Here is a 72,089-nt window from a genome sequence, read left to right as displayed (position 1 = left end):
CATCCTTTGCCACTGTCAAACGCTGATATAACGAATTTAATCGTGACCGCCATTCGCTCACCGACGAGATTCGCGAAGGTCGTCCAAAATCAGTTGTTGTTCAAGAAAACATTGATGCTGTGCAAAACCTAATACTGCAAGATCGTCATGTGACATACTGTGAGATTGAGGCAACCATAGGCATTAGTTCCACCAGCATATATAAAATATTACATGATCATTTAGCTGTGAGAAAGGTATGTTCTCGTTGGATCCCAACACAATTTGACAAAAACTCAAAAAGACGCTCGCGTCAATTGGTGCAAACAAATGCTCAATAAATACAATCGTGGTGCTTCAAAAGACTTATATAAGATTGTAACAGGTAACGAATCATGGATATATGCATATGAGCCGGAACGTAAACAGCAGTCGACTGTATGGGTGTTTCAAGATGAACCCAATCCAACAAAAGTTGTTCGCGCTCGAAGTACATCGAAACAAATGGTCGCCTGTTTTTCGGGAAAACTGGTCATGTGGCAACTGTGCCTTTAGAGGAACGTAGAACGGTCAACTCTGAATGGTACAGAACAATTTGTTTGCCAGAGGTCTTCGGTCAAATACGGAAAACAAACAAACGCCGTCGGATCATTCTTCATCAAGACAATGCCAGCTGTCGCACATCTCGTCTAACAACCGACTTTATGAACAGTCAAAAAATCGAATTGATGGGACATCCGCCGTACAGTCCTGATTTGGCACCCAATGACTTCTTCTTGTTCCCGAATGTCAAGAATAAATTGCGTGGGCAACGATTTTCGTCGGCGGAAGACGCCGTTGATGCGTTCAAAAACCATATTATGGAGGTGTCTCAAAACGATTGGAAAAACTGCTTTGACAAATGGTTCGAACGAATGCAAAAGTGTATTGACCATAAAGGAGAATACTTCGAAAAACAATAAAGCAGTTTTCAATGCCAAATTCCTGTTTTTTCATTGTTAGGCTCAAAATATAAATAGTGACCCTCGTATCAATCTTTATTGATTGATCTTCCTGTTGTTAAATTCGCAAGTTAACATTCCAAATGCTACACACTTTCTGAAAAGTCGAATTTGCAGAGGTGGGTCCTACTCGGGTATTTGACGAACGCAATCGGTGATGCCATGCAGAGGTCCTAAACATTTCGAAGAATAACAGTATTGTAGCGGTTCTATACATTAATCAGACATTGGCCCCATCTTGCATGACACGAAAATTTCCGAACAAAACAATGTGCCCAACAGGACCATTTTATTTACATTTCACTTTGGCCTCTTAATATTGCATTGGGTAGAAAAAACAATGGATGCAAGTTTTACTTAAATGAAAGTGACATTTATTCATATAATTGAACAGTGTCTATGTAATTTCTGCGTTACGAAAATTGTTCGATGGAGATTAGAAGTGCAAGTAGAAATGTCAACCAAACTCAGTCTTCACTGTTGGAAACTTAATCCCCCCCTCCTCAAACTGTAGCAATTCGGACTACATACAGTGAGATCCATAAGTATTTCTCAGCAAATTGTCCACGACTATTTTCGTTGGTATTTATCTTCGTCCTACGTATGTTTAAGGGTTGTATTTTTACGTATACTGGTTCAGAGGTTGTAAGCAGATTGTTTGGTCAGTTCTTGAAGCTCTCGTTGCATAAAACAAAGAAAGTTAAAGTGGTGATGGACAATTTGCTTGGTAATACTTATAGATCTCACTGTACTTGAATAAAAAAAACTGTTCCTAAACCATACTTAAAATCTGTGGTCAGACGGGGGAAAAAAAACCTCTTCTAAACCCCTACCCCAGACCTGACCAATTCGTGTATTTGCATTTCGCCTAACACAACCTTTTCGCCTATTCTAGTTGGAAAGAATGTGATGATAGCAACGTAATTCTTCTTTATCCTTTTTATGTCAATGTAGTTGTTAAATTATTAGACTGTATACCATGAAGGCGATGGAGATATACTGTCTCGATTTCGGCCATGGTGAAGGTGTATTATAGGAATCAATTTCGAAACTTTGTTAACCTTTTTAAAAGAAGAAGAAACGAACTAGTTTTACCAAACTATTTCATATAAATGTGGATATGCAATATTATATCCGGTATTTTTTTTTCTCGGCCTTGAAATGTGTGTCGTCTTCCTGGTGGGAGCATCCGTAAATAATTCTTTCTAACTTATACAAAAGTAACTTATTTTTTCCCAGCAAGTGATATAATGCTTGCTCTGTAATGTGAAGTATGAACACAGTAATGACGTTATTTACCTTTCTTGGTTAAATGTGCGAAAAGCGATAGTTTTATTATACGTGTTCCACGAACCACGCGTCATCAAGGCGCTAACAAGTTGGAAAATTTAGAAGCTTTGAATAATTTTATTGGCAGTTGTCTCACGAAAGCATATACTCAAAAAAGTAGTTCCCAACGTTGTTGTTGTTGTTCCCATAACTGTGGGGAAAACAGTCCCCTTTTTCTCTGCGTCTGTCTGTCCATAAGTCTGTGTCTTGTCGCCGGTGATTCAGGGCATTGTAGAGGGATACAATAGGTTACACAAGCATTGCTAGGTAATTTGCCCACTGTTTTATTTTTTTGTTGTTGTTGCACGTGGGCGTTGGAAGAGGGTCTGTCTACACCCCCCCCCCTCACACACCTGTAAATTGGCATAGTTTATTTCACGTTAGAAAAAAGAAGAGAGCTTGTTATTTTTTTATTGTTAATAACAGAAATAATGTTTAGTTTAGTTAGTGTTCTAACTGAATAACCAAAGTATTCGCTACTATTGTCCCCGCACTATGTTTAATCTTATCTAGAAAGGGAAATGTACTGTCTTTGTCCCCCCTGTTTTGACACTTTGCCCCCCTGGTTTTGGGACCTAATCGCCGCCACTGACCGAAAGACTAACCGCGACTGGACCTACAGTTTAAAGTGGGATCCAAACCACTATGTGCCTCCACCGGGTATCGAACATGGGACACCTTGAACATTGAGTGTAAAATACAAGAAACACGTTATTTTTTCATATTTTACCATTGAATCCATAGCATAAATAAATAAATAATCGGCAGGTTTCAAAATTCAAAAAATTAGTTTCGTGTGAGAGTCAAACATAAACTTTATAACTAAAAATTTCCCCTAACTAGAGTTTTTTTTTTTTTAACGAGGTACTTAAACATTAATTAGTTGTTGTATTGACTAGTTTCATCCACAGACATTGTGCGACTTTTTTGTCGTCCGGCGATTCAGCTAAGATGATCTTAAGCCCTCAGATGCATCTTGCAGTTGTCTGGCTCGCCGAATGGTGCTTATGCCTAATTCGAACCAACATAGGATTATTATTCCTTAAAACAACACAGGATGCAAAGTAAAAAAAAGTAATGAAAATAGCGGTGGACAATTTGCCTACCATTATCTTTGCCGTTGACTGTACACACAGACACACACCATCCGGCCCATAGCCGCCGACTCCATGGGGCTTGGGGGGGGGGGAGGATCGATGTTAATGATGTGGGGCAGAGCCCCCAAATAATTTTGCTTAAGATGATCTAATATATTATTTTGCTTCTCTTGTAAAGTTTACTCTGAATTGTGCCACGTGAACTTAACTTTAAATACACATTTGAAATGTTCTAGACCATCAAATTTGGGGAGCTGAGACCACTAAACCATCAACTTTGGGGGGCTATGACCACAGACAGCAAAACACATGACTTATTACTATATACTAAGTATATAATTATGAGTATTGTTAACATTTTTACTAAAAAGAGTTTCAAAATAACGAGGTGATATGACAATTATACCAGTATGTTGTTTAGTGAATTCTGAACAATTTGAGGTCGTAAACACGACTTTCAGGCAATATTGATATGTACGATATTTAGTTATGCTCGAAATCTCTTCCTCTAGTCCAAAGAATAAGGGGAAAATAATTCTAAAGTCTTTGAGTTTATTTAACACTGGCTTGCAGTAAAGTACGCAAGGAAAGCTTATGAAAAGTCTGTATTGCGAAAGCCGGAACGGCTATAATCAAAGGCGTTATTGCTAAAGCATGGCGTGCTATGTGTTTATTTATTATTGAAAAATTAAATTTAAAAAGTAAAATATTGTAGCAAGAACAAAAAAGTAAAACTATTTGCCTGCGATTTGTGTTAGCATTTATGTAAATAATTAAATAAAACTGTTAAATATTGTAAATATTCGCTATTTTTATGGGTACATCAACACTAAGGTTCTTTGCACCCGTCACATGTCCTTTCTTTACAAGTCTGTTGCGAACATTAAAACACACCCATGCCATCGCCGGGACTCGAACCCGAGACCTCCGGATCAAAGCGAGTTGAGCCGACCACCCAACACGCTCGGCTACCGAGGCCGGCATAAAACTGTTATGTTGGCCTCTTAATGTAAATACATAGCCTACTTTTAAATTAAAATGTTAATTCTAATCTAAAAAAACAAATGAGCAGACACACGTTTTTCATGTTACATTTCATTTGCATGAGGAATATAATAGCTGGTTAAAAACTGCTATGCGAAGACGTAATTTTTATTTTTAAAAAAGTGTTTATTCGTTTATTTCAGGGATCAGAGCCCCCCCCCCCCAAGAATTTTGACAAGTCGGCGCCCCTGATCCGGCCCGTAGCCAGAATTTTATTCTGGCGAGGACTCGTCCCTTATCAGCAGCCACGATCTAAAATGGAAAAAGTGGTGTGTAGGCGCCTTGAATGTGAATTTCTCAGTACAGAATTATACAAGATGTTTAATCCTGCTAAAGAAATATAATTAATTACCACTATACACGATTTCCTATGAAACATTTGAAGACCACATCGAAAAACGTGCTTTGTCGATTTTTAGCCAAATTGAGGTAACGGTGCTAGCTATCAAATAGCTCTGTGAAGGGTCTTTCAAACTAGAAATTGTACAAGAATAGAAAGAGGTTTTGGTTCCGTATTCAGGGGAAAAAAAAACATGCTGAGAAGGAAATGACGTGCTCTCCTGTAAAATAAAGAAAATTGACAAAGCACGTCCTTTCCGTGTTGTTTTCAATTGTAAGTTTCGGGGGATTCAGCTCCCAGAGTCCGCCCCCTATCTACGTGTTTTTCCGTAACACACACGCACAAATACCCTATTCAGAAAGAAGATAAACTTTAAATGTAAGTAATTTTTTATCGTACCGGGTGGCCAGAATTAAAGTTACCCAACTCAGAGCCCTCTGTAGCCTGTTTGAAGAATCGTAGAACTCTGAAGTTTGGTGAATTCACTATGCAGACCATGGGGAAGAGGATGGCGATAAAAAATAGTTCAATTGTCCTCCACCAGGTTGAACTGTGGCGCTGTACTTCCATGATGGGTTGCAATAATGACGTAAACTGCTCCAATTGGTTATGGATTTGCCTTTACCTTGCAATCTTGCAATAAACGAGAGATTATTTTCTCGCAACTTCCAGCCACTAAGAAATGTCTTTGTAATTAATAACTCAGCTAAATCACTTAACTTAAAACACCTGACTTATGTTTTTCAATATTCATTATTACAGCACCACATTTCAACCTGGTGGCGGAAAACTGAACTCTTTTTTCGCCATCTTCTTCCCCATGGTCTGCATAGTGGATTCGCCAAATTTCAGAGTTCTACGATCCCTCAAACAGGCTACAGAGGACTCTGAGTTGGGTAACTTTAATGGCCATCCGGTACATTAATTGTACTGAACCCCGACTGATATTAATTTCTTCAATATGACCTTGTGTGAACACACGAATAGCATCGTCACGTTGATTGACTCGAGACTTGATGGCGCTGCAACACTGTCGAGTTCAGTCTCTGGTTCAGTGATATCAGACAGAAACCAGTTTTTCCTGTGTCTGAAAATGGGAAAAGATTGCCACCTACCTAGCCACACATTGTACCCAGTGTTGCCAATCACCGAAAGCAGGATTTCCCTTTTTTGACCTAAATTTCCCTCGATTTTCAAAATCATAGTTTCATAATATAATTTTCCTAAAATAAACATTTGAATTTTTAAATAAATCACTAATGTATTGAAAAAATCCCCAAATAAAAAAAAAATAAAAATTCGTCTGCGGTCTGATTGTCGGACTTTGAAACCCACCCATTGTCTGTCAAAGCTTAGCTAGGGGCTGCTGTTAAAATTTTTCTTTTGACCCCTGTTTTGCCTGAGGAACAAACTTTATTATTAAATATTTATGAATATCATAAACGTTTGAAGGAATGGGCAACCACTCAATACGATTTTCTTTCACATGTTTCCCAAGATATTCGAAATTTCGAAATTCCAGGTAACGTTATTCGTATGGTAGTAAACGTCTTACATATGCGAACTTTCCGCATACGACTAAAGGGGTACGTAATTTCTTATTTATTTATTAGTACTTTTTTTTGTTCATTATTTTTTAATGTGGGCAAACGGTGACCAAACGGATTTAGGTAAAATAACTCATTCATTTAATTTACACTGCGTGATTGTAATTTAGGATTTGTGGGCACCCTAAAAATCGCATTCGGAGTCAAACATTAAAATAAAAAGTTAAACACAAACTTTAAAAATTTCATTTCAAACCAAAGAAACACATGCATAGACGATGTACTCACCACAATAAATTCCAAACTCCTTTACATATATAGGAAATTTCCCGCTATCGAACAATTCAACAAATCTTAGGTCCTCAAGGTTCTCAAAACGTGAAGACACTCCCACGCTCTTTCCACAACTGGAAAGCATCCGCGCAAGATCACTTTGGAAATCTCTGAAACGACCGAAAGTGATACCAACCTATTTCCTTAATTTTATTCATCATGGGAAGGAAGGATATATCAGTTTGGAGATAGAAATTAAGCGATGGAATCAGAATCATTACAGCAGAAAGAGTATATACATAATATTTAAGTAATAAAGTGAAATACAGAGGCGTGTCCGGGGCCGGGGGAGGGTTGCCCCCCCCTTTGGCCCAGTATTCCTATGGAAAGGAAAGTCAAAGGCAGGTAAAGATGACAAAATGAGGAGACTAGAGTGCATCACACATAAATTTGCCGTTGCGTAGAAACGAATTTTCGTTTCGTCTCCCTCTCTCTTAGCATCACGTGTTCTACCCTGCTCGAAAACCTTCGCTATTGTTGCCATATTGTCAATCCATTCCTGGACACACTCGCGCAAACATCATTGAAAACAATTTAATAGCGCTCCAGCTCGCGGTTCCCACCGTTCGGCAGGGACGGTAATGTGGCAATATAGCACGGCGTAGTGGTTGCTTCTTTTATGCAGTGCGTGTTCATTGGTTTGCTAGTAACTAGTGTTGCCAACTGTAATAATGAAGCACTATTTCTGTCACGGAAGGGGAAAGACAGGTAAAGTGGCGGTGAGTTTTGTTGGATTGGAAGCACCATATTTTTATTTTGTACTAAGTATTTGACCGGTTTGACGTTGTGTGCGTGTATTGCGTGTGTGTATGTAAAAGTGTGTGTTTGCTAATGAACGTTAAATTCCATAATGCCTCCAGTTTTGTCGAAGTTTAAATCAAAAACCTTGCATAGCCAAGCTCGGGAAATTCTAAGCAACGTGCACGAGTTCATGAAGGAGGAAGCCAGTCATGGTGTTAGCATCCCAATAAAGCATTTTGGCAAGAGAGCAGCGAACAGCAGCAACAAATTAGTAGTGGGGTTTACGGTACGGACAGCGCAACTTTTAAGTGTAGAAAAGGCGAGGCTATTTGATTGAACAATCAGATTTGCTTACACTTAAAACAAAGCCAAGAGAGGCCTATACCCCAATTCTTCAGGTGTGATATGCTCTGATTTTTAAGAAATTCTGAATTTCTAGTGTAGAAAAGGCGAGGGCTCAACAGATAGATTTACCTATACTTAAGACAATGCCAAGAGGGGCCTATACCCCAATTCTTCCAGTGTGACATGCTCTTAATTTTAAGAATTTTGAATTCTAGTGTAGAAAGGGTGAAAGCCTCTCAGACAGATTTGTTTATATTTAAAATTATGCCAAGTTCCCATATGATCTTATTGCTTATAGTGTGTTTTTTGTCAAAATCCCAGGAATTGAATTTTAGTGTAGCTCAGATTGATTCTGCCATGTATATTAATATAAAGCTTATAGTTACTGGGTTCTGAGGCCCAGTGGAGTGTGGTGCATAGCCCCATGGTTTTTATTGCCTTGCAATCAGGAGGCCTCTGGGTTTGAGTCCTGATAAAATGTGAAGCCTCTCCTGATGGCAAAATGTTAATATTGTTGCTTTGTAAGCAAAAGGCTCGGGTTTGAGTCCTGATAAAATGTAAAGCCTCTCCTGATGGCAAAATGTTAATATTGCTGTCTTGTAAACAAGGGGCTCCGGGTTCGAGTCCTCATAAAATATTTAAGATTAAAAACATGTGGCAAAATAATATGCCCACAAGTGGGATTTTGAGAATAGTTGATATACAACTCCCAGATCTGAAAACCTGGTAAAAAGTGTTTTACAATAATATATTGTACAAAAAACTGAATTTTCTTATTTTTTCATGTTTTAAAACCACCTCCTCAATACAATAGGAGAAGAGCGGGTAAGCATAGTTAATTGTTTGCGTGCTTTGCCGGCACGCAAGAGACACGCTAGAAGGGGGCATTAATGATTTTTCTGTATGATTCACTGAAGGGGTCATTAATCTTTCAGCACGACAGGGGAAAAAGTGTAACAAATTCCTAGTCATGCAAGACAACATGTAAAAGTGTAACAAAGATTATTGAGATAAAGATACATATTTTCACACAGTGGCAATGAACTGTACCCCCCTCGTGCTGAAAGCAATTCTGTTCAGATAATATGAGCCTAGGCAAAGACTTAGAAAATATTATGGCAGTTCAAAATCCAATTTTGTCTGCATTAAGGTCTCAGAACCTAGTAAAATGTGGGCATATTCCATATTGAGAAGTGTTAATATTGTTGCATTGTAAGAGGCTTTGGGTTTAAGTCCTGATAAAAGATTGAAATATGTACAACTGTCCATACATGAGATATTCACTGCTAGCTGATAATACAGCTGAGGTTTCAAAGCTGTCAGAGTGTCTGGGACCTCTCTGACAGCAAAGTGTTGGTATTATTGCTTTGTAATCAAGGGGTTTCTGTGTTTGAATCGGGTCTCTAGAACTGCTCTGTGACCCTTTCATTTCATACATCATAAACATATGATTTTTCCCCTATGAGAATGACACTTCTTTCTCCTCTGCTCAGACAGATTCGGCCATGTGTGTAAAAGTTATATCTGTATGATTGTTGTTTATAAACTTGTCAAAAATATGGCTTTTTGTATGAAAACATGCAATCCTGAATACAATTCTGGTTTTGTCTTGTTCTGTTAATATAAACACAAGTGAGACTTACAGAATATTTATTGTACAATTCAAAATTGGATTTTGAATTGTATTTAGTTGATATAGAGATGAGGTTTTAAACCTGGTGAAGTGTGTTGTACATCAGCAAAACTATCACCAAAACCTAGTTACTGCTGTTGTTTGGGTATAAAAGCACCAGCTCAGCCATTAACTGCTGAACCCAACTGATATTTTTATTAAGTATAAAGTTTGGAATTGAAGCCCAGAAAATCTTATATAATAAACTACAAGAAAAAATGCCAAAACAAAAATATTGCAATCGGTGTAATAAAAATATATCTAGTTCTCATTGGGCTAGACATTGCCGTATTTGTAACTCTAAGAAATGCAGAAAGGCCATGAAAATATGTCCAAGATGCCATAAAATATTAAGCAAGGCATATTACAAATGGCATAAGTGTAATTCTTATGTACAGTCATCAACATTGCCCCCACAACCATCCACATCTGGTCTGAAAAGGAAGCATGAAACACCTGTTAATGCTGGACCTGCAAAGCAGCCACGCTATGAACCACCCATACATAGCAGTTTTAATGCCCAACTTAGGGATTACCAGTTTGTATCAGAGCCAAGATGCGGCATTAAGAATTTCTTGAACAGTATAAATTCTGATCTGCAGGCAATTCTTAATGCACAAAATGGCTCTTATAAGCTATCCCTCAAATTGTTTGTACAATATAAGAAACCAAATGGCACAAAATTTACACAGCCCCACATAACAGAAACTGTACCTGTATATTCAAATGCAAATTCAGACACAATAATAAGCAGCTTGATAAATCAACTGAACATCAAACACTCTGAATTTGCAGCAAAAGAGTCCGGATGGAGCCTATGCGGTTCATCACACAAGTTATATGTTAATATTTCTGAATTCACTCCTTTACAAGGATCTACTTATGTGCCTTTGCCTGCCAATATCAAAAACAAAAGAGCCGTGGTCAATATAAAAAATGCCGACCAGAAATGCTTTTTGTGGTGTATATTAGCTGCTTTGTATCCAGTTTCAAAGGATCCTCAGAGAATAAGTTATTACAAACAGCATGAACACCTTTTTGACGATGTAATGGAGGGTTTGGAATATCCAATGTCAGTTCAGAATATTGATAAATTTGAAAAAAGAGCCAAGCACATCAATGGCAAACAATTATCTATTAATGTATTTATTTGTTCCACTGGCAATTGTCCGATAGCACCTCTCAGAATCAGTACAATTGATGATGAATCTGCTATTCCGATTGATCTGCTCTTAATTGAAAAGGATGGTACATATCATTACACTCTGATACATAATCTTGAAGCTTTAGTGAGAACACAACTAGACAAAACTCATACAATATTTAAGTTGTGCAGAAGATGTTTGACTGTATTTGATGGTCAAAAAATGGTGAAGGGGGTTCGGGAAGAGAATGCAGAAATTGCTAAAAACAAGTTAATTGAGCATCTGAAATACTGTGGCAACCATAAACCTGTTCATATGGTGATGCCCAATCCAAGTGAAAAAGCAGAATTCAAAAAATATGAAGCCTTGTTGGAACACCCAGCATATATTGTCTGTGATTTCGAATCGAACCTCAAACCTATTGCATTCTGTAGCCCAGATCCAGAAGAATCATCAAGTACACCATACCAGCAACATGAACCTTCCAGCTTTTGTTGTGTGGTTGTACGGGATGGTGTAGCTAGTGAGCCATACTTATACGTGGGACCAAATGCCATCAAAGAATTTAAACATAGAATAGAAAATGTGTGCCGTGACATAGCATCTAACAACTTATTAAAATCAAAGCCTATGTTGCCTTTAACAGAGGAACAGATTAAGGATTTCAACAATGCAGAAAAATGCCCGGTATGTGATTGTGAATTTTCAGATACAAATATCAAGGTTAAACACCATTCTCATACAGATGGTAAATTTTTAATGGCCCTGTGTAATAGCTGCAATATTAAGATCAAGAGACCAAGATTTATCCCCATATTCTGCCATGGAGCATCCAATTATGATTTCCATCATCTGATTAGGTACGAGGGGTTTGACAAGCAGAATTTAAATATTTTAGCTGAAAATGACGAGAAATATATATCTATTAGCAAGATAATTAAAGTTGATGGTGTTCCTATTCACATAAGATTTCTTGATTCTTACAGATTTTTACCTGCTAGCCTGGCTACACTGGCCTCTCAATTATCTGATGATGACTTGAAAATCACACGTGCCTCGTTTCCAGATCAGGAGCTGAAATTAATTAGGCGGAAGGGTGTATATCCATATGACTATGTCACAGATTTTTCTAAATTTGATGAGTGTTCCCTGCCACCACAAGAAGAGTTTTACAGCAAAATCAGAGGATCTGGAATCACTGATGAAGATTATCACCATGCCAAATTGATGTGGAAGAGTTTAAAATGCAAGACATTTGGTGATTACCACATGGCTTATTTGAAACTTGATGTCACCCTCTCAGCTGATATATTGCAGGCATTCAGAAAATCTTCTATGCAAAATTATGGACTGGACCCAGTGTATTTTTACAGTGCCCCGGGCCTAGCATGGGCTGCAACGTTTTTCAACACCAAAATGCAATTAGATCTGATCCCAGATCAAAATATGTATCTGTTTATGGAGAAAGGTATAAGAGGAGGGGTGGTGCAATGTTCCCAGAGATATGCCAGAGCAAATAACAAGTATATGCCTGATTATGATCCAGCACGGCCATCAAATTATATACTTTATGCGGATGCAAACAACCTCTATGGTCACGCTATGATGGATAAATTGCCATATGCAGGGCTTGAGTGGGTCGAAGATTTCAATATTGAAGATCTTCAGGATTTTGATGACAGTGAACATGGCCTCTTCTTAGAGGTTGATCTGACAATTCCTGATCATTTACACAACAAATTTTCTGATCTGCCCCCAATTCCCGAGGTTCAGTGCTCACCTGGCTCTAAACAGAAGAAGCTCATGACGACTCTGGAGCCAAAACAGGGTTATGTCATATATTATAAAAATCTTCAGTTCCTGATGAAACATGGTGTTCAAGTGACCAAAGTTGGAAAAGTTTTGAGGTTCAGGCACTCAAGATGGTTGAAACCATACATTGATACAAATACGGAGCTTCGAACATCTGCAAAAAGCGAATTTGATAAGGGCTTGTTTAAATTGATGGTGAATTCAGTGTATGGCAAAACTATTGAAAATGTCAGGAAACATACCGATGTTAAAATAATTACTGACCCCAGCCTGAGCAAAAAATTGGTTGCAAAGCCCAACTTCAATTACAGAAGAATTTATGATGAGCACATGGCACTTTTCAACATGATGAAAACAAAAATCAAATTTGATAAACCTATTTATGAAGGGGCTGTGATATTGGAATCGTCCAAATTACATATGTTAACATTGTATTATGATAAGTTGAAACCTTTTTATGGTGATCGTGTAAAATTATTGTACATGGACACGGATAGTTTTATTCTCGAAATTCAAACAGAAGATGTTTATCAAGATATGTCACAGCCTGAATTGTTTCAATATTTTGATACCAGTGAACATACAAGAATTCAACCCCACAACAAAAAGGTGCCTGGCAAGTTAAAAGATGAGACACTTGGTGATGTTATTGTGGAATTTGTTGGGTTAAGTGCCAAGATGTACAGTTTTAAAACATGTAGTGCCGTTGTCAAAAAGGCCAAGGGCATTGGCAGAGTTACTGTGGAAAAAGATCTCCAATTTGAAGATTATAAAAATTGCATCAAATCCCAGAATTCAATCAGAACATCAGAAAATAGAATTCAGAGTGAGAATCACTTGTTGACTTCAAATATTGTAACAAAAGTGGCTCTGGACCCACATGATGATAAGAGATGCATTTTATCATGTGGCACACATACTTTACCTTGGGGGCATTGTGATTTGAAAAGTGGGAAACAATGCCCAATTCCAGAGCATGATTTGAAATAAATAAACATGCCTATGAACTTATTTGGGTTCAAAAAACAGGCTATTATGGACCTGCCGACACCACAACCCTCTCCTGATTTACAATCAGTAATGTCTAAGCTGAGTGGCTTGTTAATTATTCATCTGAACAGCATACTTACAGATAATGATGAAGAAACAGGTAAAACATTGTACATATTTAACAATAATTTAAATCATTACCAATTACCTGTAGGTGGGCAATTGCAATTTATTACAACCCCTGAGGGCGATGTCAAGATTTCAGTAGGGAGAAATATTTATAGAATCAAGCACTCAAACATGGTTTCTGGCACTGTTTATACTGTTTCTGCTGGTGACTGCTTATATATTGAGGTCCCTGGATCTTATGACAAGCTTATACCCTTTTTTATAGAATTAAGAATCAGATACTCTATAATAAATAACCAATAAAGCAAAAATGCCTAATGATATATTTGGCCATACAAGACATGAAGATCACAGTGATGAGATTCTGATGCTTGATGTCAGAGTCAAGAAATTAAGAAGTGATTTACAAGCTTTACAGACCACACTCAATGCCAGTCTTCAACTAGAAATTACAAATTTACAATCACAATGCATGGACCCTCTTCTTAAAATTGACTCAGAACTCAAATTATTGCTTCAGAAATATACTGATCTGGCAACATTAGATAATTTTCAAAGCTTAGAAGAGGCTGTAGCAGCTCTTCAAGCCAAATTTAAGACCCAGGCCACCAACTCTGAGCAATTGAAACAGCAATTGGAAGAGCAGATAAATAATGTCCAGGCACAGCTCCAAACAATTGTCAAAAGCATAAAATCACAAGAAGATTTTGATCTAGTCATTTCCACTCTAAAGGAACAAATTCAGTCACTCCAGATACCTAATCTGGATCCTCTGCACAATGCCATAGCCGAGGTTAAAGGAAAAATTGAGACACTTGAAAATTTTATGAACAATTTGCCATCTTCTGATGCTTTGAATGCAATAACTCGGAGTGTTGCCAACATTAAGCTGCAACTTGAAACATATGAAGATTTTGGAAAAATTCAAAGTTCCATAACCCATCTTGAAGGTACAATAGCAGCAGTGCAAAGTGATTTGGCAAATGTACTAGAATCCAGATTGCCTGGAATTGTAGATACCCTTGTCAGTGTCCAGCAACAAATCACAAAGCTTGAAAACCTCAACACCGAATCTGAGCTATCTCATTTTCATCACTTGATCGATGATATCCAAACAAAGCTTGAAATTTTACAGCAATCAACACCCTCTCAGGCAGATATAGCCCTGCTCCAAAATGCTATGCAAAATGTGGCTGATGCATCTGAATTAAACAATGTGAAATTGGCGCTTGAATTTTTGCAGAATACAGTATCAAATCTGCCTACATCACAGGAACTTAAAAATATTAAGAGGGCAGTGAATAGGATATTGAAATCAGAAGATATCAAGAATATCCAAGCAGAGATCAAACAACTCACTCAGACAGTGGCCACTCTTCCAACCAATCAACATATTAATGAACTGCATGCCCTGTTTGAGGATATCAGAAGACAGGTCCATGATCTTACTGCTCAAAATTCAAAATTGGCAGTTATTGAAAATTTGCAACAAATTGTAGCTAACATCAAGCAACAGCTAGGAACCATGGAATCCAATCAAGCAAATGCTCTGTCTGTTTTTGCCACCCAGCTACAAGAAATTGTGCAACAATACAAGAGACTTGCTGTGGACATAAAAATAAAGCCAGGCCATGATGATGTTGTTAGGACCATCAATGAGCACCTTGAATCTGTAACAAGCAGATTGCTCACAGCAGAAAAAGAAATAACAGGCATAATCGAGAATCCAAAACATACAGTAATTCTTGAATTGTACAGCGTCCCCAACAAAGAATATGATTCACCATTTACACCAGGAGGCAAAATATATATGCTGTCCCCTGCACAATTTTATTACCAGTTTTTTGTTGGGGGCACACTGAGACCAATCAAGATCAAATATTGGCATCAACCACAGGCACACCACTACCCTACCTTATCAATAACAAATGCTGATAACAAACCGAAAATCACCAGTGTAGAGTTAGAGGATTTTACAGACCCCAATACATTAGAAACAGCTTATACTGAAGATGATGGCTCTCTGGAATTTAAAATACAAATAGGGGACAAATTATATTTAGAAAATCCTGCAGTATCAGCTGCTGAACACCCCATAGTTGCAATATTCTTGTTTTCATATCATGTCTAGACAAATTATTGTTGATGAATTACACAGACAAGCCAGACATAATTATAAGAGACTCCCAGTAGTCACAAAGGGCATAGATGATTTATGGCAGAGCGACTTGATTGAGTTGTCAAGTGGGCAGTTGAAAAACTTAGACAAAATCAACAAGGGCTACAAGTATCTACTCACTGTGATAGACACATTTTCAAAATTTGCCTGGGCTGTGCCACTCAAATCCAAGACTGGAAAATGTGTTACAGAAGCCCTCAGGACAATCATCAATCATTCAGGAAGATCACCGCGCTATTTGCAAACAGATAATGGCAAAGAATTTTATAATTCAGTGTTCCAACAATTTATTAAAAGCCAGTCAATACAACATTACTCGAGTTACAGTGATCTCAAAGCCTCAATTGTAGAGAGATTCAACAGAACCTTAAAAAATCTTATGTATAAACAATTTACCCTCCAAGGTAATTATAAATGGCTTAATATTCTTCCAGAACTTCTACATAAATATAACAATTCTGTCCATTCTACAATCAACATGAAACCCTCTGAAGTAACTCCATCTGATGAGCAAAAATTGATCAGGACTGTTTATTATCCTAGATACCAGCCAACAACAAGAAAGGCCAAATACAGGGTGGGGGATCAAGTAAGAATCAGCAAATATAAGCACTTATTCAAAAGAGGCTTTACAAGAAACTGGAGCACCGAATTATTTACAGTGGTTCAAGTTAAACCCGGGACCCTTAACACATATATAATAAAAGATCACCGAGGAGAAATTCTCAAAGGCCGGTTCTATGAACAAGAACTCAGCAAAACTAAACAGCCTGACACATATCTCATAGAAAAAATCATCCGCAGAAAAGGCAACAAGTTATTTGTCAAATGGCTGGGTCATCCGGAAAACAGCTGGATCGATGTAGACAAAGTGATAATATGAGCACCTGGGATGTTATAAAGAGGCTGCCAGAACCTGAACAACAGAATAAGATAAATGGAGTGCTGCTGCCTGATATTAGGTGTCTTATTGTTGGGCCATCTGCTTGTGGTAAAACTACACTAATGGTTGATAATTTTTTATTGGCACCCAACTGGTTAGACTGGAAAAACAGGCACTTGTATGTTTTCTCAAAGAGCTTGGAACAATTAAAATATCAGCAGCTGATGAAGCTATATGATGGATTGGATATTGCCACTTTCGAACCAGATGTTAAGCCACTTGATGAATGTCTCGATAATTCTGTTGTTGTGTTTGATGACATTATACTGGATAATCAAAACAAGGTTAGAAATTTCTTTACACAGGGGCGACACAAAAACATCGATTGTTTCTACCTGGCACAGACTTTTTCAAAAATACCCAAGCAGCTGATCCGAGACAACAGCAATTTTATATGTGTGTTTCACCAAGATCATACCAACCTCAAACACATACATGATGAATATGTAGGTGGGGACTTGAGCTACAATGATTTTTCTAAGTTTTGCAGTAGGTGCTGGAACCAGGACAGTTATGGGTTTGTCACAATTGATATGACAAGAACACCTAATACTGGCAAATACAGAAATAAAATCAACGATTTTCTAGACGTTGAGACATAAATAAACAACCATGAAACGACCAGTCATTGATGATCTTAAGTTAAGAGATTATCTTGTAAAAAGATTTAAGGGATGGAAATCAGAGAACCGTGGAATTTATGAAAAACACAAACAAACAGAACAGCCTATTATTGATGCTATTAGTGAATTAGGTAAAAATATCAAAACTGTTACAGAGCAAAATCAAAATTTGATCACAGAGCTTGTACCTGTAGCTGCAAGGAACATATTAGATTATCCAATCACCCCACTTTCCAGTATTCATACACCTAGTCCTGTTGCTCCTAGAAGAATTGAAGCTACTCAGGATCCTATTGAATTGGGTCTTCTTGCTCAAAAATATTTAAGCACACCTAAAGACAACAAAGATGAGGTCTTTGGCTTATATGCCGACACAGAGCTTGATGGTAGTATCATACACAGAATTGGTAATTTCAGAGTAACATTTATGGGAGATGATCTGATTGTTTATTCAGAATCTCGTCTCGGAGAAAAAGGTGCTTTTGTTAAGTACCCCGGAACACCTGGATTGTGGGAACTGATGACTAGGAAAAGGCCTGGCAGCTATACAGATCAAGATTATGAACATTACAAAGAAATATTAATAAAATCAGATGCTCTATACCAGAACAATGATCCCACACAAAAAAGAGTCAAGTCTAGCAGTGGAGCAAAATACAACAATTTAATCAAGCCCATATGGTCTCAGATCAAGACTGGCAGTGGGATCAAACAATACAATACTCTGCCTAAAGAATTTGTGTGGGTTGATGATGTCAGGAAACTTGTGGATAGGTTGCTGGTGATAGCAGGGGAGGAAAATGCTGGCAACCACAATTTTTACAATGAAAAGGTTGGAATTATGGACATGATAAGCACAAAATTGTCTAATTTTATAGTGAATGACCCTAAGGGGATTGGATATCTCATAAAAATTATTAATACTCTACCACCTAAATTTTGGAATGTCTCTGAGGGTCGGGGCCTGGTTAATGACATTATAAACAAGCTGCCATTTGAACTACACATTCCAGGCTATCAGTATTGCGGTCCCGGTACAAAATTGGATCATAGATTAAACAGAGGGGACCCTGGTGTAAATCCTCTAGATGCTGCTTGTAGAGACCATGACATAGCATACAACACACATTCTGATCTAGACAAGAGACATGTTGCAGACAAAAAATTAGAAGAGGCTGCATTTGGTAGATTTGTAAGCAAAGATGCTTCTTTGAGTGAGAGAATAGCAGCATTGGGGACCACCATAGCTATGAGCACCAAACAAAAACTGGGGTGGGGGTTGTGAATATGTATATAATAAACATACGATGAAGGCCAAGGGTGTTATGTATCAAATACCTTATGCAGGTCTCAAATCTCTTAAAACTATTGACAGTCTTTTAACCAAAAAGCAGCGCAAGAAAAAAAGCTCTTGTATTGCAAAGGGACATGGTATGAAATTGTTGCTTAGTACCCCCCAATTAAAAAAATTACAGCAATCTAGAAAAAAATCACATGTGGGGGGATTCATATTTACCATCCCGGCCATCTTAGCTGCTCTCGGGGCTGTTGGGAGCTTGGCTGGGGGATCAGCTGCCATAGCAAAAACAGTAATAGATGCCAAGAAAAATAAGGCAGAATTAGATGAGCAGAGGCGCCATAACCTGGCCATGGAGAAAAAAGGCAAAGGTGTTAAGAGAGCCATGAATAAGTTTAAAAAAAACAAGAGCCGCTTACAAACCAAGATATTGAAGCTTTAATCAAGCCACTGGGCATCAAACATTTTAGGGGTGTGTACATGTCTGATTCTTTACCGGAACAACCACTCAACAAAGAGTGTGGCATTGTTAATTTGGATGAGTACAAAAATCAGGGCACTCACTGGATCTGTTATCTTAAATATTTAAAAGATGAGGCATTTGTGTTTGATTCATTTGGAGGTGTTCCACCTGAAAATTTAATAAAATATCTAAAATCAGCTAATCTTTATTACAATAATGCCCGTGTTCAAAACTTCAAAGATGTTAATTGTGGACATTTGTGTTTATCTGTTCTTAGATATATGTCTCAAATAAATAAACCATCAATTGAAGATTTTCAAAAAGCCTTGTGGTATTTGAAACATCATGGGGGTATTCCATCTCACCAGCCAAAATTCAATATTGAAACTCAAATTACACGATGATATAGTGTATCCCAAAACAATAGCTCTCAGAGCATTTTACGGCATGTACCTGATCCCAAATATTACGCACCACAACAACACAATTGCAGTAGGGGATCAAAAAATTGTCATCACTCCAGGGCAGTATAATCTGTCCACTCTAAATGCTCAATTACCCAGAGGTATAGTATTAACTCAAAATTCTGTCACTCACAGAGTAGAGATTGTATCTGCTACAGAAACAGTGCATCTGGGTACTATAGGAGAGCTGTTAGGATTCGAGAACAACACAAAACTTGAACCAGCCATCAAACACACTGCTATGAATATACCCAAATTCTTAGCCATAGAGACTCTGAATATTCACTGTAATGTGGCCGAGGGTATGATCACCAAATCAAATGGCATAGGCACTCACAAACAAACTGGGATCATTGCAACATTCAAACCTAATTCCGAATTCATGGAGCCAATCATCTACAATCCATCCCCAACATTATATTTTCCTGTGTGCCATAATAGAATAGATTACATTGAATTGATGGTCACTAATGAAAAAGAAGAATTAGTTGATTTTGCTGGAGCCACAACAACTGCTATCATAGAGATTAACATTTAAATAAAAATACATACAATGGAAAATATTGAGAGTTATGAGCTACAATCATTCCCTCCAAACAGGAGGACATTTGCAAATTTAAATCAACCCAACACAGAAATTGAGGTTGATCTTGATGTAGGGGATGGCTTTATACACCCCCACAGAGCAGATCTATACATCAAATTTGATGTTGTAAAGCTCGATGGAACAGATTACCCGGCAAATTCAAATATAAGACTTGTAGACAATTTTGTGCCGCATCTGTTCTCTGAAATTGAGATCAGAAAGCATGGTGTTGTTATAAACAGAGTAGATTATCCCGGCATTACCTCCACAGCTTTGGCCACACTAAAATTATCCAAAACCGAGGCTTCTTACTACAAAATAGGTGGATTTGAGGCTGGTGATAAGATATTATCCAAGAACCACACAGTGCTGTTCCCGATGCGCCTGTTGCCAGGATTCTTCTCAGATTACAAAGAAATTATGTGGAAGGGTGGGTTAAGAATTACATTTAGAAGAGCTGCAAATGATAATAATGCTTTGATGAGGTACAGTGCAATAAACCCCACAGGAGAAGCTATGCCTAATACCCTACCTGATGAGGGCAAATGCATTATTCAGACTATGGAGCTAAGAATCCCTGTTGTTGAATATGAGGCCAGTTATGCTCTTAAATACAAAGCTGATATAATAAAAAATCCACAGATTACTCTGCAATTTTATACATATCAATGTGTACAGAAGCCTGCCGCTGGTTCTTATTATGAGTTTGATGCTACAAATTCATTCTCCAGTATTCAATATGACATGCCCGATTTTGTAGTGGTACTGTTTCAGACTGGAAGACACAACAATCAGGAAAAAAATTCAAGTAGATTTGATAGCTGCAACATCAAGAACATATATCTTAAAAATGGCAGAAATGAGGTATTTCCTAGAGAAAATTATAATTTAGACATGTCCAAGAATGATTTTCTCAAATTATATGAGGCATTTTCGGCTTTCAAAAGAGTCACTACTGGCAGTACTGATATGTACTACACTCCAGATGAATTCAAAACACGGAGACCCATGTTTGTAATCAACACTTCAAAAAGGAAACAAGTTGTGGTGAATGACAGAACAAACATTAAAATTATCTGTGAATTCCACGAGGCTTTACCCGAAGACACCATTTGTAGCGTTATTCTCATAGGAGAAAAATCATATGTTTATGATGTAAGAAATGAGAGAGTCACGGAGCAGTTCTAGAAGATATTTGTTCTATTATCCTGTTGTACAATACACAAACCTCAACTGTATTATCAGCTAGCAGTGAATATCTTATGTGTGGGCAGTTGTATATATTTCAATCTTATATGAGGACTCGAACCCGGAGCCCCTTGTTTACAAGACAGCAATATTAACATTTTGCCATCAGGAGAGGCTTTACATTTTATCAGGACTCAAACCCGAGCCTTTTGCTTACAAAGCAACAATATTAACATTTTGCCATCAGGAGAGGCTTCACATTTTATCAGGACTCAAACCCAGAGGCCTCCTGATTGCAAGGCAATAAAAACCATGGGGCTATGCACCACACTCCACTGGGCCTCAGAACCCAGTAACTATAAGCTTTATATTAATATACATGGCAGAATCAATCTGAGCTACACTAAAATTCAATTCCTGGGATTTTGACAAAAAACACACTATAAGCAATAAGATCATATGGGAACTTGGCATAATTTTAAATATAAACAAATCTGTCTGAGAGGCTTTCACCCTTTCTACACTAGAATTCAAAATTCTTAAAATTAAGAGCATGTCACACTGGAAGAATTGGGGTATAGGCCCCTCTTGGCATTGTCTTAAGTATAGGTAAATCTATCTGTTGAGCCCTCGCCTTTTCTACACTAGAAATTCAGAATTTCTTAAAAATCAGAGCATATCACACCTGAAGAATTGGGGTATAGGCCTCTCTTGGCTTTGTTTTAAGTGTAAGCAAATCTGATTGTTCAATCAAATAGCCTCGCCTTTTCTACACTTAAAAGTTGCGCTGTCCGTACCGTAAACCCCACTACTCAAATTGTTCATATTTCATAATTTTGGAATTATTCAAAATAAATAAATTATGTGGCTCCAACATCATTTCAACTCTGGCTCCGGCACGTGTTCTTGTAGAAATTGCATAGAGGAGGCTGTCAATTTTGCTGCTTAATGCGATACATATTGTTTTCTGTGTTAAAATTGCCATGCTTTGATGGGTGACCAAGTTCATAGCAGGGCCGGCGGAAGGGGAGGGCGAACCGTGCCATCGCCCAGAGCGGCAAAATTTGAAGAGAAGAAAAAAAATAAGCCTATTGAAAACTGATCGAGCGAGATATTCTTTTGCGCTGAATAGTATTGAAATAGCATAAGAAGTCTCATTATTTATTTTATATTTTGATGTTTTAGTTAGGAATTTATTGATTTTCAATTTTCCGTTGCTGCGTAATGACCGGGGGGGGGGGGGTCGAAATAGAGCGGCATATGCGCCACCTCCCAGGGAGGCAAAATGACTAGCGCCGGCCCTGGTTCATAACAAAAGAAAAAGCCGCGCAGCTTATCGTCTAGTGGCAGTATATGTACTTGTTATTGTTGTGGAAGCCGGCATCCTTTGTAAATGTACAACAAAGGCAACCGACTGTCGCCGATCTCAGAGAGGAAATAATAATACTGCTTGAGGAGGAGTGTTATGGTGCAATTGTAGCGGTTTAACACGTTGGCATGTTATTATCTGCCGTTGCAGTGCCATACCAGTGTATACGGGTTTTGGGAGTGAAAAGTTAGAACGCCACCAGTGCATTAATGCAATGAAAAATAATATATATATATTTTTTATTTTGTTTGAAATCACTCAAATAAGTAATCGTATGAAGAAGTCTTCTTTGCAGCATTTTTGGTTTGATTGATTGGTTGATTTGTTGTTTTAAGTCCACTTTATGCACAGTAAGGCTAATTGGGACTGGACCTACAGTTTAAAGTGGGATCCGAACCACTTGTGCCTCCACCGGGTATCGAACCCAGGACCCCTTGATTACAAGGCGACGACGCTACCACTGCGCCATCGGGGAGGCCCTGCAGCATTTTTGGTAATTTTACTTATGTGTTAGTTCATATTTTGCGAATTTTTAGTCCATATGTATGTAGCTACATACAAAGCCACTTGTTAGTACATATTAATCCTAGTCCTGGTATAATGCATGACGTTTAAAACTCAACGTTAGATAGACCTGAATTCTCTAATTTTATTGTTGTACGTAACAGCTGTGAATCGGCGGACTGCAGCGATTTTTCTATCTGTTCCATTAGCAACACTGCTTCTTTAGTTGTTTCGCGCATCGCACGGCAGAAATATCTGCGCTGGACTCTACTACAAAAAATCCTGGGAGCACCACTTGTGTCATAATAATAAAACTTAAAACATGTTCTTGTGTTCATAATATGTACAATGTATACGATTTAATTGTGCTGTGTAAATATCAGTAGAGAGTTCTTTTTAGATAGCTTTATTTTCACCCCAAGTTTTATTCAAAAGCAGTCAATTTATTGAATGTGGTTGTAAAATTTGTGAAACAGCTCACTTGAATTACTGTGTAAATAATTTGGCAGTTGCAAACACTGGTGCGGTCAACACTTTTGACGTAATTTGAGCTGGACCGAGCTGGACACAGGGTGCAGACCAAGGTCCGTCGAATCTTCCCTCCCTCCCTGGGGAAACTCTTCACGGGGGTGCAGACATTTCACTTCAAAGAGAATGGGATTCATTGTTTCACTTACTGGAAACACAAACCCCCGCCCTTTACCATCTCGCCCGAACTCCCAATATCCATTTTTTTTACGCGTTTTACAATTCGCGAAATCTAAAATAAATTGTAATATAAAATGATATATATATATATGGAATTTAGAACAATGATAATAACTTATTTTAGTTATTTTATGACTAAGAATTATTTTTATATTCGCGATCTTGTTTACGTGTTCATGAAGACAAATATTCTTTACTCGTAGTTTTTGGTGGCAATATATCCTTCTGCTTTCGGTTGAGTTCGGCTATTTTCGGGAATAACGCAAGCTCAGCAAGCAGAGCTTTTGGTGTAAGCGTTGTGGACGGGTTCCACTCGAATTTCATGCTTCGCCATGTGACTCCTTCGGGTGCGTTATTTTCCCGCAGAGCAGCCGCAAGCATTTAGGCTGGTGCTTGCTACAGAGCTGCTGAGGGAGTTTGCGGCCGTAATTTTTCGCGAAATCGAGTGCGATGGAAACGAAATAAGGCTAAAACATTAAGTACATTAAATGATATTCGAATAATGCAAGCAGTGCTTGCATTGCTTGTACTATATCTTCGCCTCTGGAGCTATCAGTCACCTCTTCCATTCCCTTTGCAACGACACAGGACACACAAAGTCACACACACACAGCTACTAAGACACGTTCTGAAATGATGGATGGAACAAGGAAAGAAGTTGAAAATCGCGTCCCGAATTCTTTCCAGGTGCAGTGCGGCTCGTGCCTTGAGGTCTTCACGACAAATATAAGACTGACCGGTCAAGGTCATCTATAACAGGGAGAAAGAAAGCTTACTGAAAAGTGTCACTGTTGCCAACTATTAATTTGGAAAAAGTACACGCTGGAAAAAAAATATTTTCGAACTTTTTAAAAAAATGTGAGTTTAAATTTCCCTGTTTTTTTTAGCTATTTTTCATTAAATTTCCCTTTTTCCTTTTCACCCTCAAATTTCCCTGTGCCGAGGGAAATTTCCCTGCTTTTGGCATCACTGAATGTACTTTGATAACAACAACTAAGGGGATGCCCGTACAAAGCAGAAGGTCACCGTGCAAATTGTAAGAAAGAACATAAGATCGCTTTCCGGTGCACCTCGAGTGTGTAGTCAGGTGCGTACCTGAGGCTCGTACGTACGTGAGTTTACTTTGGGTTAGGGTGATCATAATATGTTTACCCGAAAAAGGGCCATCACACGGAGGTCAGTTTACCGCCCCCTCCTTTTCCTGAAACATTGGTTAGGTCTAATCCTAAAAGTATTGTTATTAATAACGTATTGTTGTTATTTATTAAAGGATGGATCACTTAAATGATACTTCATAAACAATAAACTAAATATGATCTCCCATTGTCAAAAGGTATTAATTATTACAATCGCGGTATGACTTGCATAGAGTTTTTCGTCCTTTCTGATCAACAGGAAGCGGAAGTTGATGAAACGTCATCTTTTTTCTGACATCTCGGACACGATGGCCAATAAATATACACAATATTACACTTCGTCTAGAACCCAAGAAAGGTTATTTTAAAGTGCATTGTTTTGCATTTTTTGCCAATTTTCAGGTCATATTCCCCGATTTTCGGCATATTTCCGTCATTTTTCGCAATATTCGTTGTATTGTTTCGTCATATTTTGTCACTTCTTTCATTTTGGTAATATTCTTGAGTCTTTTCACTAAGGTGAACGTAGGGGTATATATATCTCGCAGGATTGCAATTTACGAGCAAAAAAAAAAAAAATCCCCTCCCCCATAGGGCTCGCGGGGGTGAGTGGCGCCCGACCTGAGTCAACTGGCGACCGCACCAAAAGGCGCAGACCTCGCTTGAGACGTTGATGCACTCTTGAGTACATCATAGTCCCATATTCGGTCTTTTGCCTAGGCGCAGTCTTCCCGTCAGAATAGATCCAGCCAAGCCGGATTTCTCCCTTGGGGAAGCCTCCATTCATGCTTCGCATGCACTATTATGCTAACTACCCACATAACATCGGGATTTGTTTAAACCTGGTTTCAATCTTGTAAAGAGATTTTTACCAGGCGGCGAAAATAGAATAGATGGTGAAAAACTAGAACTAGGAAGAGAACAAAGAGAAGGGAAGCTCCTGAGGGTAAAACCAAGTAAGCTTGTAAAACCTCGGCTGCGTCTAGTATGCAAAGCTTCGTCTAGATTCTGATGTGCGAAAAAAAAAACACGTTGAAGGGGGTAAAATGCACACATCCTATGGGTTTCTATCCTTAATGGAGCCGTGATGCAGCAGGTAGGATCAGGATTTGGAAGGTACGGGTGTTTTGGCTACAAGTAGCCGTTCAAGTCTTGTGTTAGTAGGACCTACTCATGCACACGTCGATTCTCAGGTTTTGGGTTGTGAAGGAAATGATCTGTGGGGGTACCTGAGGGGTTATTTATTACTCTTCTGAACTCAAACCTTGGAGGAGAATTAACGGTGCGCGGGGAACTACTGTTTCTTTTTGAGGTGGTCGGTGAAGAAAAACTCCCCCCCAGAGGTTGATTGCTGGGCCGCGAGGCGCTCTGTCTCCCTGGGCTCTCCCCGGTAGAGCAGGATAAATGCCAAGCTAGCACCCAGTTCTCTCTTCCCAGATCTTCATGTCGGAGATGGTTGCCTTATTGTCATCGGGGGTAATTCCATAGAATGCTCAGAGGTCTCTTGTGCTTGTATCGCATTCGCGGGTACATGCCTAGATTACTGATCAGTTCGTTGTCGATTTGATTTTTCTTCTTGTAAAGCTTGTTCATGATTTTATCATTGAATTCTTTGATTTTCGGAAGCTTGTGCTTAATGTGGATTGGAGTCATTCTGGTGCTCCAGGGTAGGTTCAGGATGTATCTGAGCATCCTGTTTTGATATTTCTGTAGGATTATGTGGCCTTTATTCCCACAGAACCAAGCGGGTGATCCGTACATTAGGTTTGGCATTATCATAAGTTTGTAGAGCAAGAGCTTGTGTGATAGTACTAACGGGCTGGCCGAGTATATCAGTGATTTAATTTGATGGAAACGGACTCTTGCTCTGTCGAGAACTATGCTGGTGTGCTGGGAGAAGCTAAGATTGGAGTCGAGAGTGACTCCAAGATATTTGACCTGCTTCTGTCAGGGTATGTTGACCCCTTCCAGAGTGATTTCCGGTGGGATGGGTTGCCTTTTCTTAGTGAAGATGATCGCCTCCGTCTTGTGGGCGTTGATCTTTATCTTCCATCGATCATAGTAGGTTTTAAGTAACTCTAGGTATGTTTCTAGAATTCCTACTATTTTGTGACGTCGCCATGAAGATTGGTAGATGGCCACGTCGTCGGCGTAGACCGCTATTTGGGCTTCATGGTGATAAGGGATGTCTGAAATATAGAGATTAAATAGCAGGAGGCTGAATATAGACCCCTGCGACACTCCTGCTTCTATGTTTCTTGTGTTGGATTTCTCCTGTAGTATGGACAGAAAAAAGTTTCTGTCGCTTATATAAGATTTTATCAATCTTATTAGAGTTGACGAGCTGTATATTTGCGGGTGAACCCTGCCCAAGCACGGCTGCGCAGTAGCAAGGGGGAGGAGCTACCGGCTGCGCGTCATTATCCTAGCGTTCTGTCCTTGCTGTCGACCACCCAAAGGGCAATTAGGTGGCAACTACATAAACGTATCTCTCTCACACACTGCATGAAGTAGCCAACGGCACCCGCAAAGATATAGCTCGTCAACTCTAGCTTGTCTGGGATTCCTAATTTGATGAGTTTGTGGATGAGGCCTTCATGCCATACTCTGTCGAAGGCTTTTTCTACATCTAGTAGCACCATTCCAGTATCCTTATTTTTGTTGTAATGCTCAGTGATGTATTCTATAACGCGTAAGCTAGTGCACCGAGGAGTGTTTTCGTCTGAAGCCAAATTGTTCTGCCGGTAACAATTGCTTTTCTTGCGCTATAAATTGTAATCGCTTGAGGACTACTCTCTCGAATATTTTCCCGAGATTGTTGAGTAGACTGATTGGTCTGTAATTTTGTGGAAACTTTTTGTCTCTATCCGGTTGTATCGTGATAATTTATTTTTCTTTACAGTGCCACAGAAACACACCACACTAAATCACCAGGCAAAGATGCGGGAAATTAATGCATTTTACACCAATTCATTTAGTCTATACGACTTTTTCATTAAATTGTTTTAAAATTATTCGGTTGATTCCATTGGAAATCCTCGTTGCATATTTTAATTGAATGTGCATGTGGTATCATTTGGTGCCTTAATTTTTAACCTGAAACTAACAAATTTAATGGTAATTTTTTGCATTTTTTACGTCATTTTTCCCTTTTTTTAGGACATTCTATAGGTCATATACCTATAGGTATATATATATTTTTTAGGTCAGCAACTTCTGCTCCCTACTTTGATGTTAGTCCTGAAGTTGAGTAATGCCGGAAGTATTTAGCAGAAGAACTAATCTTCTTGAGAGCAGCTCTATTCTTCGTCAATCGTTCATTAATCTCCCCGAAAACCTTACCCCACATATCAATTTAAATTCTTGTTGCAATTCCGTAAATAAACTGTATGCTTATTTACTGCTCTACAAATAACGGAACTCGTACAAAACAATACCTCTTTTTTAATTTGCATGAAATATCTGAAATTTAGACTTGGTTTTCAAGGTAACTCATAGACTTTTATAAAACCGGACAAGTGGTGGCTTTTAATAATATGGACGGGACGACCGGGACACGCCTCTGAAACGGGACTGTCGCGGTCGAAACGGGACGTGTGGTCTATGTTTTCTAGAACTATTAGACCAGCATTAGTTTTTCGATCCATTTTCATAGGTTGTTTTATTTTATGGCTCTTTTCTGTCTCTCTACGCTAACCGCGATGACAAGCTCCATTTTCCTTCCGGCCCATTTCACAGCAGTGACGTATGCAGAAAATTTCACCTGGTTTACCGCAACAATTCCTATTTATTGTATGCATTTATTATACATCCCCCCTATCTAGAAGAATTAGATATAATAGAAATAAAACATTAATGCAGCCGTGCAAATATAACAAAACGGAAATACGACAGCTTTTAATTTTCCGGCAATGTCGATATTTTTCATAAGATTTCCCTTTTCACCGGCGTTCGAATCTCGGCCACGGTATTATTTCTTAGTGTCCCTTCTTAAATTTAATTCTGTTGCTTTATACATAACCTTTTGCATAAAAGAATCCCCGTAAATGTATTCGAGAAACTAAAAACCAGAAGGGAAATACACAACTACAAAACAAGAGGAACAGCGAAACTTGAACTCTTCAAACACTCGCTGGAAATTTTCAAATCGTCTTTTACACTTTCAGCGGAAAAAACATGGAATGAACTCCCGCCCTCAATTACCTCCCTCCCCAGTTCTAACAAATTTAAGAATAAACTAAAGATTTTTCTGTTAGATGAGCAATATCTCTGTTCAAGCTCCCACGAGTAACACTACACAATACAGTTTAGAATACATAAGAGCCTCGCCAATCCAATCCAATCCAATCCTTGACAAATCTTCAACTATATTGTAATTTCAACTATAGTGCAATATTTACGTATGCGTTGTTCTATCGTACCTCACAAAACCAGCATAATCATGTACATCAATCTCAACATCCGTGCGTGAATGTCCTGCTCAAAAAGGTTTAGTATGTGTGTGTGCGTGAATGTGTATTTTTCTCTTTTTTATGTGTTGTCTTGATTTTTTAAAATCTTGTCTTTGTTCTTTCCTTGTAACCATTTTTCTTTTTTATTGTATTTTCTTCTCTTTTTTTATGATTTTGTTTATGTACACCAGGTAAATGCCAAACGGGGTTAGGTGGTAGAACAGCCACAGGCTGAACCTCGCCCTTAATAAAGAAAATTTGAATTTGAATAATATCAGTCATTCTCATCTTCGCAATTAGCCAAAAATGGTAGAAAAGCGAATTAAATCAAAGCAAATCAATAAACACTTTTCACCGAAAATTGGACGTGCATTTCCCTTCAAGTGAATGCCTATTATATGTCATTTTTATTTTCAGACCCTTTTATCGCGCCTATTTTCCACATTTTAGTGTCTTACACCTGCATATTTTGAGCAATTTTTAGTGCCTAGAAATCCAGGCTCTAATAATAAGACTAAAAAAAAAGTTCAAATGACCACGTGCATGTAGAAAGCATTGCAAACTCATAGAAGTAAAATAATCCACACGAAAATCCAGCGTTGTTACAGGATTCATTACGTAAGGTAAAACAACGGCCAATTTGTAGTATGGGATACGCTGCCGCAAATGACGTCTCACTTTAAACCCAATGTTCTTTCTTTTGTACTTATTGCTTCACCTTTATGGTTTACTCTTTGCACCAGTAATCATTTCCCATAAATTGCATGCGAACTGAATATATTTTACTTGCATTTTTTTAGACAACATGATATAACATGGTAATGTATATTTCTAAGGTTTGATATAGATAGGAGTGTATTTGAAATTTGTTTGTAGATTGTATGTTAATTGTATCTTATGTAAATAAAATATATAATGGGCATAAACAGCTATATGCAATGCTGTAAGTCCAATAAATATATCTATGATGATCAAAACAAGACAAAGAAAGTTCGTAAATTTATTGCGGTTGGAAACTTTGACAAGCATCCTAATAACGATTTTTGATCCTCCAAATATAGTGCATTTCGTAAAATAACTTGGTGACATGGCAAGGCAAGATAAGTGTGAACATTTTGTAGGAATATGCATTGTAACTTTTAATGAACTTAGAGATTTGTGTACATAATGATATTTTATAACATTGGTTATTTTCTAAAAATAATCATGCGAACAGCAAGGAAGTAGTGCCACTTTCAACATGGCGAGTTCTATGCGTGCCGGAAGGTCTCCGTGTTCTCCGTCGGCGGTCATGAATCAGCTGACGAGGAGTGATACATCGAATCGGTGAGACGGTTTGTTTACGGAAGGTCTCAGGGTTGGTGATTTACACTCTAGTTCCGAATGATCAGGCAGTTAACTCTAATAGTCAGTGTCTCATAGGCATTCATTACACAGGAATTACATAGGAAGTTTGTCATGCTAGTTTATTTCCCACCTCTGTTTTAATCACAGACCAGGTTTCAACCTTTCGTATTAACGCGAGATTCTTTCGTTAAAATAAAATCTTTTGAGTTTCATTATCACATATAAAAAGATGTCGGTACGGTGTACCGTTGCGTACCCCCAGAAAAATATTATTATTGCATTCAAAGTAAATATATAAACACAAGATCTATCACATGTCATTTCAATAAACTATTTTATCATTTACATCTTAAACGAATAGCACTTAACCAAAATATATTATTTGTTTTCTAAATTTCCAGACCTCCCACAGAAAGAAACAAATTTAATACAATAACTTTGTCTTTTCCTCTTCATCTATTGTTTACAAGAATTAATGTAATCGAGGATGGACTTTGGTATAGTGTATTAAATAAATAAAATGGATGTTCAATATCGCAGCAAGAACTGCGTTCCGATATAAAGAATGTTCTCCAACAAAATTCTTCAGTGCACATGCTCACATCGTTCATCTTTTATTCATCGTAAACTTACACACTGCGGATTCCGTGACATATATATGCACGAGATAAAACACAAGTTTAATAAAAAAAAACACGCGACATTGAGTTTTATCTAGTTTGAAATATTCTCTGACATTTTTAACGATCTGTTCCATTCGCCTACATTCGAGCAGCTCTGAATAACCACAAGCTACTACATCTCAAACATATTAGCCCCGTCCAGTTCGCTACACTTTTTGACTCTGCACTCGCACGTCCAGTTCTTTACACTGTGCAACATCGACTCGTTTACATCGTTGATTTGGTGCGCCATGTAATGTATTTGGTGTCTGTACCGTACGTTCTGGAGCTGCGTAATGTATGGTCACGTGGTGTGTGCTAATCAAATGAACGTTTAAAACAGCAGACAGGCATTTGTTGAATCTTCTGACCTTGAACACAGCTTGTCAACTTGGTTGAACGTCATTTCCTTTCACCAGCCTGACACCGGGATACACCTGCACCACACCTAGTATCAAAAAGTGCAGCGAACTAGACGGGGCTATTTTCTTCTATATTTTAATGAAAACACTGCAGCAGAAAGATACTGTAGATTTATGCGCATATTTCTATGTTAAGAGTTAATGTATTCAATGACCTTGAATATCTAATGGCAGGTTGCAACGGTAGTGATGTAAACACAGCATTGGAGTTGAAAGGGACAGGGAATTTCCCCATTTTGTATTTCTCCGTTGATTTCATACCCAAACTTCTTTAAAAATTCTTCCTCGATTCGCAGTTTGAAATTCGAACATGTTTAATGGGAAGAAGTGGGCATTGCTTACCTCTCCTAGAAAAAAAGGCCTCCCGATGGCGTAGTGATAATGTTGTTGCCTTGCAATAAAGGTATTCAGAGTTCGATACCCTGTGGAGGTACGTGACACAGGGGTTCGGATTCCGCTTTAAACTGTAGGTCCAGTCCCGATTAACCTTACTGTGCATAAAGTGGACTTAAAACACGAACTCAATCAAGCAAGCATGTGTAGGTTAAAAATTATTCTCGGTGAGATCAGGTACCCGACTTAAATTCGCTCTTCCCAACTGTATCTTATGTATCCGCCACTGCTCTACATACATTTACTTCCACTCGCCTTTAACTATAAATTCTTTGAATGTGATAATTTAACTTTAGTTGTGGATTTACCCGTAATCCAGAGAAATTGACGTGGCTGTAGAAACCATGACAAAGAGTAATGAATTTTTGCCATGTTAAGCAGAGCACTTGTTTCCAGAAAGAGCGACTATCTCGAACGAGCCTGTAACAGGAACTTGGTGTTCGAAGGTCAGGAAGTTTGTCGAAGCTCTGCACCAGGCCTCGCCCCTTCAGTTTCAAGCTGGGTAGGATCGATAGAACCGGAGTTCATTCAGAAATCCAGACCAGGCCCTGTCCTCTTCTCTGTCACCACCAGAGCGCGTTGTCGGCGCTTTGGAAACATTCTGTGTTCAGAGCGACACAAGAACACCTCGTATGTAAGATCTTACACGATCTTATGTGTGCATAAAGTGGACTTAAAACAACAAATCAGTCAATCAATCTTACACGATATGAACCACTGCCGCAAACATTTATTAATTTATTTATTAGATAAATGATGATGATGATTACGTCCTACATAATTGTAATCAAGAGGTTCCGGTTTCTATACCTGGTTGAGGCACATTGCACAGTGGTTCGGATCCCACTTTAAACTGTAGGTTCAGTCCCTACTCAAAACAACAATAACTCCAATCCCATTAGTGGATACATAGTTTTATAGTGTGCATTATTCTAAAACTTCTCACTTCTTTCTCCATTGTGCATGAATGCATATAAAGTCATCATGTATGCCTAGCTGCGGATCTTTTTACCAGTAATGTATTGTACTCATTGCTCAGTTTCCATATAGGAGACATCTTCAGGAGACATCTTCACAAAATTAGTTCCAGACCTTGACACGTGAAACAATTCACACTTTGGTCTTGTTCCCATGTACGGAACATGGTATTCTAATGCTCAGGGTGCGAAATCATTGAAGACTGGTGGGGGGAAGGGAGATCCTAATCTACAAACTCACCCCCATACATATTTATAAATTATACGATATAATTATAATGTTATTAAATGTAAGAAAAAGTTACTAAATAATGAAAAATACATTTTTATTATTTAAATACATATAAAGGAATTAATTTGTTACTTTTATACATAATAAATATTTAAAAAGTACCAAATTAATTCCTTCACTAACTGGTTAAAAATGTCAATAAATTATGAATTAGTAAAAGTGGTTTTACTATAAGTTTTTATTTAATTTTATTTATTGTGAGTATTGATGTAAATATGGCAATGATCTCTTGAGAGAGGGGGGAGAGCATTCAACACTCACAACCAGTCTACTTTGTGTGTGTTTTCGATATTATTCTTAGTAAAGTATATTTGAAGTCAAAAGTAATTGTTTATATTTGGTTTCTAATAACAAAAACTCTCCCCACCCCCCAGAAATAGTTGGTTGGGGGGATTTTTGAGGCCAAGATTGTTGGTGGGGGAAATCCCCCCTGTACCCCCAGGATTTGGCACCCTGAAGCTCCCCTCGAAATCCTACAAATATCTAATTTTAAAAAGTGTGTATAGTGATAATTAATTGTACTTCCCTAGCAGGATTAAAAACCTTGTATAATAAGATAATAAGTTGAACGAAACTGAGGCCCCCCTTTTTCGCTTTTAGATGGCGGCTGCTGATAAGGGATTAGCCCCCGCCCAGAAATGCAATTCTGCCCTGAGCATGCTCATCATATTTCAATTGCAGCTATCGTCAAGTTTTCCAAATTCAAAGTAATCCAAAAGTCCTAAATACGCGGTGAATTTAGAGTGGTGTCTTTTTTGAATTTCAATTGTTTTAAGAATTTAAATTGAATCGTTTCTATCTCTTTCACATATCTTTTATCCAGGAGCTACCATATCACAGATGAGTATTCAGTGACTGAACGGGCAAGAGAAACGTGTATAATTTTTAACATTTCAGTACCTTTTAGGTTATCTCCACAACGAATTTAAGTGTAGTTTTCTATGCTTGATTTACTATATCGTGAATGTGGTCTTTAAAACATAGTTTGATGTCACATATGTAAATATTCTCGTCCTGTGCGTTGGTTACGGACATATTTTGGCATTTTTAAAAATTAAGTGAACGTTTTTATTACACAATTGAAATAAGTTGTTTATATCAATTTGAAATTCTAGCTCATTTTCATCTGAATGAACAGTTTTACATATTTTTACGTCATCCGGAAATAACAGGCAATATAAACTTTTAATAATTTTTAGTAAGTCGTTTATATAAAGTATCAAGAGAAATGTACATAAATTAAAACCTTGTGTAATCCTTGAACAAGTTCATGTAACCTTGAACAATCTCCTGACGTGTATCCTTTGAATATTACTACTTCCCTTCTATCTCGAAGCGTCTTCGAAAAATCTGATACAAGTAACTTGTCGATATTTCTTTAGCCAGTTCACTTAACAGCTGGAACTTGAATAACAGAAGTTTATTTGTCTTTTACTGCATACCATAATGCACAGAGCCAGAATTTACTCTAAAGGTCTGCTTTGTTCCCGGGTTTGAGATGGCTTCGTTTTGATTATCTAGACAGGTTTGATTCCTCCAGCCTGGTTTGCAATGTTTAGTGTCGGAACGCTTAAAGTTGTTCTACAAGGGTAGAGATTCTAAGTTGCTAATTCTGGGTAAGACTTACAATTGTGTTTGGCACGTCATGCATCCTTTATCTTCATTGTCGCAACAACAGATAGAAGAGCTTTGCAAGATAGTCACATTAGAAATACAAAAATCGAGAATAGTTAATTGAGAACAGTTTGTTTAGAATTGTTCACAGAGTGAACCGTTCATTGAAAGTCATTCATTTGGAATCAGGCACGTAGCCAGGGGGAGGGGTAAGGGGGCTGAAGCCCCCCGAAATCCTATAAATATCTATTTTACTTCCTTAGCAACATTACACATTAGATCGAAAAAAAGTTTAGTGTATACTAGAGCAACCAGCTTATAATTTTATATTCTACAATTTAATCCAAAGAAAAATGGATCCACAGTTCCCAAAATTTATATTTTTCTTTGTGACTTTTTAAACTTTGAGTAACATTTGCCCCTAACTATTAAAGTTGTTTTTTAACGAAATGTGTAAGATATAATAACTAAATATCTATGAATTTCAGTACACTAACTGTACAAAATGTAAGAAAAATAATGTCACTCATACGGTGGATCGAGTAGCAAACAATAATAATAAATTTGGATTAAAATTGGTTTATTTTTAATAACTTATAATAGTTATTATTGTAAAATTACAATTATAACCATGGTAATAATTATTATTGTCATTATTATTTCTACTAATCAAGTTTTATCAATGGTCCTCTCTACAAATATTTCTGGCGACGCTTCTGCCGATAAGGGATGAGCCCCCCCCCCCCCCCGAAATAAAATCCTGGCTACTGGCCTGTTTGGAATAGTTCATTGAAAATCGTTCGTCAAGGTGGACAATTCATTGACAATCGTTGTCCGAGGTAAACTGTTTATCAGAAATCTTTGACCGAGATAACTGGGAATCGCATATTAACCAAAGTGAACAAAGAGTTGATTTTGACCGTTGGAAATTAATAGGGTGATTCCTTATGTAGTTTACAACTTCAATAAATTATAATTATTTATTGGAACCACATACAGACTTGGTTTATATGTCAGTATGCAGCAAGACACTTCAAGTTTTGACTCACGTAGTGTGTCGTTCCGGAGTTGATCACATGCGGCGCCACCGGTCTATCGTTGAAAATGGCGACTTTCAGTGGTGCGGAAAGAGCTAAGTGCGTGTTCTGGTTCGAAGAAACCAAGTCAGGAACGAGTGTACAGCGAAAGTTTCGCAAGGACCCGCCCAGCAGAACAAAAGTGCACAAATGGCACCAGACATTTATCGAAACAAGCAGGAAATTGACTTTCGTTGGGATGTGTCCAGGATGACCAACGGTGCCCACATTGAACCATAACAGATTTCTAATAAAAAAACTTGAAGTGTTTTGCTGCATAATGATATATAAACCAAGTCTGTATGTGGTTCCAATAAATAATTATAAATTATTGAAGTTGTAAACTACATGAAGAATCACCCTGTATTTCATCGAGACTCATTGATTCAGCTGAATCATTCATGTAAATGGATAATTCATTGGGATTATCTGAGTTAGATAAACAGTTCATAGCAGACCTTTAGCCGGGCAGGGGCCAGGGGGGGCTCATCCCCCTCTGTAACTGCCATCAGCCCCCCTTGACATTAGGTAACACTATTTTGCAGTTTGCAGTGAAGAGTGAAAATTTAGACAGCTCACAACTTTAAGGATAAATCCACAAAACATGAACAGCAATCACATTCTCTCATCTTGTTTATGATCTGAAGTGTAAGTAGCTGCAAGTATTTAGAAGATTATCTAGACTTTGTAAGATCTTTCATTGGGGAGCTTCTTTATCTGTACCTTCAGTGCCCCTGTTGCGACAGAAATCTGACTTTGATGTCATCATGCAAATTTCCTTCGCATTTGCATCAAAGGTAAACAGCTCCCAAGTTTTTGGAACGGAGGGGAGTTTCATTGCTTCGGCTGGGGGTGTAATGTACTGTAGGCACTATGATTGAATATTGTGCATTCTGTGTCATCTAAAGCAGTATGGAATGTGTAAGGGATGATTTCAGTATCAGTCAAATTAACACTTCAAGAGATATTTTAAAAGATGTAGAATAATGTACAGTCACGGACACTGCCGGCTTGTAACGATTCCATTGAAAGTCAATGTATTCATAGTATTTGTGTGATATTTATAAATTTTATGCAAATTGTCCACCACCATTTTCATTCGGTCTGTATTGCACAATGTATTACAGCATATCTAACACTACTTTCTCTGTCTCACCCATGTACATAATCAATTGGACACAATATATCAACTAGGGATGGCCAAACGGATCCGGATCCGAAAAATCCAAAAGTTACGGATCTGGATCCGGATCCGAAAATTCCGGATCTGGATCCGGATCCAAAAATTTCGGATCCGGATCGGGGTCCGAAAGTTTCGGATCTGGATCCGGATCCGAATATCCAGATCCGGATCCGAGAGTTTCATATCTCAATCCCATTATAATATTACCACACCTTAAAAGGTATTATGATCTTCGATTACAAAGAAATTTTTCATTAGTTAGTCCTATAAGAATTTTTTTCAAGTGTTGTTAATAAAATACTTTGCTACGCATCGGCTAACGCACTCGTGCACAAAAATAATCTTACTTGTTTAACATAGTTAAAATGTCAGAGGTGATTTTATAAATGCCATTGAAACGAATATGTATTCATTCCAATGTATTGGAAATGAAAACACACATAAAAGTGAGACATTCCATTCCAGGATGAAACCTTTAACACATATAACAAGATAGAAAGGTTATACAAAAATTATACAATTGTTCTACAGTTACAGTTTTACAAATTAAAATAAAACATTATAATATATGCAGTGTTATATAATTACAAAGTGTAAGACTAACAAGGGAGGTTATCTAAGTGTCCCCCTCCGATTTCCATGAAACTTGGCAGGCGTATAGTGGGGCCCAAAGGAAGAAATACGTGTTTTTTTTTTTTTTGTTTCAGGTAAAAACTGTTTTAGGGGGCAAGACCCCCTCAAATATAAAGATGAGGACAAATTGAAGTGAGGATCTGGCCCCTGTGTCCCTCCGATTTCCATGAAACTTGGCAGGTGTATAGTGGAGCCCAATCGAAGAAATACGTGTTTTTTTGTTTCAGGTAAAAACGGTTTTAGGGGGCAAAACCCCCTCAAATGTCAAGATGAGGACAAATTGAAGTGAGGATCTGACCCCTGTGTCCCTCCGATTTCCATGAAACTTGGCAGGTGTATAGTGGGGTCCAATGGAAGAAATACGTGTTTTTTTTTGTTTGAGCTAAAAAACTGTTTTGCAGGGCAAAACCCCCTCAAATGTCAAGATGAGGATAAATTGAAGTGAGGATCTGACCCCTGTGTCCCCTTCGAATTTCTATTATACTTGGCAGGTGTGTGTATAAACGGGCCCAAAGAAAGAAATACGTGTTTTTTTTTGTTTCGACTAAAAAACTGTTTTAGGGGGCAACCCCCCTCAAATGTCAATATGAGGACAAATTTAAGTGGGCATTTGACCTATGTGTCCCGTCTGATTTCCATGAAACTTGGCAGGTGTATAGTGGGGCCCAAAGGAAGAAATACGTGTTTTTTTGTTTCAGCTAAAAAAAAACGGTTTTACAGGGCAAAACCCACTCAATTGTCAAGATGAGGACATATTGAAGTGAGGATCTGACCCCCTGTGTCCCCTTCGAATTTCTATTATACTTGGCAGGTGTGTGTATAAACGGGCCCAAAGAAAGAAATACGTGTTTTTTTTTGTTTCGACTAAAAAACTGTTTTAGGGGGCAAAACCCGGCTCAAATGTCAAGATGAGGACAAATTTAAGTGGGCATTTGACCTATGTGTCCCGTCTGATTTCCATGAAACTTGGCAGGTGTATAGTGGGGCCCAAAGGAAGAAATACGTGTTTTTTTGTTTCAGCTAAAAAAACGGTTTTACAGGGCAAAACCCACTCAATTGTCAAGATGAGGACAAATTGAAGTGAGGATCTGACCCCTGTGTCCCCGTCTGATTTCCATGAAACTTCGCAGGTGTATAGAGGGGCCCAAAGGAAGAAATACGTGTGTGTGTGTGTGTATATATATGTGTGTGTGTGTTTATGTATGTATATTATATATATATGTATATTAGCAGGTAACAATATGTTATAAGCACATTCTTACTTTCCAAAGAAGCGCATGTGGGATGGCAAAACGGATCCGGATCCGAAAATTCTGGATCCGGATCCGAAGGTTCTGGATCCGGATCCGAAGGTTCTGGATCCGGATCCGAAGGTTCTGGATCCGGATCCGAAGGTTCTGGATCCGGATCCGAAAGTACCGGATCCGGATCCAGATCTGAAAATTCCGGATCCGAAAAATTTTAGGATCCGGATCCAGGATCCGGAACCAACCGGATCCGGATTTCGGATCCGGATCTGGCCATCCCTAATATCAACATGTATGAAACCTTAATTAATCTGATATGCATCCCATATATGTAATCTAGTGGATGTAATATATATTTGAAACTCAAGTATGCTGATCTATATCCCAAATGTGTAATCAAGGGTATGTAATATATATTTGTAACTCAATTATGTTGACCTGCATCCCATATATGTAATGTAGTGGATATAATATACATTTGTAACTCAATTATGCTGATCTACATCCCAAATATGTTATCAAGGGCATGTAATATACATTTATAACCATAAATGCTATATGCCATGTATGTAATCAAACCGATATGTAATAATATATACTTGTAACTTTAATTATACTGCATCCCAAATAAGTAATCAAGTGGATGTATTTGTACTGAAATCATGCTAATATTATATGTAACAAATGACGTGCTCTATACTCCTGCAGATAGAAATATCTACAATGTAGTCAACAGAACAAGAATAAATTACAATTACAATGAATTGAAATAACTACGTCAATAAGCACAGAACAATGCCTGCTTCGAATCAACATAGTTTCATTCCTTAAACAGCACAGGATGTAGAATAAAAAAGTATGAAAGTAGTGGTGGACAATTTGCCTACCATTATCTTTGCGGTTGACTGTAGGTACACTGTTTGTTTCACGGTATAAAACTGGTGATGCCTTTAAACTCTTCCTTAACGAGTCCAAGTCTAGAACCGCTTTGTGGGCTTGTGTCCGAAGAACGCGATAACGCTTGTGATAATAAATTTCGCTCAGAGTTGTGTTTTCCGTGAGCTAACGACCATCGCGTGCATAGCTCTTTCGGAAGATGAGCTGATAGGTGGAAAGTGCTCGCGCAAGAAACAACTAGGTCACCAATGCGATTCCTATCGGTGTTCCGTGGTCAAATAAAGCGTTTTGTAGATACAAAAATATTGGGGACTGCTTCTAGTAGTCTTGTAAGTTGAAAGGGCCATGACTAAAGCCTGAATCACACGGAACTTGATTCCTAGTAGGAATGCCCTAGTTGGTGTTGGACTGGCTACCCATTTGCTAGTTTTCGCCTCACACGATACGTGTTACCGCACTTGCCGATAGATTTTTGTTCCCATGAGACATTGCGCAGAGCAGACAATCTGTAAAGATGGACGAGCAATTGGAAGAGAATTACTGCTTTGTGCTTTTATTAAACATTAAAAAAGAAAAGTGTGGACTAGAAATTGTCTCGAATGAAATATGGTAATAATGCATACCAAACAAGCTTTTAATGAACTCGGGTATGCATATTCATACATGAGATTCACAGGATTCGTTCACAATTTTTTTTAAAAAATCTAACACTTAATTTAATACACTTGTAATAATAAGGATTTTTATTTTCGGCTAATCATATTTGTCACGTACACATCTCATGCATAAATACCTAAATATTAATGAACTGAACACGAATGCACTGTACGTCATCTCTCTCATTTTTTTATCGATAAACTAACAAAAACAGCTAACACTCTGAAACCACAGACAAAAAACTCCCCTTTGCAAACTCACAGATTATCTTCACATGGCCAAACTTTGCTCTGATTGGCTGTTCTACAGAACTCAGTCGAGGAAAGCCAGTAGCAATTAGAACAGCCAGCCAACCAGGAGGCAGCCATCACATCCGGGCAGGTAGCCAGTTCAGCGCCAACTAACTGATATCCAGTTCCGTCTGATTCGGCCTTTAGGGATAATTGTTACCCGTAAGAGTTAATGTAATTCGAATGGTGAAGTTGTAGCGATATTTTACAAGAAATTATTGTTTTCTGTGATTTGCAGGTTGTAAATTGCAGCAACTATTATGTATTAGTATTATTTTTACAGTACCCTTCGGCATGTAAAACCATGGATTAAAGAGAGGTATCATGAAGGGCAGTGAATTATGTGGTATCTGACTCTGATTTACATCTGTGCATTGTGAAAAAGTACAAAAAGACAAACTGGGGGAGTCCGGGCCAACGTGATCCCCCTAAGCTTTGACCCTTCCTACAGAACACTGTATGGCGACGAATACATTGAAACTTAACACAGTTGATACCACAACATTTGTTTTTACATTGAATATGTTTGACGTTATTTCATTGTGTATTTAAGAAATAATTTGGCCAAAAGTAAGGTAATGCAAAGTGATCCCTTTTCAAATTTTTATTATCAAATACGATTTTAAGTATAGAATTACTTATTTGTATTAATAAAAAGTAAATGTATTAAAAGTAAGTAACTCACAAACACGTTGAAGAAAACCGATCTCATTCAGAGAAGAAATTATGAAACAGGTCAGGCATACACGATATTGTAAACTGTTTAATTTAGTTCAGACGTGCCAAAAAACATTTTTTTTAATCGCCACTTGTTGTTCACAACTCACGTTCCGCAACATTCATCGGCTACAACAAACTCAAGATGGCTGCTCTGCAGTTGACATGTTTTCCGCTTGGAAGCAGCACCGTAAAGTCCATTTTTTTCGAGGGTTTACTTTGCCCCAGGGGATCGCTATGCCCTGGTGTCCCCTACTGTTCATCAACTAAGTGATAGATGCCTATTGAAAGGAAGCAAGGCGAATCCAATATCTATCTAAATAGTAGACTTGAGTCTGAAATTACAACGCCAAGTATTTTGAATTCAATTTCAATGTTATGATTTGCAAAGTAGTAGTTCTAGTAATTAATAATAATAACAAAATAATAGCAATATTAGTAATAATAATAATAGCAATAATAATGGTAATAGTTTCTATGACTTCTGAGGAAAAATACTGCTGGTGCCCTTGTTACTAGTCAGTAGTTTTAATAACTTACGTATGTACTTGCTAGTTTTAATACTTTAATACCAGAACTTGTAAGTGTAGAAGAGTATTAAAAAATAGAGCAAGATAAGATGTATAAAAAATATTTGTTCCAGTAAGTAGTGTTATTTGTGCTATTACTGGGTCGATAAAGTATGAACCCCCCTCAGGCAGAATTGGCTACACTTAAAACAAGCTCAACATGCCCATATGAGCTTTTTGCTCAAGTGTGGTACTCTGTCTAATCCAAGATTTTTGTAAAAATGCCCTCGGGAATTTCCTGAGAAAGTATGAGCCCCCTCAGATTGATTTGTCTACACTTACGAAAGGCACTTCTGTGAGATTGTTGTCCATAATCCTGTTAAAAATATGCCCCTCTTGATATTTTTTTTGCCCACACCTAAAACTAGGCCAAGATACACCCACACCCACCCACACACACACACACACACACACATATTTACTTCCGGTCCACTTCCGGACCACTTCCGGTCCACTTCCGGTCCACTTGTGGCCTATTTCTGGTTTATTTATATTGCATCATGTTTTGCAACAAATTATTACCCAATATTAAGCAATAAATTATTAGACATGTGTTGTTTTCTGATTGGTTGGTTATGACAAAATGTGATGATGTGTTATATTCTGATTGGCTTATTGTTTCAGATGCTTTCAATGCGGTCTGTGCTTAGGCTATATAAAGAGATTTTGCATTGCATATCAGCCAGTATTGTGAGAGTTGTTGAAGAGTAAGGGTGTGTTGTTGCAGTGCTGCTCATATTTTTTTAAACACAAAAATATTGCAAATTTATATAAATTGAATTACAAATCTATTTGATTTAATAGACAGAATTTTTGACAACCTGTCATAGGTTTATTAAGTATAGAGTTTTGATTTGAACCCCAAGAAATTTTATATAAATACCAAAGCCAAAAAATATTCACACACATACACACACACACACACTAAATATACAAAACACACTGCTGAACCCAACTGATATTTTTTTATTAAGCATAGAATTTTGATTTGAACCCCAAGAAATTTTATATAATAAACATAACAAAATTCTAATATTTATTTTTGTTTAACAGGTACAACAAGTTCTGAGCACATAAGCAGTTTCTGAGGAATACAAGGCAGCAGCAGCAGCAAGCAATTAACTTATAGAAGGCAGTGTGTATCATATCTAATTGCATGGATAATCTTGACACAGGATTTTTTGAGAGAAGATGTATTTCAAAATACATAAAATCTAAGTCACTTGTTGATGATTTAAAGCTTAGATTCTTTGGCCTGTCCGAGTATGACCTGTTTACAGTGCAAAATGAAACTGAAATGCAGTGGGTGCTTGCCAGTGACAGGCTATTTCAATGCCTCTATCTCAATTTTATCACCAAGTTTGAAAGGCTTGTATACAACAAGTACAAGAGAATTGTTGGATTGTTTGTTAATTTTTATACAGACAGGTGCCATTATAATTTAAGGTTGAAATTGTTTGACAATTATTGGTTCAACAATTGCTATGAGCATTATTTTGAATATAGGATGCCCATGATTGCATCTCAGAGTTTAAATTGGAGACATTATACATATTCAAATAAAATTATTAACAGAATATCTATAGATAAGAAGATTGAATTTGTTACAACTGATAATGGGAATTTGTACAGTGGTGAAGATTTCAATCCAGAGTTTGTATCATATTCCAACTATATATATTTGAATGAGCTTGTCATGTATTTTATAAGGCAAAAATTTAGAGATTGCACTTATGATTGTATTGTTGAGGCACTGGGGCAGAATAATTTGCATGACATATGCAACTGTGGGAGAGTTTTGTCCAGCCTCTCAGTGTGATTTCAGGCACAGGAAACTGGCAGTTGGGAATCAACCCGCAGCAGGCAGCCTTGTTTATGTGAAACAAGACAGGAAATTTGTTACACTGATGAGTTAGAATTAATTACTGACAAGATTATTATTGATTACAGATATGTTTTCAGGTTTATTTTTTTGCATCGATTATGAAGTTGTTAGATAGAACATGTGGCAGATATTATTATAGTGATGGCAATGTTGCAGAGAGAAACAAGATTGTGACAAGAGAGCCTGAAAAATACAGAAACAAAACATCTCATACATCCAGATTGTTGCAGGTTGTCATATCTTATAGAGGTTTGTTCTGAATATAATTAAATTTATACTCAATGACCCTATCTCTGACAGAGCTGTGCTGTGATGAGGTACAGGCTTCAGAGCAGATTTCAAACAAATATCTTGCCTCTTACTGCATACAGACCCGAGCCTGGCTGAGCACTGATATGAAGGGATTTGGAACTGCATGTAAAACAAGAAGGAAATTTGTTACACTGATGAGAAGAAAATTAAACTTGTTAGAATTGATTATTGAGAATTATTGATTATAGATATATGTCCCTATCTCTGACAGAGCTGTGCTGTGATGAGGTACAGGCTTCAGAGCAGATTTGAAACAAATATCTTGCCTCTTCCTGCATACAGACCCGAGCCTGGCTGAGCACTGATGTGAAGGGATTTGGAAATGTGAAACAAGAGAGGAAATTTGTTACACTGATGAGAAGAAAATTAAACTTGTTAGAATTGATTACTGACTTATTGGTTACAGATATGTTTTCAATTAAATTTATACTCAATGTCCCTATCTCTGACAGAGTTATGCTGTGATGCTGTTATTAGGTACAGGCTTCAGAAAATTATACCCAAGCAGATTTCAACTATGCCTGTTCCTGCATACAGACCCCCGAGCCTGGCTGATATTTCTACAGCACTGATGGGCAGGGATGGAACTGCATGTGAAACAACACAGAGAAGAGCCTATTAAGAATTAAACTTGTTAGTGACTTATTGATTACAGATATGTTTTCAATTAAGTTTATACTCAATATCCCTATCTCTGACAGAGCTGTGCTGTGATGAGGTACAGGCTTCAGAAAATTATACCCAAGCAGATTTCAAAATTTTATGTACCACTGCATGTATCATGCCTCTTCCTGCACACAGACCCGAGCCTGGCTGATATTTCTACAGCACTGATGGGCAGGGATGGAACTGCATGTGAAACAAGACAGGAATTTTTTTACACTGATGAGGAGAAGAGCCTATTAAGAATTAAACTTGTTAGAATTGATTACTGACAATTATTGATTACAGATATGTTTTCATGCATCGATTATGAAGTTGTTAGCATAGAACATGTGGCAGATATTGTTATAGTGATGGTGCAGAGAGAAACAAGATTATAACAAGAGAGCCTGAAAAATACAGAAATATAAAATCAATAAAACATCTCATACATCCAGATTGTTGCAGGTTGTCATATCTTATAGAGGTTTTGTTCTGAATATAACTATATTTTATTGATTCCTTCTGTATGTTGTAATCTGAAAGCACCCTGTCATCCTCAACCTGCTTGCATGCAAATATGAGCCTCTGTTGATCGGGAGGGATTCCCTTCTTATCCTGTATTTTCTGCTTTAAAGCAGCAACAGTGTCCTCTGGATTTACCTCCAGGGTCACTGTCTTGCCTGTCAATGTTTTCAAAAATATCTGCATTAATGGCTGCTTCTTTATCAGAGTTATGCTGTGATGTTATTATTAGGTACAGGCTTCAGAAAATTATACCCAAGCAGATTTCAACTATGCCTCTTCCTACATACAGACCCGAGCCTGGCTGATATTTCTACAGCACTGATGAGCAGGGATTTGGAACTACATGCAAAACAAGACAGTAGAAGAGCCTATTAAAAATTAAACTTGTTAGAATTGATTACTGTTATTGATTACAGATATGTTTTCAGGTTTAGATTATGAAGTTGTTAGCATAGAACATGTGGCAGATATTATTATAGTGGTGGCAATGTTGCAGAGAGAAACAAGATTGTAACAAGAGAGCCTGAAAAATACAGAAACATAAAATCAATAAAACATCTCATACATCCAGATTATTGCATGCAAATTTCAACTACAAATATCTTGCCTGTTCCTACACACAGACCCGAGCCTGGCTGATATTTCTACAGCACTGATGGGCAGGGATGGAACTGCATGTGAAACAAGACAGGAAATTTGTTACACTGATGAGGAGAAGAGCCTATTAAGAATTAAACTTGTTAGAATTGATTACTGACAATTATTGATTACAAATATGTTTTCATTGAAGTTGTTAGAGCATATAATCATAGAACATGTGGCAGATATTATTATAGTGATGCAGAGTGAAACAAGATTGTAACAAGAGAGCCTGAAAAGTTTGTCCCTATCTCTGACAGAGCTATGCTGTGATGCTATTATTAGGTACAGGCTTCAGAAAATTATACCCAAGCAGATTTCAAACAAATATCTTGCCTCTTCCTACACATAAACCCGAGCCTGGCTGATATTTCTACAGCACTGATGTGCAGGGATTTGGAACTGCATGTAAAACAAGACAGGAAGAGCCTATTAAAAATTAAACTTGTTAGAATTGATTACTGACAAGTTATTGATTACAGATATGTTTTCAGGTTTATGTTGTTAGAGCATATAATCATAGAACATGTGGCAGATATTGTTATAGTGATGGCAATATTGCAGAGAAAAACAAGATTGTAACAAGAGAGCCTGAAAAATACAGAATCAATAAAACATCTCATACATCCAGATTGTTGCAGGTTGTGATATCTTATAGAGGTTTGTTCTGAATATTTTATTGATACTCAATGTCCCTATCTCTATCAGGGTTATGCTGTGATGCTATTATTAGGTACAGGCTTGAGAAAATTATACCCAAGCAGATTTCAAACAAATATCTTGCCTCTTCCTGCATACAGACCCGAGCCTGGCTGTGATGGGCAGGGATTTGGAACTGCATGTGAAACAAGACAGGAAATTTATTACACTGATGAGAAGATCCTATACAGCATATAATCATAGAACATGTGGCAGATATTATTATAGTGAAGGCAATAGAGAGAAACAAGATTGTAACAAGAGAGCCTGAAAAATAGAGAATCAATAAAACATCTCATACATCCAGATTGTTGCAGGTTGTCATATCTTATAGAGGTTTGTTCTGAATATTGATACTCAATGTCCCTATCTCTATCAGAGTTATGCTGTGATGCTATTATTAGGTACAGGATTCAGAAAATTATACCCAAGCAGATTTCAAACAAATATCTTGCCTCTTCCTGCATACAGACCCGAGCCTGGCTATAATGGGCAGGGATTTACACTTGCAGCAAATATTTATTTACCTTGATTGCTGTCTCTGCTGAAATAAACAAGGCTGCCTGCTGCGGGTTGATTCCCAACTGCCAGATTCCTGTGCCTGAAATCACACTGAGAGGCTGGACAAAACTCTCCCACAGTTGCATATGTCATGCAAATTATTCTGCCCCAGTGCCTCAACAATACAATCATAAGTGCAATCTCTAAATTTTTGCCTTATAAAATACATGACAAGCTCATTCAAATATATATAGTTGGAATATGATACAAACTCTGGATTGAAATCTTCACCACTGTACAAATTCCCATTATCAGTTGTAACAAATTCAATCTTCTTATCTATAGATATTCTGTTAATAATTTTATTTGAATATGTATAATGTCTCCAATTTAAACTCTGAGATGCAATCATGGGCATCCTATATTCAAAATAATGCTCATAGCAATTGTTGAACCAATAATTGTCAAACAATTTCAACCTTAAATTATAATGGCACCTGTCTGTATAAAAATTAACAAACAATCCAACAATTCTCTTGTACTTGTTGTATACAAGCCTTTCAAACTTGGTGATAAAATTGAGATAGAGGCATTGAAATAGCCTGTCACTGGCAAGCACCCACTGCATTTCAGTTTCATTTTGCACTGTAAACAGGTCATACTCGGACAGGCCAAAGAATCTAAGCTTTAAATCATCAACAAGTGACTTAGATTTTATGTATTTTGAAATACATCTTCTCTCAAAAAATCCTGTGTCAAGATTATCCATGCAATTAGATATGATACACACTGCCTTCTATAAGTTAATTGCTTGCTGCTGCTGCTGCCTTGTATTCCTCAGAAACTGCTTATGTGCTCAGAACTTGTTGTACCTGTTAAACAAAAATAAATATTAGAATTTTGTTATGTTTATTATATAAAATTTCTTGGGGTTCAAATCAAAATTCTATGCTTAATAAAAAAATATCAGTTGGGTTCAGCAGTGTGTTTTGTATATTTAGTGTGTGTGTGTGTGTATGTGTGTGAATATTTTTTGGCTTTGGTATTTATATAAAATTTCTTGGGGTTCAAATCAAAACTCTATACTTAATAAACCTATGACAGGTTGTCAAAAATTCTGTCTATTAAATCAAATAGATTTGTAATTCAATTTATATAAATTTGCAATATTTTTGTGTTTAAAAAAATATGAGCAGCACTGCAACAACACACCCTTACTCTTCAACAACTCTCACAATACTGGCTGATATGCAATGCAAAATCTCTTTATATAGCCTAAGCACAGACCGCATTGAAAGCATCTGAAACAATAAGCCAATCAGAATATAACACATCATCACATTTTGTCATAACCAACCAATCAGAAAACAACACATGTCTAATAATTTATTGCTTAATATTGGGTAATAATTTGTTGCAAAACATGATGCAATATAAATAAACCAGAAATAGGCCACAAGTGGACCGGAAGTGGACCGGAAGTGGTCCGGAAGTGGACCGGAAGTAAATATGTGTGTGTGTGTGTGTGTGTGGGTGGGTGTGGGTGTATCTTGGCCTAGTTTTAGGTGTGGGCAAAAAAAATATCAAGAGGGGCATATTTTTAACAGGATTATGGACAACAATCTCACAGAAGTGCCTTTCGTAAGTGTAGACAAATCAATCTGAGGGGGCTCATACTTTCTCAGGAAATTCCCGAGGGCATTTTTACAAAAATCTTGGATTAGACAGAGTACCACACTTGAGCAAAAAGCTCATATGGGCATGTTGAGCTTGTTTTAAGTGTAGCCAATTCTGCCTGAGGGGGGTTCATACTTTATCGACCCAGTAATAGCACAAATAACACTACTCCAGTAAATTATGATTCTGGTTATCGACAAGCGAGTCCCAAATATAATTCCCCCGGAACTGACAATCCCGGCTACAGCCGGATTGCGCACACTTTTCCGGTTTTATCAGTGGTATCTGATAAGCCGTTGACAAGCTGTCACAATGTACAGGATTGCGCACAAAAAAAATGAGGCGATGTTGTCAGATGTAAAATGTTCTCAAGCCGTTATCACTTCTGTTGTACCCGGTGGAGGCACAAGTGGTTCGGATCCCACTTTAAACTGTAGGTCCAGTCCCGATCAGCCTTACTGTGCATAAAGTGGACTTAAAACAAAAATTCAATCAATCAATCACTTCTGTTGTGTTTGTTTGTGTGTGTGTGTGGACTTACACGTGTTTTTGCTGGAAGGGTAGCATTAGATAGGCATAGAGGATGAACCTGATTGGTGGACTAGAATGTAATGGTCGGTGTATCTCCGTATTTATACGGAAGGTCACGAGCTTCGATTGACAGAAGTGTTTGTTGTGCAGTCATTGCCCTAACCTAACATTTGAGTTTGAGTAAATTGGTATGAAAATTGTATCTTGAAAACATCAATAGTGACTTACTGTATTATGTAAATTGGTATGAAAATTGTATCTTGACTTGCTACATCTACTTGTCTAAAGACAAAAACAGTTTTGCCCACAGACTTTAAAGCTATCAAAGTGGCAATGTTCGATCAAAATCTGTGCGTAAAACAGGTCAGTGAGATTTGTGCGCAATTCTGGATCTAAAGTGTGCGCAATTCGATTGCGGCGAGAATCCCGGACGGAATTTATCCTTGAGGCAATTCTTCCAGAAAGGAGGCCTACCTAAGGTTTTCGATTGTTTCTAATGGTGTACAAAGTCAGAAAGATAAAACTAATTGCAAGATTCAAAAGAGGAAACATTTCTGGACGTTTACTGAAAATTGGAGCCAATTCCAGATAATAACATGGGTGCAGGGAAGATTTTGTTAAGAAGTTATCTTTCACATCAAAAAATGCAACAGAGATTGTAAAGAAAGTACCACAATATTATTTTTACAGGTACATAAGTTTATTGATACTTATTTCTTATTTACATAACGACATAATGAGATTATACAAAGAAATGACATCGTTTACGAGCCATTAAACAAGGAAGTGACATGTCATAGCTTGTCACCAGAAGCATGGATGACACGTCACAATCTGGACAAATTAAAGGTCCTTTATCATCGTTAGCGACTCCCACACACTCTACGTGAACATTAAAATAACAAATGTTACATTTGGACATGTTCTTCACGATCCTATTCCTATGTCTACCTTACATAGTGTTTTTTTTTCCTTCCTTATAAACATGACTATAGATTAAAGTCTAAACTAAGTACATTGTTATAAAGTACAAATTATGAGCTATCACTTGGAAGATGAAGTAAGTAATATGCAACATTAGATCACGTAGAGCACAATCACGAGGTCAAGCTATTTCGTTTCTTTGTCTTCAAGTTACAGCACTACAGATACAAAGTTTCAATCATGTCATTCGGACAGTCTAAATTACACACTAACGTCATCTGTTGAATTTACCTTGTAACTACTTGGAAACAGCAAATACAGACGTAACTAACCATGCCAGTAAAGTTGATCGATCTGGATGCATCTTAATACAATCAGAGTGAAGAAAGCGCTTCTTTTGTTGCTAGAAGCTGCCAGAGGAAAGTGTTGAGCTGGTATCTCTTTAGCACTGAAGATGTGTTTAAATTTAGTTCCCTTTATCACTGTCATATTTCCTCCTCTGCCTGGGTTTACATGGCGTCTGGCGTCAAGTGATGATCTTCAAGCATTAGTTGAAGTGTTTTGAAGAGCCCTGGGATATTATTCTAAACCATTTAAACACTCATTGAGGCATTTAACAAGCAGAAATCCACTTTATATTTTATTGTGGGAATTTAATATCCTATGGCGCAACCTATAAAACGAAAACTGCGATGTACAATAATCAAGAATACATAAACGAACAGATATCAATATACAGGGGCGGCCGAACGGGTAGGTTTTCGGGGCTCCATATTCCCAAAATTCATTTTTTATTATTATTATTATACGTATTTTAGTAATACAATTTATTGTCGATAAAAATTTGACTTTAAAATAAAAATTTATTATATTCATTATTATTTTTGCATGCGAAACACTGGTTCAGGTTGCGAGGATCCCTGAACACTATTTTTAGGTATAGTCATGGAAAAAAATACTTCTCCCATAGATCCTTAATACCAGTGGTCTTTTGGGGGAAGTGCAGTTCATTTGTTTTGGCTCTGGGCCGAGATGGCGCGTGAACAACTTTGAATAACTCTTATAACACAGGTTAGTACTCGGTATGCAATATTAATATAATTGTCTACATGCGTAAATAGAGAGATGTTTACAGGGCGAAAATGCCGGCATCTGCATCATGTCACGCGCTAACTCGGCCCAGAACCAAACCGAACTCACTGTATTTCGTTTCACGACTGTATACACAGAAAACTAAATGCATCATCTAGATTGATGCACTAAAGTGTGTTTTGTAGCTTCTTCAAAGAATCAGATTGACATTTGATGCATTTGGGTGCATTTTTGTATGTCGTGAAAGAAACACCAAAGTGCATCATTTGATTCAAGTGAGGATTTCCTTCAGTCGAGATGCACTTCAGTGCATCAGTTGATGTTCCTTGATGCACCTTCCTGCATATTTTTGGATGATGCACTTAAACGTTTGCTCTGAGCTACAGAGTTTATGTAGCTCAGACGAAACATTTAAGTGCATCATCAAAAAATATGAATTCTGGTGCATCAAAACACATCAAGGTACATCAAAACGCATCAACTGATGCATTGAAGATGAAGTGCATCTCGACTGAAAGAAATCCTCACTTTAATCACTTTGGTGTTTCTTTCACGACATACAAAAATGCACCCAAATGCATCAAATGTGAATCTGATTCATTGAAGAATCCATACAATACCCTTTAGTGCATCAATCGATGCATTCTGGTGCAGCAATCGATATGATGCATTTAGTTCTCTGAGTGTACGTGCCTGAACAAAAATTATGCCATGCTTCCAAGCACCGGGGTTTAATTCAGTGCAAGAGGGCCTCAAATGCTATTCTCGCTTCGGGCACAGATGGGTCCTTATCACCGCCATTGACATTTTATCGAATCGGTTTATACCTAACTGGATATCTAGCAAGAACCGCCTTTCCCGGGTGCCCCTCTACGTGACTCCAGTAATTCCCATAGAATACCTTGCCACGTGATCGAGGTTTAAAGAAAGCGCTATCGAAAAGAGCGTTGCTATGGCAACCGCACGTGGCGCAGGAAGGCGTTCATTAAGAATCAATCAACTGCTTTTGGTTTGTCATTTCCAATTTTACGCTCTTGAAATTATGCTAAAACAGAATTTGCCCATTTCGCGTTTCACGTTTTGTTTCTGTTCATGCAGGGCGCGATTAACCCAAAGCTCTTGAAATTATGCTAAAACAGAATTTGCACATTTCGTGTTTCACGTTCTGTTTCCGTTAATGCAGGACGCGATTAACCCAAAGCTCTTGAAATTATGCTAAAAGAGAATTTGCCCATTTCGTGTTTCACGTTCTGTTTCCGTTAATGCAGGGCGTGATTAACCCAAAGCTCTTGAAATTATGCTAAATACTACCAGACTGACAAGTCATAACAGGCCAATAGTCTAGACTCTCACAATCAGGGGTGCCATGAAAACGTATGGGGAGGATTTCTTGCTTCATACATTGTACATTTGGATGGGAATTTCTGACTTCATTTGCCAATTTTAGTAAATCATCCTACATGCAGGGATCTGTGACTGTATGTGAATAGCATACATTATTATGCATGGACATCAGGAGGTGGGTTAGGATTGTTAGTTATACTGTTTTTTACATATGTTTACCACATTCCAAGGATCCCATTTATTGCATTATGTGGCCCTTGTCAAATCATGTTGCCCCATCGGAAGAGGCCCGGAGTTATGAAGTGAACTGAACTGAAGGGGGCATTGAATACAGGCATTTTATCAGCAACTTTTTTTTTTTTTTTTTTTTTTGCACATGGGGGGCCTCCCCGATAGCGCAGTGTTAGCGTTGACGCCTTGTAATCAAGGGGTTCCGGGTTCGATACCCGGTGGAGGCACATAGTGGTTCGAATTCCACTTTAAACTGCAGTTCCAGTCCCGATTAGCTTTTCTGTGCATAAAGTGGACTTAAAACACAATCTCAATTAATTAAATGTTTGCATCTTTTTCAAAACATTTTCAGAACCTTTGTTCCCTGTACCGACCATAACAAGAATAACAGAGTTAAGAAAGTTGAAACGAAAAGGTTTAAATTAATTCGTTCCGCCAAAGGATAGCAACGTTTCTTATGGGACGATAATTTCTGAACCTTTCTAGTATCGATACTATTCAAAATAAAAAAAATATGCACAGATGGAGTGAAGACCAGAATATAATTGTTGAAATATTCACATTTTCCTCGAGCGTAAATATTTATTGAATTTGTTCTGGTGGGCAAACGGGTGGGCAGAGGAATTTTTGGGTAGGCGGATGTCCACTCTTTTCGCCCTGATAAGAAAATATCGAATGACCAGTGTCGACGATTGGTTTCCAAAACGTCGGGAGGGGGGGGGGGGCCAGTTTACTTTTCCTTGATAGATAAGGTTTAGCACGGTGCGGGAGGAAAAGTTGCAAAAAAGGGGGCAACTGCCCCCTCGCGCTCTCTAATCGCCGCCACTGCGAATGACGTACATAAAATGTCGGTACTTGTAGTTCTGTATAAATGTATCTCAATGAAGAATTGTTCTTTGTTATACACCAAAGTTTATATCTTGAATTCATTCTCTGACCTTGGTTTCACCGTGTTCTCCATATGAGCCGTTGTACGCTACTTTTTAACTTCGAGTACAATGAGGCACAATGGTTCCATTCTTAAACTGACGTTTGTGCAATTTACCTTGAAATGCTCCGTTCGTCACACTTTCAGTTTAAGTGCAATAAAAACGTCAACAATAACAGGGTACGGAAGATAAAGAGAGCACAGTCTTCAACAATGCAATCCGCTGATAATAGACAAAGCTTCATTTTGTTTCATTGTACTATTTTCCACCATTTAAGCAGAGGTATTGAGCACGTTATTTATAGAGCAACTGAAAAGCATTATGATTTGCACTTGGAACGACAAGGTGACATGAAATGAATTTACTGGTAACAGTTTCTTTCAACTTTCAAAGTATAAAACTTCCTCTAGTTTCCTTTTTATGCCGATTTGATTTGATGTTTTTAAGTCAACTTTATGCACAGTAAGGCTAATCGGGACTGGACCTACAGTGGGATGTTTCATGTGAAATCAAATTATTCGTGTGAAAATGTACTTTTAGGTTGACATTCGATTTCAAAGAGGGAGATGTGGCCATCCTTGCCCCCCTTCCAGACGTCCATGCATCTATATTATTATATTTTCACCTAGAAGTTCAGGGTAGATGAATCTTTTCGCCGTTATTAAACGATATTATACTCTTAAAGAAAATGAAGTATTTTCAAGCCGATGAAAGTTCAAAGCATTCACGGGGAAAGGGGGTGGAATGACGCAACCACAGGAGGGCAGGGTGCATTGCCCTCCAACCTTGGACGGAAATAAATTTTAGGGGGGCAAACATGGGAGTAAAGGAAAGCAAGACTAGCAGAATCTAAGAGTAGCAGGACAAAAGGATACTCAAGATGGGATTTGTTTTCACGTCTATCTTGCATTATTTCTTCCAGACGGCCAAGAGCACCTGAAGGGGGCACAGACCTTCAATTGCTGCCTGGATTTCAAATTTTATACGAATGAAAATAGAATTCGTTGTTCGGTTACCTTTTTTTTTGGGCCACCCTGTATTCATTGTGTTTGTCCAATCACTATTTCCATCAGTTTATAAATCATCCTCATCATCGTGATTAACCCAAGTGATAGAAAGCGACGTAAAAGAACCAAAATGGAAGTAGAAATACATTTATAGGTAAATGATGTTTAATATACATATATATACCACTTTAAACTCCACAATAAGGGGGGAACCCCCGAATACAACCAAACCTCCACCCGTATGCATTCGAGGGCATACGCTTGTCCCAGTGCCTCTGCAATAAACTGGGACGTCTTTTGCTCGAATTACGGTTCCCCCGTTATCGTTGTGCACTACTATTTTATTGATAATTGCAGATACATAAGACTGAAAATAAAAAGAAAACAATACAAGATTAAATAACATAGTTAATAAATTGAGTTACATTACATTACATTTGTAGACAGTACAATGCTATACATTTTTCCACGTGAATAAGTATCTTCCGTTACATATTGTTTGTATTACAATTTTAGGTGATATGCTGTAATGTGTGGTGATCTAGCATGTACCGGATCCCGGGCTCCAGGATCTATGAGTGAGAAGTTTTTGGAGCTCGCACGCCCTATACATTACATAATATTGTTAATTGATGCATCTTGCATCAGGAGCCGGCAACCGAGAGCGGGTGAGCTCTTGGTTTAAGACCATTTATTTTTACGTTTTGCAATTACTGTTGTCAAAGAATGCTCCACCCCAGAGGCTAGGTGTTCCGCTGTCGGTGTCCAGCCCCCATCTGTACAAGAGTTTGGGATTTGAAGTTGGTAAAGAGTGATTATAGCGCGCGCGAGTTTCCTTAGAACGGGTATGTGTGGTTTCTTAATGCTTTGAGATAAAAATTGTATATGAGATAATAATAGATATAAAAATTTAAAAGAACAACAACAAGAAGAAAAATATATCCCACTTTAAACTGTAGGTCCAGTCCCGAATAGCCTTACTGTGCATAAAATGGACTTAAAACACCAAATCAATCAATATACGTATATATATACACACGCCAGAGTCTCGTTACTCTGCAAAGGTCAGTTCAGGATGTACTACGTGGAAGAGAGTATAATGTATACAAGGGATCACCTTACACCGGAAATATTTTTCCTTCTAGAACAAGTAAGAAATCGAAAAGTGGCTATTTTCCAATATTTCGGTTCTCCTTGAATTTTCCATCGCGAGTGTAGGGGTAAATTTAGAGCCAAAATGAAATGTGAAATATTGTATGGGGGTGTGTGGAGTGTAGATAAATTACTGTTCTTCGATAACACGGCTCCAGTTACTCGGTAGACAATTGTGACCTTGAAGCTGGGCAAGGCATCGTTCGTTATCTTCGTGGTGGCAGAAGGCAGCTTGTTAGTTCCAAGTTTCGCCACCTGGCGCTGTAAAGCGTCCCTGATTGTTGAGTTACGTGGATCAGCTGTTTTTGAACTAGAAAAGAAAAGGGAAGAGGAAATATTTGCTATTTTTAGTTGGCACACTCCTCTTTGTCAGGCTTCTCCTAACGACAGGTTGGCGGAGATGGTCGGAAACTAAGCCCGTGGTCTATTTTTTGATTCTCGCAAACATTTCCAACTTGTGTCAATGAGAAAGGTACTCTATGAATCACAGTTTCTGCAACCACAAAGGTCATACAGTACAATATATTTTTTAACATATTATGTTCATTGAAGAAATGTAATTGGGCTGATGTTGAGGTAGACGTACTCAACCTATTTATTTATCTCTTTGTTTCAAGTCCTAATCTCACATGGCAGGAAACAGGGTGAATGAATAGGTGGACAATTCGCCCACTACTTAACTTTTCAGTCGGCTGTACATATAAGAGCAAATATTTTAGTACGCAAATTGTTCATCGTCATGTTCATTCATTCTGTTGTTCACAACGTGGGGTTTTAGAATGGGACAGGAAACTTGCAGCGAAGCAAATGCTGCGTGCATGAAACTCTGTGGTCAACACCAGTGGCGTACGCAAGGAGGGGGGGTTACCGGGTTTAACCCCCCCTTGAGCTTTTGAAATATTATGGAAAATGCTGTAGAAAAAAATAAAAATGGCTAATTTATCACAGTCAAAGATCTGCGACAGTAATAATAATAATAATAATAATAATAATAATTTGAATTATTATTCCCATGTAGCATGAAGAAAAACACAACATTCCAAACACAATCTAAGCGGCCGCAAAGTTCAATTTTGCATTTTTTTTTTATTTTTTTTTGCAAAAAGTCGCGCAGTGACTGTCGCGAGAATTGTGAAAATTCCTTATTGCAAACGTTCTTCCCGGTAGTGATTTCACATCCCCTTGTGAACTCTCAAGTGATGCTGAGTCTACATCCAAATCATTAAATAATGTTGAAGAAGTCCTTTGTGAATCACCTAGAAGTGATAAATGTGTTGGAATGTCTATAAACTTACTTTTCAACGAAAACATAAGACTCAGTGGAATTTAGCAACATGTATTCTCTCGCTTCATCATCATCCTGGGTGAGTTCCATAGGTAAAGGTAATGTAAATTCCCCCGTGCATATAGCACCGTGCCATGAAGGCACACGTAGTGGTGTGGTGGGCCCCAAAGATTCTCGATCTCGAACTATTTTGCAGGTGATATGATCAGCACCATGCTCCGGCAGCCTTCATCCCCCAAGGTTGCTCTCAGGTACCCATTGCTGTGAGGCTGGGTGCGGAGACAAGGCTGGATAAATTCCAACCAATTCCGGGAATCGAACCCGGATATCCCACGAAGTTGTCAGACTAGACCAGTGCGGCTCCTTGAATGAGTTTCATTATTCGATTATTTCAATAAATTTAATATATTTGCTTGTTTTTATGGATTTTCTTCACACTTAAAATGTCTCACTTATCATATACAAATAACCGTTGACTAGACAATTATTTTGAAACAAAAGAAATGTAATTTTGTTCTATTTCTTTCATAAATAGCAGCTGAATTAGTAGTAATTATTAGTAGTAATTAAACTAATTAATTTATTATAAGAATTATTAATTTATTATTATTATTAATTAATTAAAGTATAATAAAACAATGGTAATGTGAATTTGTAGAAAGTTTTCGAAATAACACCCCCCCTTGATGAAATCCTGCGTACGCTACTGGTCAACACTTTTGTCGGTCTTATTGAAATGGGGATTTTAAAATTGTTTCCTTTTCCTTTTAGTGAATTAGTGTGTTGTGTGCATATGCGTGCGCACGGGGGTGCCTGGGCAGCCCATAATGTGTTAAAGAAAAGTCGAAATTAGCGTTAAAATAATGAAAATAATATCCGTGTTAAAATGTAAGAAATTTAGTTTTCTTTGAGATGCCCCACTCTCTCTTATATCTTTTCCTCCAAAATAATGTGATATCTTTTACAGTAATCACGTAGTAAAGATTATGTTTTCCAATCGAGCTTAGCCTCAGTTGTTAATGAAACATTATTCTACCCACAAGGCTTATTTGTTTATTTACATTAGTGCATAACGAGAAGATTGAAGTAGCAATAAAAAGAAACCACGCACAAGAAAAATACATGCAAACCGATTTATGGAGGAGTTCTGTGCAGTTTATAAATGATACTGTAATAATAGTGGTTTAACAACGGCAAATATAAATTATGATTGCTTGATTGTGAGACTTTCTTTTTAAGTCTCCTTTGTGCACTGAAAGGCTAATTGTGACTCCTACAGTTTAAAGTGGGATCCGAATCACTATGTGCTTCCACAGGGTATCGAACCTGGCATTACAAGGAGATGACGAATGAAAAGTGTTTTTGTCGAATAAGGTGGACAAAATTTTTTTTGTCGATTTATCTCACAGTGGAGCAAGCGGATAATAATACAACCTGAAAATGTATATATTTTTTATGCATTTTAGCCACTGTCAATAGTACGATATAATCATTAATATGCCTATGTTTGCTAATTCAGATTATAGTAAATTTTCAGGTATAATAAAGATCTGAAGACCAGTCTTATTTTTATATATATTTAAAGAAAAGTATAGAAATGTGTTAAATTGGCATAACTCAAGGAATCGTTACCGAGGTTAAAATGAAATCTCAAACTTATGCTTGAACGATTTTGCCGCTTAGATTATAATGAACTTTTACACGTACAGTGGGATCCATGAGTATTACCGTGCAAATTGCCCATCACCATGTTCATGCACTTTATTTGACCCAATTAGAGCTTCAAGAATTAAAAGAAAACTCAAAACAAGCTCTTGATAACTTCTGCACCAGCATACATAAAAACTCATCGCTTAAAAATTCATAGGATGTAAGAGAAAAATTAATGAAAATAGTCATGGACAATTTGCACGATAATACTCATGGATCCCACTGTACATATTCAATATTTCAAGTCTCTTATGATAGTACTTATATTTCTTCTTAATAAATCTTTATGGTTATGCGTACTTTTTGTGGTACCAGTTAGATATAATGAAAACACATTTAACTCGTTTATTTCCGAAATATTTACATTTGTACTTACCTTATATGCATAGCGGAACATTTTTCAACTTGGGATTATGTTTTTTTCACTGAAAAAAGCGTAATTTTTCACATTACAAGTATTTATTGGTCGTTGCTAATTCACTTTCGTTACACACAATATGACGGGCAAATCTTGACTCACGTTGTCTATCGTCAGCTGATATGCAGTGTTTCCAAACTTATGAATCGAAAAATGCCGCACAAACTATTCACAAAAGGTTTTTAAGCGAAAATTGATCCACAAACCATTCACGGAAGGTTAGGTTAGGTTCAGTTAGGTTAGGCAAACAGAAATTAAATTGGAAAAAAAAATAGCTCACACGTCATCTTGTAAAACTACCGCGTGGTTGCTACACTGACAGGGGTTACATATTCGAACGCACGGAACATTTGATTCACGTAGTCGACGGTAATGGTGGCAACGGAGGTACATTAATGTCGAAAATGACATTATTTACCGGCCGAATAAGTTGCACGAATGGACAAAACACTATTCCCAGCTTCCAAAAGTCCACAGGAACTCAATTCCGTAAGTACTTTCCCGTCATTTCTCCTGCAAATTTGAAGAAATCTGTTTTCACCATATCTAACTGTTACCCTTTTTGTTTTATATTTCCAACTTCCACTTCGCGTTTTCCAAGTTTATGGTGCTGCTATCTATCCTTCTCTTCTACTCTTTGTGGTTCGTTTAGTGATGTGCCGTAGACTATAAGTTTACGTCTACATGCGTTGTCTACACGTAATCTACGCGTAGATTACATTGGGTTGTAGTTTACATAGACTACGTAGATAATCTAAAGTGCATTAGAATTACCTTTCAAGGGTTTCATGAAAGGAAAGTGACATTTTCAACTATATTGGTTCCTAACGAAATGAAAAGAACCCTATTTACAACAAAATTTATCTTCTCTTCTATAATCAACTATGGAAGAAGATAAATAGTGTGCAAAGAAAACAACAGATGGCAGTCGTGAGGCAAGAGTGGTTATCTTTCCATAAAACACTAGAATATTTTTTATATTAGGTTTCTTCCTAGCTGAGAAATTGTTCGAATTTGGAAGAAAGAGTATGAAAAGTTCTCTTCACACATCTGCAACTGATACGCAGTATAATTTTCTTTCAATTCCACGGCGCCCTTTGCTAAGTTATCACCTTTCGCCATGTTGTTTACATAGATTACGTAATCTACGTGTATAAAATAGTCTACATGTAGAATGTAGACTATCGTTGTTTACACGTAGACGCACATCACTGGCGTTCGTTATGGACTATTTGCAAAGCAATACTTTTGCATTCTATTGTACCCGCAGGGAGAGTTAAGAAGAATTCACAGGATCTTTACGTTATTATACCAGAACGTTTGAAAGAGGAAATACGTAAGAACCAACAGGAATATTAGTGTGGTTCAAGACAGGACATTGCCGACCAGTGGCGGCGATTGGGTTCCAAAAGGGGGGGGGGGCAAGGAGCAATTTCACCATATCATCACTCATACTCATCTACTCATCGTCGCAATTAGCAAAGGTGGCAGAAAAGCGACGCTAAACAACAAATTGAACCAAATCATATCAATTGATCTACTATACTTATTTTGTAGGCCTCCACGATATCGCAGTGAGAACGTCGTCGCCTTGTAATCATGGGGTCCCGGATTCGATACCCGGTGGAGGTATTTATTTGAAGTTTTAGATTGATCCAGTCATAAACAAAGGCATCAACTCCCTTGAAAGTGTGTTGCTCTCTTTTTTACAAAGAAAAGTTTAAAGAAAACTACTTTCGGAACGGTGGCTGGCGATTGTCTCATTCAGTTACACCCGAATAACTGTAAACAATTTCCCTTGCAAGTAAATACGTTTCTGTGTGACTCCGTAGATCGCTCATGTTTATATACAAGTTTGATCCGGAGGAAGTGAAGAGGAAAGAAGGAAAAACAACCTTTTTCCTGCATTTCCGAGCTCGTAAACAGGATGGATTTAGCATGGGCAATCGCGTGGGACTGTCGCCTGGCACAAGGCCACTCTGTCGGGAATAAACTTTTATGAATAAGTTGGTTAAATGTCAAAAGTTCTCGCGGGGGTAAAGAACTCGAAAACATTTGCCTTTTGCTTTCAGAATTCGTCTATGTGGAAACTTGAATCGCTTTGTATTTTATCTAAGCGTACGTTGTTGCACGATATACAGGACGACTTAAATTATGTGTACAAATTTAACGGTTTGAAAATGCATGTCCCGCTACGATCGTTTCAGCCTGAACGGTTTGGCCGCCACAAATATTATTTCTACGTTGCTTGAAACTTCACTTTTCTCCGCTAGAGGCGCTGATGCAGAACGGACTTTGCCAGTGCTTACTTCGGTAGGGCTCATCTCTTTTATCAGCAGCCGCCATCTAAGGGCAAAAAAGTGGAGAAGTGGAGCCTTGATTTTTGATTTGATTTATTTTATTTTACTTCGCGTTTTGTGCCTCTTGGCTAATTTGCGAAGCTGGGTATGAGTGATGAAATGATGAAATTGATGGACATTCACAACCAACCATGCCCGAGCGGGATTCGAACCCGGGACCCTTGGCGTCTCAGCGCGATGTGCTAACCACTCAGCCACAGGGTCCGTGGGAGCCGTGAAGATGTATTTCTCAGTATATTACAAAGTATTATACAGGATGTTTAATCCGCTAAGGAAGTAAAATTTATTACCACTATACACTGTATTTAAATTGGATATTTGTAGGTTTTGGGGGAGGCTTCAGCCCCCTCAGCCTTCCCCCTGGCTACCTGCATGTGTGCACCTGAGTGTATTTACGCCGGTAGTGAGTGTATGTTTGAACCAGTGGCGGCAATTGGGCGCCAAAACTAGGGAGGGGGGGCAATGACAGTTTACTTGGGGGGCAACTGCCCCCTAATCCTCGCTACTGGTTTGAAGTTATGCTTACTGTTGTTATGAAGTGATAAAGTCAAACATCCCAAGTTGGAACAAGAACAGCCACCGAAGATAATACCAAGTGATCCGTTTGAGATGTCAGAAAAGTAAACCTTTATACGCAAGAGGTGAACGTACGTATCTCCGAGCAGCTTGTTGTAATATAAGCAGAAAGGATGTACGTTTCGAATGAGTGGAGGTTTAGACTTCAGTCACATGGCGGCGCTAATGTGCATTGTAACAAAGGTAGTGATCACGTCACAACAGCGCACACAGTATGTCGTACGGTATGCGAAATTTTCGAGTATTAACATGCATACTACTGCTGCCACGCAGCTGAAGTCAGTAAACCTCGAAATCATTCGAAACGTACATCCTTTCTGCTTATATTACAACAACCTGCTCGGAGATATCTACATTAACCTCTTGTGTATAAAGGTTTACGTTTCTGACATCTCAAACGGATCACCTGGTATATTTATAAACGGTGGTTTGACTTCCAATGTAGCTGACGAAAGCTGCAAAGTGCAAGGTCTTATCATAAATGAATATAAATCAATATTCGAATATTTACGTACATCAAACTTCGACGCTAGGATAAGTACATACTAAGTAACATTGACCTGTTTTCATAACACTTTATCCGAGATCGGGAATGTTTGAAACCCTATCTGCATACCCCAAGGTGCCTTCAAGCCACCGGACAATACAGGGTGGGGAGATATGAAACTGTACTATCCAATCAGCTCATTGAATGACTGTCACACGATGCAGGAAGGCCTAATCTCCTTCGCAAACGGGAATGATCATAAATGTGAATAAGTGCAACGTAATGTCATTCACCAACAAGCAAACAAATATTACACACGAGTATAAAATTTGCAGCTCGACGGTGAGGCGTACGAGAGTTGTCGTTGACCTCGGTGTCCACTTCACATCTGACCTGTCGTTCAACACCCATTATCAAGCCTTGGTGAAAAGGTACATAAAGCTAGTTGGTTTCATTAGAAGAAATTTTCTGTTTAATTTTTCTGTGCCTACGGGTGTAAAAATATACGTCGCACTCGTTCGTCCTGTACTAGAATACAGCAGTCCCGTATGGAATCCACAGTACAAAGGCAGTTTGTGAAATGGCTGTGCTTCAAGGTGAACATTGAATATCACAAAAAGAAACTATTTATTTATTTATTTATTTATTTATTTATTAAACACTACAGGCAAATGCCCAGTTACAGTGCTTTGAGGTTAACTGAGTTCAGTTTACATACATATTGACAAAACAAGTAATTAAAAATTAGTAAGAGAAAACAACAAAGACAAGTAGAAAATAACTACGTATAAGACGGAACAGAATAATCATTACATAACAACAATATATAATACAAGGGTGGTATATCATAAAGTATACAACATATTTGGTTACAATGCTATTATATACAGGGTTCACATAATAAGTTTGCTTTTAGGTCTAAATAGATCAATGTCAGGGGTATTATTGGAGACTATATTGTACAACGCGCACATCCTCCTCATGGCATCCATTTCAGCCATCCTGGTTCTACCGCGTGAAATTTTAAAGAGGTCATTTCTGGGTCTTAATTTTGAGCATGGAACGTAAAAGTTTATTTTTGCGAGAAGTGCGGAGGAGTCTGTTTTTCCATTGACAAGTTTCGAAAGGAATGTTAACTGGTGCATCTGTCTTCTTTTTTCAAGGGACGGGACACTCAACATGTTGCGTAAGATGTCACCCGAAGTGAATTTTGGATAAATGCCATCTAATTTATATACTAAATACCTTAAGAATTTATTTTGGAGTTTCTCTATTTTTTCGATTTCCTTTATAAATAACGGGTCCCAAACGACTGAGGCATATTCAAGTTTTGATCTGACAAACGTATAGTAAAGTAGCAAAAAGGTTTCTTTTTTCTTAAACTGGCTACACATTCTCATCACAAATCCTAGGTTCCTGTGCGCTTCACTGAGGATGCGCGCAGTGTGTGTCTGGAAATTTAAAACTTTGTCAAAAGTGACTCCAAGATCAGTTACAGTATTCTCTCTTAGGATTTCTATGTCGGAAATGTTATATGAATATTGGATGGGATGTTTGTTACGTGTGAATGACACTACTTTGCACTTCTTGAGATTGAGATTAACCTTGTTGTTCTTGCACCAATCAAGTACTTCGTTAAGTTCGTCTTGTAATTTCGTACAGTCGTGATCACTTTTAATTTGTTTGAAAATTTTGACATCGTCAGCAAAGATTAATTTTTCGGAGTTTTTTAGTGCATCTGGTAAATCGTTAATGAAAATCAAGTACAGCAGGGGGCCTAGGTTCGAACCTTGGGGGACACCGGAGCTGGCTACGTAATAGGAGGACCTTAGTCCTTGGTGCATGACATATTGTCGTCTATTCTGTAAATATGAAGCAAGTAGTTTTATAAGTTGCGGGGAGAGGCAGATGTAAGCTAGTTTCTGAATTAAAGTATCGTGGCGTACCGTGTCGAAGGCCTTTGAAAAGTCCGTGTATATTACATCGACCTGTCCTTTATCGTCAATAGTTGACGCAACGTAACTATACATCTTTATGCAAGCATTTCGGTCTGGAAACTTTGTTCAACAGAAGAGTCGTCAGTGATGTCATTTTTTTTTACAGAAACAGTTTAATCACGGCTGTGAGTGTTCTGCACTGTTAGAAATTATAAGCTTTAATGTAGGCCGACACACTGCAAGAAACCGAAAATTATTCTACACTGAGAGGTCAAGGGTGAACACGCATAGGTTTTCACCTGCAGTGCGCATGCAGGACACGGTGAATGAGCTATTAAAAACTGTAGACTTTGATATGTTCACAGACTCACGTAGTGTGCTGAAGAAAAACATAATCACAACAATAAGTTCATAAATTGATGTAAATATTGTGTACATAGACGTTCATACTTTCATGTATTCTTTTTTTCTCTCTTCTATCTTGTTATTTATTCACAGTGTATTATGTTCAACATAATTGGGAAATGTATCCTGTGCTGAACAAATAAATAATAATAATAATAATAATTAGGTTATTCCGCTCGCCTTTAATCCAATTCGCGCTTAATCTTTTCGCTCTTATTCGTTCGCGCTTAATCTCGCAGTTCTTCCTTTTGTGCTTACTACTTTTTTCGATTACGGTTTCGGAATTAATCGGTTTCGCTCTATTTTCTTTTCCGCTTATTCCATTTCGCGTTTATTCCACCACCCCCGGTTATTCCTTTAGTTTCTTCCATTCTGCGATCGTTCTACTAGGGGAGTAGGTCTAAATATGGGCGAAGGTTTAAATATGAGTCTTCGAGTTATCAGCGCTCCTGCCGGAGGCTATTGGAACTGGTTATCTGTCAAGGACAAAGGTTGCGGCGCCAATTCGCAAGAGAAAGTGGTGGTTAGTTTCGGCCTTGGACGCTGTTATATAGAATTGCGACCTCCGAAAACTTCTCGCAGGTATGTTTTAACTCAGCGTTTTCTGAATTCTCATCTGCTTTGTATAGGTTATGATATTAGCGGTACATAAAACAAATGTGGGCTTTTATAATGCCATGATTTGTTTGTGAAATATGTACCACAGAGAGCGAAAATAAATTGAAAAAGAAAAAAGCGTGATGATCTAAATATGGGCTATGACATGAAGTCTAATGTTGAGATCACACTTTCAACAAATATTTGGATGTTTTTCTTAATTTCGATTTTCCCCATTCCGCGTGATTTTCAAAACAACAGATTATTCATAAATATTCATTTTATAATGTTTTAGCGATAAATGACTCTTTTTTTAAAAAATATGTAATTGCTTTTGGTGATATTTGCCACTAGTAGCCCATATTTATACCACAATTTTGAAACATCATTTTACCATTTTTTGGAAATTGCTTTAAAAAAAAAAGGAAGACCTATAGTTTAGCATGCTATTACATTTAAGTATATATTTCATAGATATGCATTTTAAAGGCAGGTGCTTGATATATTAATTTTTTTCCTCCGAAAATGACGTACATAAAAAGGGGGACCATATTTAGACCTTTTCCTCTACCCTTCGACCAACAAGCGCGAGTTTTGGCTGGCAACCCTGGAAGGCGTAGCACTTGACCCAATTCGCAAGGGGAGGGGGTTCCAGCTGCAGTGATGCGGGGCTCAGGGAATGGGCGGAGGTTGGCAAGCTGCCAGCCACATGTGAATGATCTAATTTTAAATCACATATCGCGCAGGCTTCTTTCTCCTTTCTTCTTTCGCGTGTTTTATCCTGATAATCAACTTCTTCTGTGTTGTTGCGTTCAGTGGAGGAACATGGGAAAAATCGATGTCGTAGGCGGTCGCCACTTTCCCGAGTAAAACGACAAAAAATGTACACCGCAATGTCTCAAGTTTTTACGACATGTCGGGTCTTTTTGCATTGCAAGTACTCTGCTGTGGCGCCAGTTGTGGAAAATGCTGCCCTTGGCCAGCGCAATTTAAAAAAAAAAAAAAAATAGTGCAATATACAGGGAGTCCCCTAAAAGAAGCGACAAAAGTTCACAGCGTGTGGAGAACAGCAAGGTGAACTGCTTGTTGAAGCCTAGTTTCAACGCTACAAGCCCTCGACAAACAGCATTTTCTAGCTGAATGTATGCAGCCCTGCAATACAGTTTCACGGTTGCCACTAATATTTATTTTCCTGTCGGATAACATATCAAGATTCATGGGAAGCAGAGCCGTGAGAGTGAAGAGAGTTGAGTCGTGGGATTGGTGGGAAGCAGAGCCGTGGGATTGGTGGGAAGCAGAGCCGTGGGATTGGTTGGAAGCAGAGCCGTGGGATTGAGGGAAGTCGAGCCGTGGGATTGAAGGAAGCCGCACCGTGAGAGTGAGTGAAGCCGCACCGTGAAAGTGAGGTGGTAGAGTCGTGAGAATGAAAGGAAACAGAGCTGTGAGGATGAAGTTAAGTCGAGCCGTGAGACTGAAGGAATCCGAGCCGTGAGGGTGATGGAAGACGAGCCGTGAGGGTGAGGGAAGACGAGCCGTGGGAGTAAAGGGAAGTCCAGCCGTGAGGGTGAGAGAACCCGAACCATGAGAGTGAAGGGAAGCCGCACTGTGAGAGTGAAGGGAAGCGGCACCGTGAGACTGAAGGGATGTCCAACCGTGAGAGTGAAGGGAAGTCCAGCCGTGGGAGCGAGTGGAAGCAGGGCGATGAGAGTGACTGGAAGCAGAGCCATGAGAGTGACTGGAAGCAGAGCCATGAGAGTGAGGGGAAGCAGAGCAGTGAGAGTGAAGAGAAGCCGAGCCGCTAGGAAAAGAACGAGCTCAAGTAGTGCGAGGAAAGTAAAAATCAGTTTCTATTTTTGTCAATTTCTAACTCTCTCCAAATTTCCTAAGTTGATTGCGACCTCGAGAATAAATTGTGAACTGGTGAAATGAACGAGAAGAACTGCACGCACCCAAGAGCGCGTGTTTTATCTAGAAATCAAACCTATAACCCGTGGCTCCTTCAGCCAAATTGAGCATCTCTTGTTCCAGGACACAAAGAAACCATTGTCTCCCGTGTTTACCAGGAATGCAAGGAGCGGAGGTGTTTTACTGACCACCTGTTCTGTTCGTGCCATCGTTTGAAAGAGACGGGGTCTGTTGCACAACTTCGTGGGTAGAATCAATATTCCCTGACAGCAGTGTTCCTTCCGCGTAGCAACAGTGTTAAGGGAGATCACTCGCCCGGTTTCTAGTTTTCAACGCACCAATCAGAAACGCTTAAAATATATCCTGACAAAGTATTGATATCTCTGGAACTGGTATGACTAGGAACTTGAAATTTGGTGAAGAGCAAATTACCATCTTGTATGTACTCCTACAAACTATACTGTGTGAAATGTGGTTGTTTTCTAATGCACGCAATCAGAGGCGCAACCACGATTTTTTGTCTGGGGAGGCAAGTACCAGGATAAACGCACCAATAATAATAATAATTTTAATAATAATAAAAATAATGTTATTATAACATTATTATTATTATTACTGTTGTTATTATTATTGATTTGCTTTACTTTACTTCGCTTCTTGTGCCACTTTTGGATAATTTGCGAAGATGGGGATGAGTGATGATGGCATGATGAAAATGATGAATGGATACTCGCAAACATCCATGCCCAATCCGGGCTTCGAACCCAGGACCAACATTATTATTACTATTAGTAGTGGTAGTATCAAAGACGTTATTACCCTCGTAAATTGCGCAAAAATGGGGTAGAAATTTGTGCTAAAGCATTTGTGTTCGAACAAACTATTTGAATTATTTTTTTAACACGTTCAATTTCAAATTAATAACGGAAAACAAGCATATAAACTATTTTTTTTTTTTTGGAAAGACAGAAAATGCTTGATAAATGAATTCCAAATATAATTATTTTTTACATTTACTTAACTTTCATGCACGATATATGTTTCACATATATGCAACTTGCAGTGACGTGGACAATTGTGTACGTATTCAAAGTTTATTTAATAAATCTTATATACAGCATATATTATTTAAATACATTACACAACGAAATCATGAATCTCACAATAAACCAACAGCGAAAATTACATAAATTGTCTCTCAAATGGGCACGCTCCCTTTCCTTCAAACAATTGTTCATGCATTTAAAACAAAATCAATTAAGACATGTTTAATTTCTCTGTCCGGTGGTTTAAAATGCATTACAGCGAACAAATATAAATTACGAGCGAAAGCGAGCAAGAAAATTTTTGGATCCGATTTTCTTGCAGGCTGAAATCAATATTAATTTTATAGGGCGCAAATAATTTCACGTGACGAAAATAATTCCATGGAACGCCATGGCATTATATAATTTACAATTTTTGTGCCTCCCCGATGGTGTAGTGGTAACATCGTCGCTTTGTGATCGAGGGGTCCCGGGTTTGATATCCGGTGGAGGCACATAGTGGTTCGGAACCTACTTTAAGCTATAGGCCCAGTTTCAATTAGCCCTTTGTGCATAAAGTAGACTTAAAAAAACGCATAAGAAAAGCAGGGATTGCGAGCAAAGCGAGCAAGAAAATTTTACGAAAAGTATTTTTATTTGCATTAAATTTGAAGTTCTGTGAGTTAATTGCCCCCTGCAGGTACACTTGGCCGTGAATGATTGCCCCCCCCCCTAATACTCATTCTCGACCAAGGTTTGGGGGACAATGACCCCCCTGTGGTTGCGCCACTGCACGCAATCATTTGAGTGGGGTAAAAGGAAGTGCCTCAGCATGGCGTCTGTCGCAGGGAACTATGCGTGAGTTTTCTTCACAGATATGAAAATGATGCAGAGTGAAAGCATCTGGCGTAGTCTAAGGGTGGTCAATTTCTTTTAGATCAAAAAAGAGGAAAATTGCCGTTTACCTTCCCTTAACGAATCATTTGTTGTTGTTTGGATGTCTCGTGGGGCGATCACTTAATTTTAGATTTCAAGGGAGATGGTGATCGCCTTTTTAGAAGACACATACGATATAGTATTTTTTCAACATCCAAGGGGAACCATTTGCTCTTACGTTAAGTCTCGAAGTAAGTTCTATAAGGAACATTTCGTGTAAAATGTTAATACAAATTTAGTTTTTCATCGACCCATTGAGATCGTTGCAATATTGTACATTTATGTTTTCTCGCCATTGTTTAGAGTTTTACAAATTTATGTGCTACCTATTCACTTTTATGATTGAACTGCATTGGCAAAGTTTGGAGAGTACGAGAGCGTTATAGTGCTGTTAGTTCAGCCTTGTCCTGAATAGATGGCGATACTGGAATGAAGTACTCTTGTAGTTCGCGAGAAGCATCACTAGCGGCGCTGGTGCTGCGCTTCGATTAGTATAAAAGGAATGAGGGCAGGGCAGAGACCGAGAGAGGGAGGAGGCGAGGAAGAGAGAAGAAGAAGAGCGAGAACAGGCACAATCAACACCACAACCTGGCCAATCAACCAGAGGGAATGAAGACTTCTTCATGCCAAAGTCCAAGGAAGAACAATCAAAACCTGACACTCCACGCGAGATGCAAACCAAGAAAAGGGAGTTCCCCTGCGATTCTTTCGAAGTAGAAGAAGACATGGACGAGCCATTCATACATCCTAAGAAGCCAGTACGAGCTAGATCACCACCGATAGTCAAGCCAATCGACACAACAAACACGTATCAAACGTTCTCAGATCACGATGAAGAGACAATCGAGCGACTGACAGCCAAGTTACCAGCAGTCTACATCTACAACGCAGATAGAAGCCATCAATTTGTCACTTCGGTGACAAAGGTAATAGATGACAAACAAGCCACGATCCGAATTCTACATGATGGAATGAAGATACAAGCCAACACCAGATCAGCATACAACAAGCTCATTAACCACTGCAAAGAGCACTCGCTCAGCTACGCCACCGATAAACCACGCCGAGAGAGGCCTGTTAAAGTAGTACTCCGACATCTGCCAATCGACCTACCAACAAAAGAAATACAGACAGAGCTAGCAGCGCAGCACTACCAAGTAGAACAAGTTCAACAGATGAAGAAAAGAGATCCGAAAACCTTCATCAAAACACCGATGCCACTGTACCTAGTTACACTGAAGAAAGGCGAGACAACAAGAAATATCTACAGCCAAGATCACCTCCTGAACTATGAGATGAAAGTGGAACCATACCGCTCTCCAGGTATACTGCAATGCCACAGATGCCAGAGGATAGGGCATTCCCAGAGCCAATGCAAGGCTCAACCAAGATGTGTGAAATGTGCAAACAATCATTTCACAGCAGAATGCCAAAAGAAAGACCGAAAACTCCCTGCAAGATGCTGCAACTGTGGAGGAAACCATCCGGCCAACTACAGGGGCTGTAAAATGTTCCAATCAATACATCAGATGAAACCAAAACCCAAGCCAGCTGATGGGAAGGAACAACAGAAACAACTACCATTCAGATTACCACAAGAGAAGCCACCTGCGCAGACTACACCACCGACTACCATGAATTATAGCCAGACACTTCAGACTCCAACTGAAGAGCAAAAAGAGGCAAATGACAGCATCAAATGGTTACTGGAAAAACTACAAGAAACGAAAATAAGAACGCTCATCAAAACGGCGAAAGACAAGATAGAAAACTCAAAGAACGAGAAAGAAAGAACACTCATAGTGCTACAGGCACTAGTCGACATCGTCACAGAAATGGTCTAAACAGACAACCAAAACAACTCAGATATAACACGAAATGTCATAGCAAAACTGCCCTTTTAGGACCAACAATTAATGATAGGCCCTTCTGAGGACCAAAATCCTGACGGCCCTTCTAAGGAC

This window comes from Lepisma saccharinum, chromosome 29 (genome assembly GCF_977018435.1).
Source record: "Lepisma saccharinum chromosome 29, izLepSacc3.1, whole genome shotgun sequence".
In the NCBI taxonomy this organism is placed as follows: Eukaryota; Metazoa; Arthropoda; class Insecta; order Zygentoma; family Lepismatidae; genus Lepisma; species Lepisma saccharinum.
The sequence above is the reverse complement of the archived record's forward strand: the minus strand, read 5'-3'. Positions refer to the sequence as shown.